Source organism: Myotis yumanensis, unplaced genomic scaffold (genome assembly GCF_028538775.1).
Source record: "Myotis yumanensis isolate MYYU_CA2020_CCGP unplaced genomic scaffold, mMyoYum1.0.hap1 SCAF_10, whole genome shotgun sequence".
NCBI lineage: Eukaryota > Metazoa > Chordata > Mammalia > Chiroptera > Vespertilionidae > Myotis > Myotis yumanensis.
In genome coordinates this window covers 58,708,856-58,780,944 of record NW_027223761.1, presented here as the reverse complement: position 1 = coordinate 58,780,944, position 72,089 = coordinate 58,708,856, and the positions used below count along the sequence as shown (strand labels likewise).

Genomic DNA, 72,089 nt, shown 5'->3' with positions numbered 1-72,089 from the left:
TGGTTGCCTTTTGTTTTCTTCTTATCTGATTACTGTGTCTAGCACTTCCAGTACTATGTTGAATATGAGTAGTGAAAGCAGATGTCCCTATCGTCTTCCTGTTCTTAGGGGAAATGGTTTTAGTTTTTGCCCACTGCTATGTTGAATATGAGTAGTGAAAGCAGATGTCCCTATCGTCTTCCTGTTCTTATGGGAAATGGTTTTAGTTTTTGATATTGGCTGTAGGTTTGTCATATATGGCCTTTATTGTATTGAGGTATAATCCCTCTATTCCCACTTTGCTGAGAGTTTTTATTAAAAATGGGTACTGTGCCTGGCTGGTATGGCTCAGTGGTTGAGCGTCAACCTACGAACCAGGAGATCACTGGTTCGATTCCTAGTCAGGGCACATGCCTGGGTTGCAGACTCGATCCCTAATAGTGAGCAAGCAGGAGGCAGCAAAACAGTGATTCTCATCATTGATGTTTCTTTCTCTCTTTCCCTCTCCCTCCTTCTCTGAAATCAATACAAAATATATTTTACAAATATGAAAGATTCAGAAATCTCTTACACAAACATACCCATACACATGTCCTCCCCTTCTAAAATTCAGGGAAGGTATGAAAAGAAAGAAATTGATATGCCTTACTTTATTTTTTTAAGGTAAGGATGCCAAAAGTTGTATGGCAAATATTGTTAATTGTGCATCCAACATCGATTTTTTTCTTCCTTCTTTACCAACAAAAGCCCAATTTTGTTTAGGATAGCAAGATACCTAGTTAAAAAACATTCACTTTTCCAGGTTTCATTGCTTCTAGAATTGGTCATGCGACCAAGTTTGGGCTAATGAGAAACATGGAACATGAGGCTCTTGGAAAGCTTGTTCAACAATTCATACATCTTTCCTTTCCCTTTACTTTATCCTTAACCCTTTGTCCTCTGTCCTCTTACTGCTTTCTACCTAGAACACAGATATATACCTAGAGATAAAGTATCCATCTTTTAAAGATGAGAAAACAAGCCATGCACTAAGGATGGTAGAAAGAGAAACAAGAAAGAGCTTGGATTCATTCCCGTTGTGTTCCTGAAGCTGCCTGACCCATCATCTGTCCCACTCCAGATATTTTTCCATGAAAAATAAAATAAACCATTTCTTGTGGGGAGGGGGATAAGACTATTTGGATAAACTGTGTTCCTGTTACATACAACCAGATGTACCAGCCAAAGTGATACAAGCGAGTTCTGATAATTATAAAATTAATTGGTCAATTCATTTCAGTTCCCCAAACCCCAAAATAACCTGTGAACTAAATGGACAAATTTGTTGTGTGGGCATTTCAGTGAGTAGCTACACATGACTTTTTATTTGTCTTTGGATGTCTGTGTGGGATTCGTTGGGAGTCAGCATCCAGGGGGCTTTACTTGACCTTCCAGGGCTTATTGTGGAGAAGGTCCAGCAGAGCACCAGGCAGTCATCAGTAGCTCCATATTTTCTCCAGTTTTCAATCCTAACACCTTGCATTGTGTCTCCCCACTACTCCCCCACCCCAATAATGAGTCCCTTTTTGCTTGGGCTTTGAGGAAGTTTAGAACAAAATTTTATGCAAATTACATTAATCATGCTACTTCCTCAAAATTGATTCCTACATATATTATTCTATTCCAATTTTATTATTTAATTGAAAGTCCTTTATTATGAGCCACTTTAAAATCATTTGAAGAAATAGATGGGAGTATAAATATGTATGTTCATACATATATAGTTCAGTTAATATTTCATCGTAATTTGAGGTAGCTGTAGTTCTTTTTGCAAGGCTCAAAATAGTAGGAATTGTTCTTATCACTCTGTGGAACTTTTTTGTATGCCATCTGGGTTTTTTTGTTGTTGCTTCTTTTTTAATCTTCACCCAAAGATATGGTGTGGTTTTTTTTTTTTTTTATTGATTTTAGAGAGGAAAGGGAGAGAGAAACATCGATGCAAGAGAGAAACATTGATTGGTTCCCTCCTGTATGCCTGGGGATTGAACTCAAAACCCAGGTATGTGCCCTGACCAGGAATAGAACCTGTGACCATTTGGTGTACAGGATGATGCTCCAACCAAATGAGCCACATTGGCCAGGGCTATGCCATCTATTCTTTCATGTTTGTCATTTAGGGGCAGCATTGCAAACTTTTCCAGAAGTGATGAAGTGAGATGGTTGATGGCACCCTACAGAGTTGAGTTCCAAGGTTTTTATGTGATTTTTCTGGAGAACAAATGCATACAGACATCACTAAATGGCATTTATTCTCCCATCTCAGAAATGAATCAAATACATTGCTGTTTTTGATGACCAAACTGTCAAATATTGTTTCAAATATCTTTTGGTCCTCTTCTGTTTTGTTTTTTTTAAATTCACTATTTTGCTTTTTGAAAATAAGACTATAAAATATAAGCTTTGAATATAGCTAAGGGCCCTGACATAGTCGACTAACTTACCAAAAAAAAAGACATTTAAAGCTTATAGTTAGGAAGGTAGAGAAGTAGAAGAATGTATCTCCCTAAGAAACTAAAAGGCACTGGCTGCTAACATGGGATCGTCTCTATGTTCCTTCTGATAGAAAGTTAATGTTTATACATTCCAGGGAAGTATAATATTACAAGGTTGATTGTTTATTCATTGCCAACCAGTGTGCTAAGAACTTTGCAAACACCTCATTAAATCCCTATAGCAAGCCCATGAAATATTAAAGAGAGTCAAATAAGACCTCTCTTTGAGGAAGGAAATATGTAATCTAAAACAGGAATGTCCTGTTAAGAAGGGAATCAGCTTTAATCAAAGGGAAACTATAAATGAAAATACGTGGTAATGCAGATGCAATGCTCTCTAAAGGCCTCCCTCTATGCTGACAAAGCCGTGAATCAGAGCTAGAGATCTAGAGCTCATTCGCTGACCCCAAAAGACAAAATTGATGATGCTACCGCCTCCATCAAACTGGCACTTTGCTCTGATGCCCTTCTCCTTGTAAAGGCAAAGCCATGAAAATTCTATGATGTTAAATTGTTTTATTTAAAAATCTGGCCTTATCTATGTTAACTATATGTTAAGGTTTGTAAAGCATGTTTTAATAATGGCAGAAAGACATTAATAAGTTGTATATATCACCAATCACTTTAGATGTCACTGTACTTTAAAATAAATTTATTGTGCTCTCTCCTCTCTATCAATCTCCTTCATTTTCTGCCTAAAGCTAAGCTCTTGTTCTTTCATATCATAAGAAACTAAACCTATTTTCTGCCATTTTAAACTAAACCTATTTTCTGTCATTTTGTTGTCTTCTGTCTGCACTGCTACAAAATAGATACGCTCTGGCAATCTTAACCGTTTGAGTCCCAAGCAGCGCGATTGCGCTGCTGAGATTTTATGTCGAGAAAACATACGATTCGTTTGAGTCCCAGGGGGTATTGAAAAAACACTGTCGAAGAATCCCAAACAGCGCAACCGCGCTTTCTCTAACTGAGTACGAAAAGACCCAAACAGCGTGATAGCGCTTGTTTTATTTTATGTCGAGAAATACCAAGCAGCGCAATTGCGCTGCTTGGGACTCAAAACGGTTAAGAAAGTCTAAAGTAGCCCCAACTTTAATTTATTCTTAAACAGTTAAAATTCCCCAGTTGAGGAAACCAAGACCTGGAGAGGAACTTTGAGGATGTCACACAGCTAGTAGATGACAGAATTGCAATTCAAACCCAGGCCAGCCTGACTTGAAAACCTGTGTGTCTGGTCAAAAAGGAAAAAAACTAGGTTTTACAGAATTTATTAACTAAAATGGGTAATAACAATAAATAATAATGCTGAGAGCTAACATTTATAATCTAGGCCTGTTTTAATTATTTAAATGTATTAATTTATTTATCACAACAACCCTATTTGTTAAGTGTTATTATCCCCGTTATACAGATAAAGAAACTGAGGCAGGAAACTGAGATTAAATATTTTGTCCAAGGTTACAGAACAAGGAGTGAAGCTGCAGAGAGTGTTCGTCTAGGGCCGTGGTCGGCAAATTGCGGCTCGCAAGCCACATGCGGCTCTTTGGCCCCTTGAGTGTGGCTCTTCCTAAGCCTTAGGAGTACCCTAATTAAGTTAATAACAATGTACCTACCTATATAGTTTAAGTTTAAAAAATTTGGCTCTCAAAAGAAATTTCAATCGTTGTACTGTTGATATTTGGCTCTGTTGACTAATGAGTTTGCTGACCACTGGTAGGGCTGTAGGTTGGCAAACCACAGCTTGCGAGCCACATGCGGCTCTTTGGCCCCTTCAGTGTGGCTCTTCCACAAAATACCGACTTCTGCGCATGGGCCATGAAGTTTCCATCGCACTGTACGTGTGCACCCGCACATGGTATTTTGTGGAAGAGCCACACTGAAGAGGCCAAAGAGCCGCATGTGGCTCCCGAGCCTCAGTTTGCGGACCACTGGCTAGGGCAGCAGTTCTCAACCTGTGGGTCGAACGACCCTTTCACAGGGGTCACCTAAGACCATCGGAAAACACATATTGAATATATAATACATATTGTTTTTGTGATTAATCACTATGCTTTAATTATGTTCAATTTGTAACAATGAAAATACATCCTTCATATCAGATATTTACATTACAATTCATAACAGTAGCAAAATTACAGTTATGAAGTAGCAACGAAAATAATTTTATGGTTGGGGGTCACCACAACATGAGGAACTGTATTAAAGGGTCGTGGCATCAGGAAGGTTGAGAACCACTGGTCTAGGGCCTAGATTTTAACTACAGTTTTATAGAAGTCACAATAGCATTAATTTCTACCAGCAGTCACCAACTGGAAAATGTTATAGTAGCAACAAAACTATTGTCTTGAGGAATTGATCTAAGAAAGAAACACAACATATCTATGGAGAATATGTCTTGATGCTAATTCTATTTTTAAAAACCCTTTAAAATGACTGAGCAGTAGCTCACATTCATGGGTGCTACCTTACAGGTCTGTTGTGACAATTGAATGAGTTAATACACATAAAGCCCTTGTCATAGCTCCTGGATATAGAAATGTTCAATAATATTAGGTATCATTATTTTTTTAAATCAGATTCACCACTGATTTGTAGTATGGCCTTGGAGAAGGTCAAATTATTCTCTCTGAGCTTTAATATCATTATCCATAGAATTGAATTAATAAGCAATATCTTAGTGCTGCTATGAGGATTAAATGAGATGAGTAAAACCAAACCTTGTGTTGTGCCTGATACGTGAGAAGGATACCATTGGGGTGGATTGTCTTCCTCTTCTGGGAAAAGATGGTCCTTATTGTTCTCTCGAATATGCTCATCGAGTGTTTCCCAGACTTTGAGATTTCAGGCATCAATAATATTTCCTCTTTGTGTACTAGTTTCCTAGGGTTTCCATAGCAGAGTGCCACAAACAGGGTGACTTAAACAATGGACATTATTATTGTCTCACAGTTCTGGAGGCTACAAATCTGAAATCAAGGTGTTGGCAGAATGATTCCTCCTCAGGACTCTGAGGGAAGGATCTGGTCCAATCTGTTATCTTAGCTTCTGGAAGCTTCGGGCATTCCTTGGCTTGTAGATGGTGTTCTCTCTATGTCTTCACGTCACTTTCCCTCCATGCATGTCTGCCTCTGGTGAAATTTGCCCTTTTTATAAGGACACGGTCATATTGTGCCTATCTGATAATCTCATTTTAATTTGATTACCTCCATAAAGGCCCTGTTTCCAAATAAGGTCACATTCTGAGATACTGGAGGTTAGGACTTCAACATCTTTCTTGGGGGACACTACTCAACCCATAAGAGTTTGACAGATTTATTTTTTTAATTTGCGAAGCCACTGTAAAATTGCCAGGTTTTTTTGTTTTGATTTTTGCCAAGCCAACTTTTAAAAACAAAATGACTGCCATCTATCACTCCACCATTTCATGTAAAACATTTTTAATGCTAAAAAAAAAAAGGAAAAAGAAATTGTCTTGCTCTGGAGCAGCAATAGTTTTTAACAGTGTGCTGTATGTAAGGTATCTTAGCTGGAAATGGAGGAGAATGAACCACATAGGGTTCTAGGCCACTAAGATCAGACAGCTATTAATTTCACATACTGGAAGTTCTGAGAAAGGGTGAAAGATTTTATTTGAAAATCACTAAATTCTTTTTGAGTAATCTATTTCTTCTTCCATCATGCTGTTCATGTTTTAGTAAGTGTTGTAGACTGAATGTGTCTCCCGAAAACTCATATGTTAGCGCCCGAATCCCCAAAGTGATGCTATCTTGAGATGGGACCTTTGGGAGGCGATTAAGTCCTCGTGAATTAGTGCCCTTATAAGAAGAGACATCAGAGAGTTGCTCTCTCTCTCTACCATGTGAGGATACATCAAGAAGACCCCTGTTCTGCAAACCAGAAAGAGCGCTCTGGCCAGGAACCAAATCTGCTGGTACCTTGATCTTGGGCTTCCCAGCCTTCAGAAAAGTGAGAAGTAAATGCTCCTTATTTAAGCCACTCAATCTGTGGTATTTTGTTAAAGCTGCCTGAATTGACCGACAGTAAGCCCAAAGCAAAATTTTTCTTTAAAGTCCTTGCTGATGCATTTGTAATGTCTGCACACCTTGCTTGGTTCATTTATTTTATTGTTGCCATTTTTTTCTCCCAGGGAAGGATTTCCGTTACTTCAATTTATCTCTTGGGAGATCCATAGGAGGGCCAAATTCTCTAGGGCACCTCTAATCAAGGAACAAGCATTTGACAGTCAGGTTTTCTGTGTCAAAGAAAAACAGTCATCACTTGGTGCATCTCTCTCCCTTTTTCCCCAACCCCCTTTTTTTTCTATACCCTGGGCTTTGAAACTCTTCAGCAAAAAGTATTTCCAAATGGCAGTTCACCTAATTCTCATTTCAGACTTGCACTTTTCATAAAAAAAATCATTGTTTAAATCATTTTCCCTAAAAAATAAGTGGTGGTCCCCCTCCCCCAATTTCTTTTTCTTCCTTTTGCTGGTAACTATTTTTCACTTATGCTCCGTTTGAGTTTTCTTCACCCAGAGAAAACACCAGCTTCTTGATGCCATGAAGCAGTTGGTTTAAGACATCTATTTACTGACCTTTGATATTAGTGAGATTGTTAGTTGTACGGTAGAAACATTGTACTTTAATACTTACATAGCATTTAATTAAGAAATAAAGTATAATGGGATGTGGTTTGAGACTTATTAAACATCTCTGTAGAGTCTAGTTGGTCTTTTTGTATGTATTTTCATCTCATACTACATGACTTTTTAATGAACTCCACCCCAGAAGATGTTTCCAGAACTGTTTTATTTTTTCCAGTCTAAACACCTAATGAAACAGCATTTCATTCAATGAGTATATCCTTGAATAAAATGCCAACTTCAAAAATGACTTAGATTTCATATGGTAGAAACGTTAGGCAGGCTTTGTGATGTAGTGAATTTGTGCCTCGACTGGTCTGAAATTTGAATCTGAATGCCAGCATCTTTGCATATTGACTTGATCTTGGGGAACACGTGTAGACTCTGAGTCACAGTTATGATTCATATAAAATAATTATAACAGTACCCATCTTACAGAGCTGTTGTAAACCTTAAATTATACATAAAATGAGCTAAAATATCAACCATAAACCTAAATATAACACTTAGAACTACATCAAAATTAAAAACTTATGATTTGCAAAAAAAATACCATCAAGAAAGCTAAAAGACAATCCACAGAAATTAAAAATATTTTTAAAATCATATATCTAATAAGAGACTTATATCCAGGATATAAAGAACCCTTATAACTTGAGAAACAAGAATCCACAAAAAACTTGTATGTGAGTGTTCACAGCAGCATTATTTATCAGAGCCAAAAGTGGAAACAAGCCAAATGTCATCAAACTGATGAATGGATAAGCAAAAATGTAGTTTATCCATACAATGGAATATTATTCATAAAAGAGAATGAAGTACTACTGACACATGCCACAACATGAGTGAATCTGGAAAACGATGCTAAGTGAAAGAAGCAGTCATAGAAGACAATATAGTGTGAGACTTTATTAATTTAAAATGTCAGGAAAAGGCAAATTTATAGAGAGAAAGGAAATTAATGGTTGCTAAGGGCTTGGTGGGGGAGAAAGGGGAGTGGAAAGGAATGAGGGGTGACTGCTTAAGAATATGGGGTTTCTCTATGTGGACACCAAAATGTTCTAAACCTAGATTGTGATTATGGTTGCACAATCCTGACATTGAAACCACTGAATTGTATGCTTTAAATAGGCGAACTTTATGGTATGTGAGTTATATCTGAGTAAAGCACATCACAGGCATGCAGCGAATATAAATTCTTCTCCCTGGGTTGTCATAAACCACATTGGCTTTGTTAATTTAGTGTCCTTTTTTTTCTATTTCATTTATGTTCTCATCATCATTTCTTCTGTTTCTTTAGATTTGATTTATAGTTCTCTTTCCAACTTTTTAAGATGATTCCTGAAGTCATTCATTTTTATCTTTTCAAATATATGTATTTAAGAACATTTTTCTTTAAGGATTGCTTTAGCTATAGTCCAATGTTTAAAGAGGTACTATTTTTATTATGCAGTTCAAAGTATTTTAAATTTACCATTTGACATCTTAAATATTTAGAAATATATTTATTCATTTCAGAACATAAAAAAATTCATTATATTTTGTTATTGATTTCTAGCTTAATTGCACTATTGTCAGAAAATGTATGCCTTTTGGTTCTGAGACCAATTTTAACATGTGTATGTGTATAGGGGGGTCCCTCCACCCCATACCACCAACCAAAATAATTCCCAGTACTTAACATGACCAGCACTATAACTAGCTGACCTCCAGTTTACCCCTGCAGGAGTGGACCCTGTTTAACTTGAAGGGAATATTCTTGCATAGATAAGTGGGCCCATTAGGTTGTTTATTGTTTTGTATTAAACAGTTTTTAACCAGCATGAGTGATGCGGCTACATGCCATCTGTGTTAGCATGTGCCACTTGGCTCTATATAACAAGCCCCAGCATTCTTGGGTGTAGAGGTCTATCATCTTGCTTCTGCTCGAGTTATTGCTTCTGTCTGTAAGTTCCCTTGATGTAGTTCTGAAGTTGTCAACCTCCTTTTTTGGTCTCTCAGCCCCTGTGCATTTTCCCAACACCACCAGCTGGGTGTCCTACAAGTCAACTCAATTCTGACACTATCTATTCAGAAAGAGCATCAAGTTACATAGGTTAAGCGTTTATAGTTTTACAAGACTGTCCCCTCCTTCCCATGTCCCCCACTTCAGATGCCATTGCAAGCCCAGGTTGTTACCTATGCTTCTGACCAACTAGATACAGATTAGAGGTTACTATGACCTCCTTCTTAGACTTCAGACAATAGTCACAAACTCTGGTTGTAGTTTGTACTTCTGACCAACTTGCTATAAATCAGATGATCCCATGACAACCTCCTTGGGTTCAATTTATTTGCTAGAGCAGCTCACAAAACTCAGAAATATTTAACTTACTAGAATACTGGCTTATTGTGTAAAGATACAACTCTGAAAGAGCCAGATGAGAGAGATGCACAGGGCAAGGTATGGGGTCTGGGTGTGGAGCTTTTATGCTTTCTCCAAGAGTACAATTCCCCCAGAAGCTCCACGTGTTCAGGAGCTCTCTGAATTCCATTCTTTTGGGTTATCATGGAAGCTTCATTATAGAGACATGCTTGATTAAATCATTGATCATTGGTGATTGAGTTCAATCTCTAGCCGAGTGATGGCGAACCTTTTGAGCTCGGCATGTCAGCATTTTGAAAAACCCTAACTTAACTCTGGTGCCGTGTCACATATAGAAATTTTTTGATATTTGCAACCATAGTAAAACAAAGATTTATATTTTTGATATTTACTTTATATATTTAAATGCCATTTAACAAAGAAAAATTAACCAAAAAAGTGAGTTCACGTGTCACCTCTGACAGCGTGTCATAGGTTCGCCATCACTGCTCTAGCCCCTCTCCTCTCCCTAGAGGTCAGGGGGTGGGAATGAAAGTTCTAATCCTCTAATTACATGATTGGCTCCACTGGCAACCAGCTTCCATCCCTAGATACTCCCTAAAGGTCACCTCATTAATATAACAAAAGAACCTTTTTGTCACTCTCAAAGCTTAGGAAATTCCAAAGATTTAGAAGTTGTAAGCCAGGAAACGTGTAGGAAGACCAAATGTATATGAAAAATGTTTTGGTCATCTGAATAACCAAATATATTCTTTTCTGAAATATCACAAGATTGGGGCATGATTTCCACTCTGAAGTTTGTTGCAACTTGCTGTATGACCTATTTAGGAGGTCTATCTACTGCTGTCATGTGCAGTGTTCTATGTCCATTAAGTCAAGCTTATCTTGTGGTTCAAATCTATTGCTTTAATGATTAGCATCTGTTTGTTCTGTTGAGAGAGGTATGTTAAATCTTGGATTGTTGTTGATTTGTTGATTTCTCCTTGTAGTTCTGCCAGGGTTTGCTTTATATATTTTGACCTTATTTTATCCATACAAATTTAGAATTGCTGGTCACAAATGACCTTCTATCATTATGAAGCACTTCTTTTTACTCTGTAGTAATGCTTTCAACATTAAAATCTATCTTGTTTGATATTAGTATAGCCACATCTTTTCCTGTCCTTTCACAGTCAACCTTCTGCATCCATATATTTGTTATGTCACTGGTAAGCAGTATGTGTTTGTTTTTTTCATTAGTGTCTGAATATTTTTCTTTTCATAAAGAAACTAGAGGCCTGATGCACAAAATTCGTGCAAGGCTAGGCCTTCACAGCCCCAGCTGCCTCGCGGCCCCACCCCCTGCCCACTGGTCATTCCAGAAGATCATTCCACTATCTGATCTAATTAGCATGATAGGAGGATTAGGCTATTTATATTAAATGTTCTTTGTTTTTCTGTGTTCATTTATAAGTTGTATACTTTTTACTAGTCTCTTAGAAGCTATAATATGAATTCTTGCATGATCAAAATTAAATGTTAATATTTATCCTCTTCCCCAATAAAGGAACTTAAAATAATTTAACAAAGTAAAAATCTCCCAATATTTATGCTTTGCTGGTGTATATGTTATTGTATATTTAAATTTTCTTTCTCTCTCTCTGTCCCTTTTTCCTTCCTCTCCTCCCTCTCCCCTTCTCTCCTTTTCAACCTTCCTCTTCACTCTTTAACATATAGATATGTCACAATATATTATTATCTTATAGAAGCAATATTCATTTAGATTTACTCATACCTTTGCCTTTTTCTAGTATTTGTAAACTTTTTCAGGGATATTATTTTTGTTTTTAGAGTCTGCTGGCAATTAGTTCTTTCAATTTTGTATATCTGCAGTGTCTTTATTTGACTTTTCATTCTTGAAAGGAGTTTTTGTTACGTATAAACTGCTAGGCTTATAGCTACTCTTTCTACAAAATTCCCTATTTTGACTTTGAATGTTTTTTGTTGTTGATGAGAAATCAATTCAGTCTAATAGTTTCTCCTTTGAAGGTATTCTTTTTTTCCTGTCTACTGTTTGATTCTCTATTTGTCTTTGATTTCACCAGTTTCATTTTGAGGTGTCTAGGTTTGGATTTCTTTTTATTTATCATACTTGGGGTTTGCAGAACATTTTTTAAATCTGTGCATTGAACTAATCTGTTTTGGAAATTCTCAGCCATTATCACTTCAAATATTGCCTCTGTCCCACTTTTTCTCTCTTATCCTTCTGGAAACGCATTTAAGTATTATGGTGCACCTTTTCATTGTCTTCTCTGTGTCTCTTACCCTCTGTTTTATATTTTTAATCCTTTTCTCTTCCCATTTTTTATTCAGTATAATTTTTTTCTGATCTATCTTTTTAAAAAATTTCTGTTCAGCTGTGATTAATCTACTGTCAAACACAACTTCTGGATTATTAATATTTGTTATTTTATTCCAAAATTCAAAGATTCCATTTAATGCTTTTATAATATTTTCAGGTTTAAAATTTTAATGTAATTATTTTTATATTCCAGATCTCTAATGAAAATTTACATCTTTTCATCTATTTTTTCCATTTCCTCCTCTATTAAAAATATATTGATCATGTTTCTTTTAAAATCCTTGTTAGCCAACTTTAATATTTGAATCCTCTCTGTCTGTTTCTATAATTTTTTTCTTTGTTTGGTTTATAGTGCCTTGCCTTTGGTATGCCTAGTATTTTTTATTTGTTGCCAGACAATGTGTATAAAACTGTGGTGGAGCTCCAGATGATATAACCTGACTCTAGAAAGGGTTTACCTCTCCACTGGGCAAATAGAGTGGTGGTTTATTATTTTAGTCCAAGTGGGAACACGTGCCTTTGGCTCTCCCAGTTTCAAATAAGAGCCTGTTGTAGTTATATGGTTTCTTTCCCCACCGGTTCCCCCACCTCTCATCTTGCTTCACAGGACTGCTAAAAAACTCCTTTCCAAAGTTTTCCTGCTTAAGCTTTTTAGTCTGCCCCTACATCCTTAGTATTCTGGAAATGTACTGAGGGAGAAACTAGTTCTGTGATTGAGGAACCCAACATCTCTGCCAAAAATTTCTCTGCTCTCCTACAGCATCCCTTCCAAACTTTGTATCAGACTTTTCACCATGCTCTCGGCCTTCTTACTACACTCAGAATTAGCATATGCCTTTAGGATAAAAGTGGCTGTAGAAGTCAGCTCACCTCTCCAAGGTTCTTCCCTCTCTGGGGTCTTGGTTCCTTTAAAGTTTTTGTGTCAAATAATTCCAATACTAGAGGCACAGGGGGTCCTTCCCTCAGCCTGGCCTGCACCCTCTCGTAGTCTGGGACCCCTCGGGGATGTCCACTTGCTGGCTTAGGCCCAATCCCCCTGCCTAAGCTGGTAGTCAGACATCCCTCTTGCAGTCAGACATCCCTCTCACAGTCAGACATTCCTCTCGCAGTCTGGGGCTCTCAAAGTCCGGGGTTCCGAGCTGGGTGTCTGCACCTGGTGGTCAGTGCACATCATAGCAACCAGTCATTCAGCCGTTCAGTTGATTTGCATATTATGCTTTTATTATATAGGATATGGAGTCACTGCCTGTTTTTATTGTTTGTTTTTTTTTGTGTCATGTTCTCAAATGCCTGGTTATCATTGATTATGTGCTAGACATAGCATTTAAAAAATTTTTGAGTAATATTTTAAAGACTGGGATTATTTTCTCTTTCTCCAGAGAGGATTTCTGTTTCTTCTGCTAAGTGGTCATGTTTGAATTCTTTGCTACTAATTTTTTAAACTTCTTACCAAGATTCCTGTTAGGATAGCAGAATGTGAATATATTTTCTCAGGTGACTATAGTTGAACCCAAATTGAAATCCGTAAACTCATTTTCTTTGAAGTGTTTTGCTGTATTTTTTTTTTTAAATAAATGCTTTTCAGATCTTAATAGTATAATTGTTTTTTTGTATTTTCTGTTAACATCTCCAGCTGAGACTTGCTAGATGTTTACCAATCCCATTACCACCTCTTCCTGGGCACACAGACTTTTTCCTAGTCTCTCTTGGAATTAGTAACACAGGGCCATGTGATTAGGTTTTAGGCAATGTTATGTGGGTGGCAGTGATGTTCTGTCTTTAGTTGTGGACACAAAACTCCATGCGAGGTTGCCCATGCTCTCTCTCTCTCTTTTCCATAGTGACTTTGGAAGTTATATGTTTAGTATGGTAGTGACACAAGATACAAAAAAGCAGGGATCCCTATATCCCCACGTGGAGGAGAGGGGCTCCACAGCACACTGTGAGATGGACAAGAAATAAACTTTTATTATGGAAAGCTACTAAGACTTTTGGGGTAGTTTGTTATAGCAGCTATATTACTTGTCCTATTTAATACACCATTAGAATACTTTTCCCCCTCCCAGCTGTACTCAAGATACAATTGTATTGAGTTAGTCAGGTTTGAAAGTGGGGCTGAATTGAATGATAATAACATCATTGGGAATCCAAAATTTCTAGACCTCAGGCTCACAAAAATATGTGGATACCAAAAATAATTATTTTTTTTTCTGAAACTCAATGAGCTCTCTCAGGGTAATCATTAAGAGAAGGTAACTTGAATACCATGCAAAAATGCAGTATTTTCAGGCTAGTTTAGGATCAAATTTTAGTGAGTAAATCCTTTTGTCATGAGGAAAAATTGTTAGCATCATTTGGCAGATTTAAAGTCTTCTGACCCATTGTCATGCCATTAGGAAAAATGATGAGTAATGATGCAATTTATTTTACACTAATGTGATTATTTTCATGAGTTATGTTTGAAGTCTCAAAAGATTCAATCATCCCCATATTCACTGTCTTTATCAAATGCAAATCCTAGGACTTGTAACACTTCCTGTCTTGCACCAAGTTTCAACACTTATTCCCAATTTTCTATGGCTACAACCAGGAAAAACTCCTTGGAGGTTCTCTTTCATCTTCTTCAGGACTTGTGCATCCTAGAGAATGCCCTCCGCCATTTATTCCACCAACACTCTGATCAGCATTTCTCAAACGTTTGTTATCCCCAAACTACTTACTGGTTACTCAGTGTATTCTTTTGATAAACTTTTGACTCAGTAATTTAAGCATTGGGTTCTACATGCAGTATGTTTCTTTTCTGCCTCTTTATTGCTACTAAATTATAGGACTAAAATTATAATTATAGGTGATTGGGAATGTCAGCAAGTATTTGATGACTTCATCAGATAGTTCTGGATATTCAGGTCAAACATGGACCCAGAATTAATGGAGATTTAATGAGTAAGTCTCTTGAAAACTCTTAAGTCCGAAATTGAATTAAAGGCTGGCAGTTTGATTGGGTCTACTTGGACTAGTAACAAATAAATTCCTGATGTACTTTGATTGCAGTTGTGTTCCGTCAAGCAATTCTTTATTTTATTGCAGCCCCTTGATGTGGCTTTTAAACATACCCAAGATTTCATTGCTTTGCTTTCTCTAATGAAAAAGAAATCATTAAATATTGGGAATGAGTCACATTCCCAGTGGCTGAGGCATTTGTACCACATCTTGTTTTGTTTTGTTTTAGTCCTGACATCTCATTCTCACCATTGAAAATTGGCTGTAGTTCATCCCTGCAGTGATAAATTCAGGCTTGTCAAAAAAACTGAGGGTGTTGCTGAGATATGCCAGACATTTGAAATGATAGAAATGGTCTTAATCAGCATTATCAGTGTCAGGAAGAAATTTCCTTACCCCTATCTCACAATTCCTAAGAGCACATTTATTTCTACCAACCAGGGTTCTTCAGTGGGGCAATAGTGTATCATATTCACTGTCCATTTCTTGGCAGAATGTGTTGAAAAGGTGTACACGCAATAGCTGCAAGTTAATCATAGTTAAAATTGTCACTATTTCTTCCAACATACAATTGCAATTAGGAGACTCTGTGGTAGACTGCTAATTAATCTCTGAAAACCAAGACAGTGTGTGGATTTGCATGCAGGGACTACTCTTCTAATCTTGTAAGAATCTGGGTCTCTGTCAGAAATGAGCACAAGATACCTCCAGTCTATAGAATGGCTCCAAAATAACATATAAATATTTCTTCTCCTGTGGTCTGCGTTTTCTGTATTACAGCAACCAAAGGTCATCAAGCACTTCCTTCACATACCTGGTATACAGGTAGCTGAAAAGTAGAACTGCTGTCTGCATACCCGTTTGATAAGCATCTTCCATGTTGATGTACACCATTGCTATTAGCAGTCTCAGCACTGCCTTTTAATATGGATATTGACCAGCCATCAACATTCGGTGGCTAGTCTACAAAAATATAGTGAAGAAGATGACCTGAGTCTGCATTTACCGTGAGGAATGTAATCTTATTTTCTTCCAGTGGAAAATTTCCTTATGGAAAAGCCTGTCTTTTTCCAATGAAAAAAAATCATCTATTTATTTTATACTGCAAAGTATAACTGTGGTCATAGAACACACTGTGCTTTCTGAGTGAATAAGACCTGAAAGACAATATATGGAGCAAATGGATTTTCAGTTAATTTCAATTTGCAGATATCCAATGCTATACTTACTTACTTTCACTTTTCATTTCTAGCTATTTCTAAAACATGATCATCTCAAACAGTCACCTTTCCCAACACTCACAGATTCCCACTCTTACCCCAACCCCATGGTTTTTTTCTTTGTTTTCCTTCTGTTGTTTGCCAAGAGCATGTACTACTACTACTTGACGTTAAGAAAGTGGTACATTAAATCATGAATGCAGCATTTGCAGACTGCTCATTCTGCATTTACTCTGTAGGAAGCCCAGGTCATGGTTTTGAGTGCCGTATGTCCTTTCATTTTTCCTTTTTTCCCCCCTTTATTGATTAAGGTATTACAAATGTGTTCTTATCACCCCAATGTCCTCTTATCCCCCCAATCCTGCCCTCACCCTCACCCCATTGTCCACATCCATCACTTATGCTTGTATGCATGCATACAAGTCCTTTGGTTGATCTGCTCTCAGAGGTACATAATTCAGCTCCAAGGTTGAAGGTCATATGACAAAGTATTAACCACAAAAAGTTATTAAAATGTTACGAGAATATTACACATACTAATGCCTTTTTCAGCTATGACATTTGTCAATGTCTCTTAACCTTATATAGGACAAATTTATTTTAAAAGGCATTTGCAAGCAAAATAATATATTTTATTGAAAATTGAGAAGTTACAGTTCAAGGCATTTTTTTCAAATTACAAAAAAAAATAAGTTAAAAGAAACAGAATTGACTCAAGTGCAATGACATCTAGTTTTCACTCTAACACAATCATTTTGCAAAATAAAAATCCACAGCTTAACTTCTTTATGGCATAAACGTGTTTTCCTATATATTATCAAGAAAATGCTAATGGAATAATTTTCTGAGTGATACTTCAACACATCATCTTTCTGGACCCAGTTTAAATGGTACGTTAGTATTAGTATCTAGTTCAAATAGATCACTGATGTGTGTGCATAAGAACTAGCTAATTTTTAAGAATATTTACCATTTATCATACAGCAGTATATAGCATTCCTAGACATTTCTTAAGCATGTTTTCTTATCTCCTTGGTAAGAACCAGTCACTTGCAGAAAGTCGTTTAGCCTGGTGAGCACTAGTGGCATAAACAAGATTAACCATAATATTGCTAAAGTATTAATTATTACAGTCAGCCATTTAATGTTAGGAAATGTATGGTTATACTTTTAAAATCAAAATTTCTCAAATTTTCGTATGAAGGGGAAACTAGCTGAGCCAGGAAACTAAAAATAGGCTCAGTTTTTTAAAAACTCATTTTATATTATCAATGGTCAATATTTTTATCAAATTCTTTTTTCCTCAACAGAAAATATTCATTGAGCCACTGGTGTTAATTTTACTTATTTCCATGATCTATATTCTGTATCTTCTTCCTTTTAGAGAAAGGAGAACTGAGGCCAAGACCCAATGGTTATAGATATCAGTAAACAAACGTACTATTCTGATGCTATGCTGACTGATGTCTACAGTGAAGAGGTGCCACAGGTAAGCTACAGAAAACCTGTGCTTTGCCACAGCAAGACATGGCACTAATGTAGAACTTCAATTAATATTTCAAGTAATATTTTGTAGTTAGAGAGCTTTTCTGTAACTATCATGAAATTAGGCCTTGTTAAGAAAGTTACAACATGCATATTGCATAAGATGCTTATAAAATGTTAAGTGCATCCTAGGTGAGAGGCAGAAATGGTTTTAATGAAGGAGAATCCACTGAGGACAGAATTAAAACATGTGGCACTTGCTAATACAATACCTCTTTCATTTGGTAACACCATACAAATTGGTCTTTAACCAAGAAAAAAACCCTAGTTCTTATTTAATTGTGGAGAAGTCCGGCCATGTCAAGAAAAGAAGATTCTCTGATAAAAAATGTCTGAGAACCAGTGTTTTGACAAGTCAGTTTTAAAACTGGTGAAGCCCTTTTGAATGTAAGGGACTAGTGATAACTTAAACAGAGGGTATCAAAGCTTTTCTTTCCCTCACCCCAGTTAGGAAAGGCTCTCAGGCAGCTGATCAGCTTTCAGAGAAGAGGGGACTTTATGGTGGTGGCAGATGAAATGCTGAAGTAATTTTAGCCATAATGTAATGGAGCAAAGATACCAAACACAGATTTGGCAGGTGCAATCACTCATTTTTCCAGGCCCTAATATAAAAGCAAAAGCTTGTCAAAAAAAAAAATCTTATCCAAAAATCTTTAGAAAATGTTATGACTCATTAAAACTAAATTTTGAGAGGAAAAATATTGCCCACTGATTTTTTACAAATAAAATACATCATCAAAGAATCCTTAAATAAGAGTACATTTATAATTTACATCTTAATAGTGTTTCCTCTTAAGAATTAAAACTACTTTCTCCCTTTTTAGCCCCTCTTCTGCACTTCAACTTTTCTTTGTACTAAAAGTATTGCTAATTAAGTACTGGATGTCAGTTAAGCACTCACTTCATGAGAAAGCCTAATTAATAGTGTGCTCAACATTTATTCATTTAAATTTTATCTATTACTATAATAAACTAATCAAAATTTCATTGAATTAGATGAATTCATAAGGGAAATAAACAGGTGAATGTATAAAATAAAATTTCACACAAGGACTAGAAATATTAAAAACAGCTGACAAAAACTTAATAGTGCTTTCTATTAAATAATGATTTTGAAGTCAGTTTATACCACCGACCTTTTTTTAAAATTCCTGATTTATTCTTAGATTCAAAATTATATAACACTAGTTTTAATGATTACTTTTCCTATAACTTCTTTCATATCTTCTCAACATGACTAAATGTTCAACATAGAAGTATCACAAACAATTATTGGTATTACTCAATGCAAATGTTTAAAAAAGAGTTTGATTCATATGAATTTGTACCAAAATAAAGCTTCTGATATTTCTTTAGGATTTTACTCGATGACTCATTCATGATATAAGCAAAATATACTTGAACTAAGTTAACATTTACATATAAAAATATAGAATATATATACGACAGTGATCTTGATGTCTTATACTATTACAAATTAGAGTACCACCAGCCTTATTAAAAAGTTCAACATGTTTTAAATTATAAATTTTTTAAAAATCAGGATTCTTAGTTTTACACTTAATTTTAATCCTCCATATCAACTGAGTTTCTTTGTTTTGGCTAATAACTGGGCTTGAAGAACATGGAATAGAGAGAAGTATTTCTCTGGAAGAAACAGAGTATCTCAATGTTTAGTAGACAGTTTATTATTATCTTTATTTTTCCTAAGCATGAATATCTTTTTGTTTATTCTGCCCATTCTGATCAATAAAAGGAAAGCCACAGGGCAGGAAACAATGAAAAAATATCCTGTATTTTGTCAGATATCTATTTTCTGCCATTAAGAAGAATGGATAGTGCCTAAAACAACCTCGAAAGGAAGAAATAAAAAGAGCTCACACCACAGAGAGAAATAAGAGCTTGGCACCTTCTACCAGCCAGCAGTTAAACTAGCAAGTGGTTTCTATTTTGTTTTTTTTTTAAATTGTTTCTTTTCCTTGTTGAGGTTTATATGGCTGAAGTGCAGGCTTTTTAGAGTTGGTTTTCTTCTCAGGTCACATGTGCTATTCAAAGATCACTGGCTTTCAGAGTATTAAAAATAATTAAATGGACTCAATACTAAAGTTAAACTGAAATGAACTTAATTTATTCTTTTTCATAGATGTGATGTGAGAAATAAAAAATCCTGGACTAGGAATTGAAAGTTCAGTTCTCTTGATCTCAAGGCTGAGTGATCTTGACCAAGTTACTTAACCATTCTGGGCATTAATTTCCTCAGGTGAAAAATAAGGGAATTGTATTGGGTAACCTTTAAAGTCTCTTTCAAATTTAATTGAAACACCAAGGCAGAATCTTGTAGAGTGCCTTGTAGTTTTCATTATGGATATCAACTACCATGACAGAATATTGTAAAAATAATTCTGGTTTTATGGATTTCTGATGCTAACATTATGGTTAGTGAGAGTTTTCTATACTTCCAGGGGCTAATCATAAGTATTTGGCTCTCTAATAAAAAAAAATAATAATAATCGAGATATTTTTACACTATACACAAAGTATGCTTTGACATTCACTGGGATGGTCTGGAGTTTTACTTACATCCTTTAATTCTCTTATTGTTGAATCCTGTTCTCTCGTCAGCTGGATGGCAAATAGTAGCATGAGGATAAAAAGATCTTGGTTTAAAGTATTTCTGGCTGAATGAAGAATAACAGAAGTCTTTTAATTAATGTTTTAATTTTATTGCTAATATTTAAAACCAAGAATTTGTAATAGTTTACCAGTTGGTAAAGAATTGAAATTTACTGCCAAAATATCAATATTGTGCCAAAAGAAAACAGTTTGGTTCTATTTTTAAGGAAATGGCAATGTATTCTAGTTCTTAATCATTTTCAGAATTGAGACAAAAGTAGAAGACTCATAATTCCATGTCAACTATTTCAAACCAGATGTAAAGCATGTTGAATTAATTAGAGAGGGACTTGGTGGAGTACCAGATATAAGTTTGGGAGAAGGGTAAATAATTTCTTCAACAGTTACATAGGTACCTAACAAGAAACCAACAACTCCAGTAAATGCTATAGAAATATTTTTCAGAATCATCCATATATTGTAGTGTTCCTTAGAAAACGTAAGAATTTCAACCAAAGGTGGGAGGATCAGGGCCAGTGTGCTGCTGCTCACAGCTCCAACGAAGGAAATCACAATGTCTAAACGAGGAATCAGAACTGCTCCGGCACCTGTTAAATGGAAATGACTTTATTTAAATAGATATTTTCAATACATTACATTAAAGTTAATTAATGCAAGTAGGCACTACTAAATGCTTATGGAAGAATCTGTTGAGCTAAAAATGAAGACAAACAAAATGGTGAGTGACATTTCTTGAACTTCGACTTGTCAGAATTTATTATATAAAAAACTTTTAATATTTTGCTGTGAGATTTGGGGCAAAGAAGTTTGGATAGTTTATTTCCAAAGCATTTTCATTACTCTGCCATTCAGTTCATTGTAGATGAGGTGGTGTGAAATAAATAAATAAATCATTAAATAAATTAGAACAGAGAGCTAGCTATTCCTTACACTAGAATTTTAGTTAACCAAATAGAAGGAACAATAGAAATAGAAAATCAATATTAACCAAACATCACTGTGATAACTGTTGTATGAAAAGTCACTAAAAGATGTTAAAATTAGTGGGCGAAAACTGTAGAGAACAGGATATTTGCATAATTTCAAAGTATCTCCCTACAAAATACTTAATTATAAAGGGAAAAGGAGTTTCTTTATACTGGAGAAACCTCTCAAACACCCTCCACCAAGTGATCAAAGTTAACATCACTAATAAGATATAACTGATACCGTCGTGTGATGCATTGAGAAGTGCAAAGCATCACCTATGGAATTCTTGTTAAAAATGCTTAACTTCAACCTAATCATAAGAAAGCATCATACAAATCTAAACTGAAGGAAATTCTACAGAATTACTGACACTTCGAACGGAAGACAAAAACTAAGTAGACATGACAACTAAATCAAGTGGGATGTTGTACTGGTTCCTGGATCAGAAAAGAATATTAGAAACAAAACTGGCAAAATCAGAATAAGGTCTACTACAGATTAATTAGTGGTGTTGTATTAATTTCTTGGTTTTAATAATTATAGGAGGCAGTCCAAAATGGGGGTGAAAGAGGACATGGAGTTTGCCCTCTCCCATGAAGATACCAAATGCCTGAATGTGCCCCTGTATTTAGAGAAATTCCTTCTGAGAGACAACAACAAAGGAGAGAAATACTACATAAAGAAGAGTAAGGAACTGTGGGAGCCCACCAGAAATCTGAGGGAACGCATCAGGAACAAAGGAACTGGTAAGCACCACTGTTTACATGCCTTCTGCACTTGGATAGCTCAATAGGAGCTTAACTAGGTGCTCTGGCTGACCTTCTAGGCTGCAGTAACACATCTCCAGCCAGCCCTCCTGGAGCTAACTCCAGCAGGAAATAAGAATGAGCCATAGTAGGCGTGCACAGCCCCTCCAACCACTTTCTCCCCCTCCCCTCCCCCACACATCTGGAGCTATAATCAACAGGCCCAACGGGGTGCAGAGGTTCCCCTTTACCAGTCCATAGCTGCAAGCACCCAAAGCAGAACCACGAGAACCCTAGCTCTTGCATCCTGGGTAGCCGTGTCTAGAGAGAGGGACATTGGTGCTGTGGTGATCGTGTTTACAGGGTGTTCTATCTCTGACCAGGCTCTCACAACAGTCAATCAAAATAGGGTGAGCCTTGTATGCATAGCAGAAAGTACCCACTCACCCTCCCCCACCAAGAGGGAGAGTTCTGCTGCACCTCAAGCCTACACAGGGTTCCCAACCCAGACCAGCAGCAATCAAAACAACAGGGCTTGCCTCAACCCCCCACACCAGGATGTTCTACCTAGATCAGAAGCAGAATCAGCAGGGTTCTGTAGCACAAACCTATAGGACTGCCCCACCTGGCACAGCAGGAAAGCTCATACACACCAGGTTATACCACCTGGAAGTTGCAACTTCAGGCCAGGCAGCATCCCAGAAATCACCACCCCCAACCCCAGAGTCTACACAGAGGCCACTTTTAAACAGGACCATTTTTTCAAGATTGGGAGAGATAGCGATCTCATCTCATAGGAACAAACACCAAAGGTCAAACAAAATGGGGAAACAGAAGAATATGCCCCAAATGAATAAACAAACAAAAAAACCTGGAGGTAAACTGCAACAGATAAATAATTGGTCCGATAAAAAATTTAAACAGTCATAGGATGCTCAACAAACTTGAGAGTACAATAGAGGAACTCAAAGAACTTCAACAAAGAGCTAGAAAATAAAGAACCAAATAGAGATGAAGAATACAACAACTTAAAAAGAAAACACATTAGAAGGAATTAACAACAGGTTAGTTAACACAGAAGAACAGATTAGTGATCTGAAAAAGTAGTGGAAAGCACCCAATCAGCAAAACAAAAAAGAATTTTTTAAAATGAGAAGGATCTCTGGCACAATATCAAGCACTCAAACGTTGTAGGATTATAGGGATTCCTGAAAAAGGGGAGAGAGAAAGAGGCAGCAAGTATATTGAAGAAATAATGGCTGAAAAATTTCCTAATCTGAGGAAGGAAAGGGACATCAAAGTCCTGGAAGCACAGAAAGTCTCAAACAAGATGAATCCACGCCAAGACATACTGTAATTAAAATGGCAAAAGTTGCCCTGACGGATTTGGCTCAGTGGATAGAGCATCGGCCTGCGGACTGAAGGATCCCAGGTTTGATTCCAGTCAAAGGCATGTACCTTGGTTGCGGGCACATCCCAAGTAGGGGGTGTGCAGGAGGCAGCTCATAGATGTTTCTCTCTCATCGATGTTTCTAACTATCCCTCTCCCTTCCTCTCTGTAAAATAATCAATAAAATATATTAAAAAAAACTAGCAAAACAAACTACAACTACAGTAAATATGGAATACATAAATCAAGAAGATATAAAACATGACAATAACAAAGTGTGTGTGGGGAGGTAAAAATGTAGTACTTTTAGAATGTGTTTGAACTTAAACACATGTGATCTTAAAGTAGACTGCTGTAGATATAGATGGATATATGGTAACCAAAATAAAGAGAAAGAAACACAAACAAAACACTAAAGAAAACCGGCATACCAAAAGGAAAGAAATCAACAGAAATAGAAAAAAAATTAAAAACAACAAATTGGCAATAAGCACATACCTCTTGATAGTACTTTAAATGTAAATGGACTAAATGCTCCCATCAAAAGACATAGCATGGCAGAATGTATAAAAAACAAGACCATCTATATGCTGCCTATAGGAGATTCACTTTAGATCAAAAGACACACCAACTGAATATGAAGGTATGAAAAAAGTTATTCCCTGCAAATAGAAATCAGAGATTTGGGGTAGCAATACACATATCAGACAAAATAGATTTTAAAACAAAGTTTTTAAAAAGAGACAAAGAAGAATATTACATAATGTTAAAGGGGTCTATCCAAGAAGAGCATATAACAATTGTAAATATTTAGGCACACAACATAGTCACACCCAAGAATATAAAACACGTATTAATGGACACGAAGCCAGAAATTAACAGTAATAAAATAATAGTTGGGGGCTTTAATACCCCACTTACCTTAATAGTTGGGGGCTTTAATACCCCACTTACCTCAATGGATAGATCATCCAGACAGAAAATTAGTAGGAAATAATGGTCTTAAGTGTCACATTAGACTAGAGTGACTTAATAGACATTTTTAGAACATTTTACCCCAAATTGCAAAATACACATTTTTCTCTAGTACATATGGAACAGTTTCCAAGAGAGACCACATATTGGGCCACAAAACAAGCCTCAATAAATTCAAGATGACTGAAATCATATCAAGCACCTTTTCTGACCCAAATGGTATAAAACTAGAAATCAACTAAAGGAAGAAAACTGGATAAAACATAAATACATGAAATTTAAATAACATGCTAATAAATAACCAATGGATCAAAGAGAAAAATGAAACAGGAAATTAAAAACTACCTTGAACCCTAGCCAGTTTGGCTCAGTGGATAGAGCGTTAGCCCGCAGATTGAAGGGTCCCAGGTTCACGTCTAGTCAAGGGGCATATACCTCAGTTGCAGGCTGAATCCCCAGCCCTGGTCAGGATGCTTGCGGGAGGCAGGCAACCAATTGATATGTCTCACACAGATGTTTCTCTCTCTCTGTCTCTACCCCCTCCCCTACTCTTTCTGAAAATTAATAGGAAAATATCCCCAGGTGAGAATTAACAACAAAAACAAAAACTACCTTGAGACAAATGAAAACACAACCTTCCAAAATGTATGGGAAGCAGAAAAAGCAGTTATAAGAGGGAAATTCATAGCTAAACAGCCTTCCTCAAGAAACAGGAAAATTCCCAAATAAGCAATTTACCTTTATATCTAAAGGAGCTAGAAAGAGAAGAATAAAGAAAATCCAAAGTTACTAGAAGGAAGAAAACATAGAGTGGAAATAAATGAAATACAGACCAAAAAATTAGAAAAGAACAATGAAATTCAGAGCTGGTTCTTTGAAAGGATAAGTAAAATTAACAAATCTTTAGCCAAACTTGTCAAGAAAAAAAGAGAGCCCAAATAAAATCTGAAATGAAAGAGGAGAGACTGCAGCAGACAACACAGAAATACGAAGGATTATTAAAGAATAGTATGAACAATTACATGCCAACAAACTGTACAACCTAGAAGAAATCGATAAATTTCTAAAAACATACAAACTTCCAAGACTAAACCAGGAAGAAATAGAAAATATAACAGGCTGATTACTGGCAATGAAATTGAAGTAGTCATAAAAAAATTTCCAACAAACAAAAGCCCAGGTGAATTCTACCAAACATTTGAAGAATAATTAATACCTATCCTTCTCAAACTATTCAAAGATATTAAAGAGGAAGGGCAGCTTTTACCATGATACCAAAACCAGACAAAGATACGAACAAAAAGAGAATTACAGGTGAATAACCATGATGAACATAGATGCAAAAATTCTCAATAAAATACTAGTAAACCAAATTCAATAATACATTAAAAGGACTATACACCATGATCAAGTGGAATTTATACCAGGGAATGAAAGGATGGTTCAATATCCTCCAAACTATTAAATAAAAATTATATGATCATCTCGGATGCAGAAAAGGCATGTGAAAAACTCAACATCATTTATGATGAATACTCTCAACAAAGTGGGTGTAAAAGGAACTTACCTCAACATGATAAAGGCTATATATGTTAAGCCCACAGCTAAAGCTGAAAGTGTTTCCTCTAAGATCAGAAACAGATAAGGATACTCACTCTCACCACTATTATTCAATATAGTACTAAAAGTCCTAGCCACAGTCATCAGACAAGGTAAAGAAATAAAAGGCATCCAAATTGCAAATAAAGAGGTAAAACTGTCACTATTTTCAGATGACATGATATTCTATACAGAAAACCATATAGAATCCACCAAAAAATTAATAGAATAAATGAATTGAGTATAGTAGCAGGATACAAAATTAATTTACACAAATCAGTTGTGTTTCTATATACTAATAACCATCAGAAGGAAAAATAAAATCTTATTTATAGTTGTAAAAAAAAAAGAAAATACATGAATAAATTTAACTGAGCAATCTACAGATTCAACGCAGTTTCTATCAAAATACCAATGACATTCTTCTCAGAACTAGAATAATACTAAAATTTATATGGAATCACACACACAAAAAAAACATAGCCAAAGCAATCTTGAGAAAGAGGAACAGTTGGAGATATCACACACCCTGATGTCAAACTACTATCCTATATAATAAAAAGCTAATATGCAAATTGTCCCCTCGACTGTGAGTTTTTCCAGGGGGCAGGGCCGGCCGGCCAACCACCTGTGGCCCCTCCCTCTGGCCGGCCCGGCCCAATGAATTCATGCACCAGGCCTCTAGTAAACTTATAATAATCAAAATAGCATGGCACAAAACCCAACACATAGATGAATGGGACAAAAAAGAGAGCCCATAAATAAACTCTCACTTATATAGCCAATCCACAAGAAAAAAAGGAAGAATCTACAGTAGAGAAATGATAGTCTTGTCAACAAGGTTGTTGGGAATACTAGACTACTCTCTTACACCATATACAAAAATAAAACTCAAAATGGATTAAGGGCTTAAATGTAAGACCTAAAACCATAAAACTCCCAGAAGAAACCATAGGTAGCAAACTATTTGATACCAGTCCTAGTAATATATTTCTGGATATGTCTCCTTAAGCAAGGTAAACAAAAGTAAAACAAATGGTACTTCATCAAACTAAAAAGCTTCTGCACAGCAAAGGAAACTAACAAAATAAAAAGGCAACTTACTGAATGGGAGAATACATTTGAAAATGATATAAAGGATAAGAGGCTGATATATCCAAAATATATAAGGAACTCACACAACTCAATAAAAATATGAATAATCCAATAAAAAAAAATAGAGAATATAAAGAGACATTTCTCCAAAGAAGACATACAGATAGCCAGCAGACATATGAAAAGGTACTCAAATGTCACTAATCATCAGAGAAATGCAAATGAAAAACACAATGAGATACCACTTCACACCAGTCAGAATGGGTATTATAAAGTCAACAAATAAATGTTGGTGAGAATGTGGAGAAAAAAACTCTTGTGCACCATTGATGAGTCTGGAAATTAGAGCAGCCACTATGGAAAACAATATGGAGATTCCTCAAAAAACTAAAATAGAACTACCACCAGACATCCCAGCAATTCCATATTGGAGTATTTATTTTTAAAAAATGAAATCACTAATTAGAAAAGATACAGGCTCTCCTATATTCACTGCAGCATTATTTACAATAGATGATATATGGAAGCAACCGAGGTGTCCATTGACAGGTGAACGGATAATGAAGATGTGGTATATATATACAATGGAATAGTACCCATCAATAAAAAAGAATGGAATCCTGTTACTTGCAACAACATGGATGGACCTAGAGGGTATTATGCTAAGTGAAGTAAGTCAGAAAGAGAAAGACAAATACCACATAATTTCACTTATATGTGGAATTTTTGAAAAACAAAAGCAGATTAAAAGACACAAAGAACAAACTGATGGTTGTCAGGGGTGGGGGCTGTAGAGGTGGGTGAAAAAGGTGAGGGGGAATATAGTCAATAATTGATAAATTTGCATGGTGACATGGTTACTAACAGGGTGGCACATCATAAGATATATAAATGGAGAATCACTGGGAAAACTGGACAGATATATGCAAGAAAATGAAAATAGACCACCAACTTACACCATATACAAAAATAAACTCAAAATGGATAAAGGACTTAAATGTACGACAGGAAACCATAAAATTTCTGGAAGAATCCAAAGGCAACAAAATCTCAGACATATGCCGAAGCAATTTCTTCACTGAAACAGCTCCTAGGGCACTTGAAACTCAAGAGAAAATGAACAAATGGGACTACATCAAAATAAAAAGCTTCTGCACAGCAAAAGAAACCATCAACAAAACAAGAAGAAAGCCCACTGCGTGGGAAAACATATTTGCCAGTGTCATATCTGATAAGGGCCTAATGTCCAAAATTTATAGGGAACTCATACAACTTAACAAAAGGAAGATGGTAATCCAATCAAAAAATGGGCAAAGGACCTAAATAGACACCTTTCAAAAGAGGACATTCAGAAAGCCAAGAGACATATGAAAACATGCTCAAAGTCACTAATCATCCGAGAGATGCAAATCAAAACAACAATGAGGTACCATCTCACACCTGTCAGAATGGCTATCATGAACAGATCAACAAACGACAAGTGCTGGAGAGGATGTGGAGAAAAAGGAACACTCATGCACTGCTGGTGGGAATGCAGACTGGTGCAGCCACTATGGAAGACAGTATGGAGTTTCCTCAAAAAACAAAAAATGGAACTCCCATTTGACCCTGTGATCCCACTTCTAGGAATATATCCCAAGAAACCAGAAACACCAATCAGAAAGGATATATGCACCCATATGTTCATAGCAGCACAATTCACCATAGCTAAGATCTGGAAACAGCCTAAGTGCCCATCAGTAGATGAATGGATTAGAAAACTGTGGTACATCTACACGATGGAATACTATGCTGCTGTAAAAAAGAAGGAACTCTTACCATTTGCAACAACATGGATGGAACTGGAGAGCATTATGCTAAGTGAAATAAGCCAGTCAATGAAGGAAAAATACCATATGATCTTACACATTCATGGATAATAGAGACCATTATAAACTTTTGAACAATAATAGATACAGAGGCAGAGCTGTCTCAAAACAGATTGTCAAACTGCAGCGGGAAGGCCGGGGAGGGTTGGGGGGCAGGAGGAAGGGGGTAAGAGATCAACCGAAGGACTTGTATGCATGCATATAAGCATAACCAATGGACATAAGACACTGGGGGGTAGGGGAGGCCAGGGGATTGTCAAGGGCAGGGAAGAAAAGGACACATATGTAATACCCTTTGTAATACTTTAAGCAATAAAAAAATAAAAAATAAAAAAAATAGAATCACTATGCTGTACACCTGAAACTAATATTGTATGCCAATAATAATAATAATAAATGATTGCTTTGAAAATAAGTTTTATCTACTTTAACCAGCTCTGATTTTCCTTCAAACAAAATGTAATACATCCAATTCTTTACATCTAGGCATAAGCTCAACCCCAAACTGCTCAATGCAATCTACCACATTGCCCAAAATTTTAAGCTCTATCACCCTCTAATCTTGAATGACCAACATGGTTACAAATGTTTTCCACAGAATTTCCAAAGCTGCTTGTTCCCCCAGAACACGAGTAGTCTGGTCCCTGGTATCATTCTAGGCAATCCCATTAATTAGTTTGGTGTTAGTTATCCTTCTATTTGTAGTTATAATAATAATAGTGATGATAATAACTTCTAGCTATTTTGTTAATATTTTTAAACTCTACAAAAATGCCGCAGTTGAGGAAAGGGGAGCTCAAAGATGGTCTGCAACTTCCCTAAAGACACCAGCAAGGAAGTGGTAGGCCTGAGTTTGAACCGTCAGGTTAGTGTGACTCCACAACTCACACTCTCCATTATACCAAACTCCCTGTCATAAGTCTCCCTTATGAATACTTGTAAAAGCGTTTTCCAATGCAAAATCTTGATAACACATTATGTACACTCAAATAATAAGTAAAATAACCCACTGAAATTATTAAAGATCAAAACAAAGCCCATTCCCATAAATATTCATGGAGAATTTAACTGTTCAATATGTAAAAGTTAGCAGGAAAAAAACATGAGGAAAACTAGAACCATAGTAAAATGTCTATCAACAATATAACGGATCCCTTATGCATTTTATTTAAATACTAGAGGCCTGTTGCATGAAGAGATTCGTGCAATAGGCCTTCCCTTCCCTGGCTGCCGGCACCAGTTTTCCTCCGGCAACCGGGACCCAGGCCTTCGCTCTGGCTGGAGCCGCCTTCCGTCCTCTGTCTTCGAGGCCCTGGCCGGAGCTGCCTTCCATCTTCCCTCTTTGCGGCTCTGGCTTGCCTTCAGTCTTCGCTCTGCCCCTTGGAGCCTACATATGCAAATTAACCGCCATCTTTGTTGGCAGTTAATTTGGATATCACACTGATTAGCTAATGGGAGGCATAGCGAAGGTATGGTCAATTACCCTGTTTGTCTATTATTAGATAGGACACTTATATTTTAATCATCACTGATGTCATTTTCAAAATAATACTTTGATTAGTTCTTCTAACTATGATAGTATCTGGTTGTGTTTTTTCTTATGTAGAATAAAATTTTAAACCAACAAGTATCCCAGCTAGGTGAATAAAATTGTTCAAAAATATTTAAAAGTATACTTAAAGTTGCTTCAGCATATGAAATTCAATAATGAAAAATTGTTATGATATAAATATGTAGTGATACTTACAAGTAATACTAACCAAGATGGATCTTATCACAAATTCACAGATTTGCTTCCACTTAGCCTGAAATTTGGATGTGATCACAGGGATAATGATCTCTGCTGGAACGTAGAACTGAATGGAATATGTCACAAAGATGCCAAAGGAATATAGAATTTTCACTGACTGATATAACCTGTTAAAAAAAATTCAAAATTCAGTCATTCTTTTTTTCCCCCAGCTTTATTGAGGTACAACCTAAAAAATAAAACTGTAATACATTTAAAATTTACATGATAATTTGAGATGCATATACATTGTGAAAAGATACCCACAAGCAAGTTAATTAACAGACCCATCACCTCCCATATTTACTTTATTTATTTATTTATTTAGAACACTTTGGTTCTACTCCCTTGGCAAATTTCAATCATACAATTCAGTATTATCAACTATAGTCACTACGTTATACAATACATCCTCAGACCTTATTCATCTTAAAACTAAAAGTTTGTACCCTTTTACTGAGCTTTCTTCTTTCCACCAGCCCCTGGGAACCAATATACTCTCATATGAATTTGACATTTTTTTAGACTAAACATATAAATGATGCCATGCAGTATTTGTCTTTGTCTAGCTTATTTCACTTAGCAAAATGAACTTCAAGGTTCATTCACATTGTTATCTTAGTATGAATCTAGCTTTCTTCCTTTTATTTTTAATGTTAAGATAGACAAGAAATCCAACACAAATTAAGGCCAGTATATTACTAATTAAATACTTGCTTATTATTTAAAAAAAAAAAAAAAAAGGCCCACTGACCCTGGCCAATGTAGCTCAGTTGTTGGAGTATCGTCCCATTTACCAAAAGGTTATGGGTTAGATTCCCAGTTGGAGTGCATATGGGAGGCAACTAATCAATGTTTCTCTCTCAAATCGATCTTTCTCTTTCTCTCTCCCTCCCTCCCTCTAAAATAAATAATATATCCTAGGGTGAGGATTAAAAAAAAAGGCCAGCTGATCTGTAAATTTCTAGACAATAGGTGGACAATTCATTCTGACAAGCCTACGAAACAGTAGCATGCAAAGATCTGTGAAATACTGTTGTAAAAATGTCATGTTAGGCTAAGCCAATGTTCTGAATGTTAGGCTGAGCCTCAGGAAGAGCTAATGTTTTTAGAACTTTCTTTTTAAAAACTGACCATATTGTATGCCTTTGAGATCTCAGATATTTATGTATAGAAGAAAAACTTCAGGTTGAACTGAGTTATACAGTTCTCCTTGCTTGAAAATCTTGGTAGGTATGTCATTGGTTGCAGAAATGTCATCATTCTTAAGTCTAAAAAGGCCATCTAAATGGTTTCAACTTGCAAACTTGTCCAGATTATATAGGAGTTTTACCTATTTTAAAGTTGCATTAATAAGGAAAATAAACTTGAGCTGGTTATTATTTTGTCCAAATAAACTTATTTTTTTTTATGTCCAGTGCTTCAAAAGAGCACAGCAATGTTCAGTTTTATAAACATCTTTAGATTTCTATATTGTAGATAGCCTCCTATCAAAACTCAGCATGCATTGTCTTAATAAATTAGAAAAATTCATTTTATTTGGCAAGAGATTATTTTAAATGTTGTTAATGACAGAGAATATATAGAATTGTAGGACTCAGAGGATCACTGTAGAACCTACTCCCTTGGGTTATAAGGAATAAAATTATGTGTTGTATTTTTTGAAATTCTGAATATTTTATAACAATCAAAAGAAAAACCCAATTGCTCTTATTTTGTAAGAAAGAAATTGGAGAGGAGACTGGATCGAATGAGCGGCAGCACTAGGGGTAATGACTGACATTTGTCCCCTTTAAGCAGAAATGTCATTAATACCACAATCTTCCCTTAAGACGTCCACTTTCCCCCCTAAGAGGCCTATGCATAGGGAAGAGTACTATATTTCTTTCTTAGGAAAAATGCATTCATTTTAAAGGAATATAAAATATTCCACTTTTGGTGAAGAAAGCCTCAACATTAATTAGGCTTTCAGCTTATTTCTGAGGTCTTAAGACTCAGAGCAGTCAAGATTATAAACAGTTCCTCTCAACTGTGGCCAATCAAGAAAGACTTCAGTAAGTCTCCCCCTAGAACGTATTCATCAAGAGGACGGAAAAAAAGCTGAGCAGAAATAGATGTGAAAACACTGCAAACAGCACAGTTGAGGAAAGAAGGAACTCCTTAAGGCTGGTAACAACAAATCCTTAACTTTAAAATGATCTCAGGATATATTTCTCAGCTTGAGGTTTAAAGTTTACACACAAAATGTTCAAATTAGTTAAATAAAATAAATGAAAGATGCCTGCTTCATATGCTCTGAAATGTAATTGTGAGAATTGAATGTTCTTATTAGCTTATTAGGACATTCCTTTTTTTCTAATTATCTTTTAACTTACATGTTTTTAAAATATGGTTAACAGTATATTTTAAAATACATCATTATGCATATGAGTATAATTGCTTTTCTACTGATATATAATAAGTTGTACAGGCTAAGAATCTGATTATGAATACCATTTAATATTAATTTTATGCAACTACTATAATTTTGGTGTTGTACAGAATGAAAATGGGAAAATAAAATGGTTTGGCTCTTTTGAAAGTGGGTGTGCTAGCACATCATCACCCAAAGAACAGTAACATAGAAATAAGAGTGTTTAAGAAAAACACTTCAGTATTTTAGAATCAACTGTTCCACTTCTGCTTGTTTTCTGTTTCAAGAACCCATTAATTTTTATGTTTGACATCTATATTTTCAATCACTTTTAACTATTTTTCTCTACTCAAATTTTGTTCTCATTTTGGTGTTAAGTGAGCATCTATGGTAAGGGTCCATATGAGAATATATCCATTAAACTATCTAGACAAAGGATAAAAAATGTTCTTGAAATCAAGAATTTGAGGACAAATAAGAACATCAAACCACTTGTAAGTAACGTGTAGTGTACATTAAACATTCTTGAAAGTTAGAGACTATGTTTTATTCTTCTCTGTATACCCCCCCAAGGATACTTATTAAATATGAAATTAATATTAATAAAAAATGGGTATGAACAGGTAGTTTTTAGAAACTATATCCATTCAATATCACAAATAAAATACTTCAAAGAATAAAATGGCTTTGGCCAGTGTGGGTCAGTTGGTTGGGCATCGTCCTGTGCTGGTTTGATTCCTGGTCAGGGCACATGCCCAGGTTACGGGCTTGATCCACAGTAGAGGGGGTGTACAGGAGACAGCCAATCGATATTTCCCTCTCACACTGATGTTTCTCTCTGTTTCCCTCTCTCTCCCTCTCCTTTCTTCACTCTCTGAAAATCAATAAGAAATATTTTAAAAAATAAATGATTCTTGCTTGAAAACAAAATCTGTTATGCTGGCAGCAAAAAGACTTCATATCCGAATAAAGAGCAGAAATCTATTTTTTAAATAATTGTTTTTCATTCAATATATGAAATCAGATTTTGGGGTGGGGGAACAACTAAATATTGTCCAGTAAAAGCATTAGTTTTGAAAGCACAAGATTTCAAAACTGACAATGCTTCTATTCTTTCCCCACATTGGTTAAAAAAATCAATACTTAGTCTTAATTTACAGGTATGAATATATTAAAAAAATTTTAAAGCTAACCTAGGAAATAAGTTGTTGACTGATTCTTTCTCTCAAGGCTGCATACAGAAGCTACCCCTGGAAAGAGTTGATAACTCACTGTCCCTCATAGACCCTTCATTATACACAGATTAAGAATCTTGGGTTTAGCCGAACTGGTTTGGCTCAGTGGATAGAGCGTCGGCCTGCGGACTCAAGGGTCCCGGGTTCGATTCCGGTCAAGGGCATGTACCCTGGTTGCAGGCACATCCCCAGTGGGGGGCGTGCAGGAGGCAGCTGATCGATCTCTCTCATCGATGTTTCTAACTCTCTATCCCTCTCCCTTCTTCTCTGTAAAAAATCAATAAAATATATTTAAAAAAAAAAAAAAAAGAATCTTGGGTTTACTGGTAGCTCTGTTAAGCAGAAAAGAAGCCTTTATGAGGACTAGCTTTAATCCTTATCAAGAACCTCATTTCATTCTCAGCTAAAAAATACGACAACTAGGGTTATCTAGTATTCATCACTAGATTGAATGCTTTGAACCACTAAATTTTTATAGCATATTCACTAGAATGTAGCATTATGAGGAAGAGATTTTTATCTGTTCACCACTGTGTCTCTAGTGCCTGTAACAGTACCCAGTACACAAAAGGCATACAATAAATATAGGAGTAGTAGGCCAAAGTAGGCTTACAGTTAATACAATAGTTATACTATCATAAATAATACAAAAATACACTGTTTCATGTACTCACAACTGTAAGCCTACTTTTGCCAATCCCTGTATCTGCTAGATAAATTAATTTGGTAGATACCCTTCATTTTGAATTTAATATCCTATATAATAAAAGCCTAATATGCTAAGTGTCTGGTCGTTCAGTCGTCCATTTAACCAATCAAAGAGTAATATGCTAATGATATGCTAAGGTTGCTCAACCGCTCACTATTGACGTGCACTGACCACCAGGGGGCAGACACTCTGACCGGTAGGTTAGCTTGCTGCTGGGGGACTGAGTGAGATGGGCCAGACACCACGCCCAGGAGCCTCCCGTGGTCCCTCCCTGGCTGGCCAACCTCCCGCATTCCTCCCCAGCCCCGATCATGCACTGGTGAGGTCCCTTGGCCTGGCCTGTGCACTCTCGCAATCCGGGACCCTCAGGGGATGTAGGAGAGCCGTTTCAGCCCAATCCCACAAGCCAGGCCAAGGGACCCCACTGGTGCATGAATTTGTGCACTGGGCCTCTAGTAGTTAATAATAATCATTCCAGTGAGGAAAGGCAGAGGCAGTTTGGGCCAGGGTTCTTAATTACAGGCAACCTTAATTCTGGAGGAAGGTTATTAAGAATTTGTGAAGGAGGGGACAGAAGGAATAGTCCAGAATATATGAATCTTCTTTTTCCAGTTTCCTTAAATTTATTTCTCTATTTATTGTGCCTCTTGCTGAGTCCATGCCTGCCTAAAAATTTTTATGTTAGGTAATAAACTCCTCAGAGTCCAACTCCTTGATTGCCTGGATCAATTAAGACATAACTTGATTATCTGCCACTACCCATCAGCTTTATTTCCCAGAATATTCAGGCTTCTGGTTCCTGTATGCTATAACATGGGCTTAGACTTTGGGTTTGTTCTGTTTTTTGGGGGGAAATGAAGTAACAGTTTAATTATCTTAATAAATTAAAATGCCTGCTTCATCACTTCCCTATTTTTGGATTGAATTTTCCTATCCAGTACATGCTTCACCAAGGTACCATCTGTGAAACACCAGCAGCCACCTTACTGGTTTTCAATGTTTGTATGAAAACCAAATGCCCTTAATATTTCTTAGTAGAGCTGCTATGTGTGCTGATTTAATGAGTAAAATGTGAATTTATTCTAGGCCAGTATTTTTCAAATTCTAATCATGACTTTTTTTAGTGAGTTATGATATCAATTGAATGGATTCCTAATGTACAGACAGGAACTGAGAATATCAGGGGACACTGTATGTAGAATAACTAATGGTTTTTATTTAACCTTTCCCTTATTTCAATTTTTATGTGTGTGGAAGGTATGCACCACAAAAACACATACACATACAGATACATATACACTTATTCCTATAGGCATTTTTCTATAAACCGTATTTTCCTTTCTCACTATGGGTTGTAGTTTAAAAAAGCCACTAACTAAAGCCAAATAAACAGGCACAGTAACTATGATAGAACAGACCTTGTGTTTCAGACTGAAAAAGAAAGCAAGACAAAAACTGAACAAATGAAACTAACAACAAAAAGGTGTTTGTTCCCATTATGTACACACCATAACTCAAGAGGACACAGTAACACAGAACCCAAATAAACACTATTTGCTACTTTAAGTCCTCTGGAGAAATTATTACATCATCCATACTCAATGATTACCATCGTCTCTACACCTTCAACATAAGCTAGAAATCTGCATCGTCTCATTTAAATTCCATAAATTACTGCTAGAGGAGTTAGAGAATATGAAATCCAAACACTCCAAAAACTCATATCTGAAAGAAGGAAAAGCCCTGTATACTGCTTCATCTAGCACAGCGGTTCTCAACCTGTGGGTCGCAACCCCTTTGGCGGTCGAACGACCCTTTCACAGGGGTCGCCTAAGACCATCCTGCATATCAGATATTTACATTACGACTCATAACAGTAGCAACATTACAGTTATGAAGTAGCAACAAAAATAATTTTATAGTTGGGTCACAACATGAGGAAATGTATTTAAAGGGCCAGAAGGTTGAGAACCACTGATAGCAGAATGTGGTTCTAATATTAAAGAGAATACTTTATTAAGAACGTGACATTCACTTTCAAACACAAACTCAAAAAGCAATACTGTGCTTTTAAAGTCTCTGCTGTTAATCGCCTAACTCCACATCCCCATTTTTTCTTCAGACTAATCTCACGCAAACTTCTCCTACTTCAGTCTCCTTGTTGGAAAGGAGACTTCTTTAAGTTGAAATAATACATTGTAACATGTTAAAACCTGAGACCAATTGTGTGAAAGAACAGAATCTACATAAAGTGATGTGAAAACTTCAATCCAGATGAAAAGAAACATCATTTTATAGTCTGTTACCGTTGTTATTGTGACTTTATCTGTATCTATTTTTGAAATCCAGTATCAAGAGGGTCATCATTCCCTCTGTTCTGCGTGCAACTGCCCTGCGCCTGTAATTTCACCTCCCGCTCAGGGGTTCTCACAGCTCTAGGCTAAATGTGGAGCATGGCTCTGGAGCATCAGCTTTACTCAAAGGTTCTTTTAAGGAGGAATTATTTTTATATAAAAAGCAACTCTATGAACTAGAATGTGAAAGGTGTATTTTTTCAAACAGCATGAATGGATGCTATGCTTGAGGCGTGCTATTTGGGGCACTGCCCCAAAAACTCCCAAGGGGATGCTTGCTTTCTCTCCTCTGCTACTTGGGGTTACTTTAGTGGAAATTTTGGGAAAACACTGCTAAAACATCACTCAACTAGGACTAGTGGTGGTGCCTTGGTTATGCTATCAAGTAAAAGAAATACTACTTAACAAACTTTACTGAGTGCCTCCTAAGTGCTGAGCAATGCGCTAAGATTGTGGAGATGCATTATAAACATGGAAGAGGCAGGGTTCCTGCCCCACTGTGATGTTCCAGCTCGAAATTGTGGATTTACTTCATTGTCATTATTAAAATACTCTTTACTCTAAAAGCTAAATGCGATACATTGAACAATATTACTCATAACTAGTTTGAAAAGATGACACCTTAGCAAGAGTGAAGGTGTAGTAAGTTAGAGCAGTGGTTCTCAACCTTGGCTGCACATTAGAATCACCTGGGAATCTTTTTAAAATCCTGATTTCTGGGCCTCATCCTCCAGAAATTCTGTTTCTTTGTTATGGGGTGGAGCCACAACATTAGTGGCTCCAACAGAATTTCCGGAGGCTGAGGCCCAGAAATCAGGATTTTAAAAAGATTCCCAGGTGATTCTAATGTGCAGCCAAGGTTGAGAACCACTGAGTTAGAGCCTCTCTAATTCACACTTGCTTTATCCTGAGGCGCTTTCTAATTCCATCTCGAACAGCTAGCAGCTATTGGTTCCCTAGGCTCTTGTGGCTGGGCTTTCTACTCAGCCAACAGAGTATACTGAACATTCTCTAACTTCTGAGGCCCATGGCCTGAAGCACAGGGAGGGAAGGGACAAAGAGACATACACAGTAAGAAAGGAATTTTAGGTATAATCCCTGACTATTCTAGTTCAAACTTATTTTACAGAAGGCTATCACTGTTAAAAGACAACATCTCCTCTCCAGTGGCTATTATTTTAACTTCCCCAGCTGCAGAGACCATAAAGAAATAACTACTTGCCCTAGCTGGTTTGGCTCAGTTGATAGAGCGTTGGCCTGTGGACCAAAGGGTATGGGGTTCGATTCTGGTCAAGGGCATGTACCTCAGCTGCAGGCTCCTCCCCCAGCCCGGGCCCTGGTCTGAACACCAATTAATGTGTTTCTCTCACATTGATATTTCTGTCTTTCCCTCTCTTCCACTCTCTAAAAATCAATGGAAAAATATCCTCAGGTGAGGATTAAAAAAATAAAAAGTAACTACAGGCCACAAAAGCCATTATCTCCACAATGCAAAGAAATTACTCAACAGTTCTCTAAAGGAGAATATTTATCTTGACTTCCTTTCCTGTTTTTCCCAGATTTTGTGCCTCACAATACTTGCCCTAGGCATTCCTCTAAATGAAAAGCAGGTATCTAGCTAGGCTCTCTTAAATAGGAACTAAGATCTAATAGTCCCTTTTTCATGAAGACTTGCAATTAGTTCCATCCTTACTAGAGAGGTGAGAGTGAGAAGGGGATGCAGGAAAAGAGAAGGATCAACTAGAGCTACTGCAGGGACAGTATCACCCTCGTCCAGAGTAAACTGTGAGTACCAAAAGCATTCCCTACTTATTTCTGCTCACTGTTCCTTCACCATGTTGTAAACTCCCTGAGGACAGGAACACCTTAATTTGATGAGCATGCACATTCCCACTTCAGTCCCTTCTCCCTTAAGATTTTCTTTAAATACTTTTTTGACTAAAAGTAGGAAACAATTGCCGAACCGGTTTGGCTCAGTGGATGGAGCATCAGCCTGCGGACTCAAAGGTCCCAGGTTCGATTCCGGTCAAGGGCATGTACCTGGGTTGCGGGCACATCCCTACTGGGGGCTGTGCAGGAGGCAGCTGATCGATCTCTCTCATCAATGTTTCTAGCTCTCTGTCCCTCTCCCTTCTTCTCTGTAAAAATTCAATAAAAATATATTTTTTAAAAAAAGTAGGAAACAACTAAGATTGTTCCGCTTATGTTTTATATTTGACATCAAAATTACTTGCCTAGCCCCACCAGTGTGGCTCAGTGGTTGAGTGTTGACCTATGAACCAGTAGGTCACAGTTCCATTCCTGGTCAGGGCACATGCCCAGGTTGCAGGCTTGATCCCCAGTAGGGGGCATGCAGGAGGAAGCCAATCAATGATTCTCTCTCATAATTGATGTTTCTCTCTCCTCCTCCGTTCCCCTCTCTGAAAGCAATAAAAACAGTAAGTTTTTTTAAACTTATCTAATTTATTTATAAAATTATTTTTAAGATTTAGTCCAAATATTCTATGTGGGGAAAATGCCATTCTACTTTCTAGATATTGTATAGCAAGCATGTCAAACTCAAAGGCTAACACAGGCCAAATAAACAAGGCATGTGGCCCACGGGCCGCAAGTTTGACACGCTTATTGTATAGTATTTGAAAAGACTATACTACCATAATTTTTAGCCTTAATTCTCTTATATTAAACTGTATAAACTTCTGGTCCATATTAAATTACTAGTGGCCCGGTGCATGAAATTTGTGTACGGGGGCGGGGGGGGCGGGGTGGTGTTCCTCAGCCTGGCCTGCACCCTCTTCAATCTGGGACCCCTTGGGGGATGCAATCCAGGACCACTGGCTCCTAACTGCTCACCTGCCTGCCTGCCTGATCACCCCTAACCACTCTGTCTGCCAGCCTGCTTGCCCCCAAATGCCCCCCCCCCCCCCCGCTGGCCTTCTAGCCTCTAACTGCCCCCCCATGCTGGCCTGATGGCCCCCCAACTGCCCCCCCCGCCAGCCTGCTTGCTCCCAACTGCCCCCCCAACCAGCCTGTTCACCCCCAACTGCCCTCCCCTCCTGGCCTGATTGCCCCTAACCACTTCTGCCTCGGCCCCGCAACCATGGCTTTGTCCAGAAGGTATCCCGGTCTAATTAGCATATTACCCTTTAATTAGTATAGATTAATGAAAAAGAACACATTTGAAGGAAACAAAATTATATAATAAACTATAACATAGTTAATGAAATAATGCTAAACAACTATATATATCTTTTTTATAGAAGACATGCATTTGTTCATACTTTCATAATGAAATATATTTATGAAATATACGTTACAGGTAAAGTAAAAGTATAATTAACAGAAAAGATAAACCCACTACATGTGTGCCCCTTGTGTAACCTGGAAACTACTCTGGGTACCCTCTCTCTATCATGAATGGCTTCTTACATAGATTTATTCTGACACTAGTTCTGACTCTACTAAAGGCCCAGGATTCAAATGATTACTGAATAGCAGACAACCTTTCAACAGGAAGCTAGTCAGAAGATATTTAACATTTAAGGTTTCAAGCAGCTAAAGAAGCAGTGTGACACTAATTAAATCAATTTAGCATGTATTCTCTGCCTTTATCAAAACTAAGTGATTATATTCCATTTTATAAATAAGGGAGCAAGTATGCATGGTAATCCTTGCCAATATCTCTTTTCAATCTCCAAAAACCAATCTCTGAAAGAATGAAAGAACTATATAATGCTTCATTTAGTAGAATATGGTTCTAATATTAAAGAGAATATTAAGACACATTATTTATAATGTACTATGTGTTCTGAAAAGATTTGGGGTATATACAATATTAAGCTGATCAGTAAAATAGTGGGGTACCTAAGTGACAGGTTATATTATTTATTTAAAGCATACATAACTTTAGTTTTTTTGTGTGTGTGGTTTTTTGTTTTTGTTTTTCAGAAAGAAAGGGAGAGGGAGAGAGAGAGAAAGAAACATCGATGATGAGAGAGAAACACTGATCAGCTGCCTCCTGCACACCCTACTGAGGATCGAACCTGAAACCCGGGCATGTGCCTTTGACTGGAATTGAACCCGGGACCCTTCAGTCCACAGGCCAACGCTCTATCCACTGAGCCAAACCAGCTAGGGCCGGGTTATATTATTTTATCAGGAACTGGAGTTTTGGATTTTTTGGCAGTAAGAATAAGTGTTAAACTTTTTATTAAAGTGTCTATATTAAAAGAATCCATGTTTTACTCTTATACTTTACTCAATTTTGGAAAAATCTACAATTTTTTATCTTTTTGAAAAAGCCCAAAAAGACCTGTAAAATCAAAGATGGTCTCCTCTGAAGATTATAAAAATATTCTAGATTACACAAATAAAGAAATCAGTAAAAATTCGTATGTTTAAACTATAAATCCAAAAATTCACCTTTATCATCAAATATTGGCAAACTATATATAATATACAAACTAGGATTGAGATACTCATAGCTACCTACCATACGTCTTGAGGAAGATTTAAAGTTATGCTGCCTTTGATTTCATCCTGAAAACACATATATCCTAAGGTAGCTAATGTTACATACAAAGTTGTAACAATTAGCATGCCAATGTTCAATGCTTGGGGGAAGCGTTTTGATTCTCTCATTTGATTTTCAAGTGGAAGGACCTAAGAAGAGAGTGCAAATAATACAAATCATTTAAAGCCATCTAGTTTCTTGTCATATATATACAAATTAATCTTTCTGTAGTTTATCTGAAAATCTTTTTCCTTTAAAACACTTATAAATGTTGAAGTATTTATCACTACAGATTTTTAAACTCTTTAAAAAATTTAAAATCAGTTCTTAGTGGACAAACCTGTTTGTTTAAAAAATACAGTGGGGCCTTAACTTACGAGTTTAATTTGTTCCGAGACCGAGCTCGTTAAGGAGCTCGTTAACTCAAATTACTCTGTCAACTCAATGCAAAAAATCAGTGGAGAGACAGCTGGTATCTCAAAAAACTCGTTAGTAGGGACACTCGTAAGTCAAGGCCCCACTGTAATAATAATTTCAACACTTTCTCTTATTAACATTTTACACAACCAAAGTACATTTGTTAACAATTAAGAACCAGCACTGATGCATTTCACTGGATTCTCCACATGTCCTTTTCCTGGTTCAGTGTCCATCCCGCCAAGTACACCCACTGCATTTCTGTCACCAAGCCTCCTTGGTCTCCTTGGGTCTGTGAGAGTTTCTCAGTCTTTCCTTATTCTTCATTATCTTGATAGTTCTGAGGAGTATCAGCTAGATATTTAGTATGATGTCCCTCTATTTAGGTCTGATGTTTGACTAGACTGGAATTTTAAGTTTAGAAAAGGTTACCATAGGAGTGAAGTGCCCTTCTCATCACACTTGTAATCAACATGAGTTATCACTGGTGAAGTTAATTTTGATCACTTGGTTAAGGTAGTGCTGGCCAGGTTTCTCTGCTTGTAAAGGTCTTTTCTTCCCCCCTCATCCTACTCTGTTTCTTAGAAGCAAGTCACTCAAGGCAGCCAGCCCACACTCCAGGGACTAGGTGGGGATTAAGCTACACCTCCTGCAGAGGAAGCAGTTACATAAATTATTTGGAAATCCCCCTTATTTGATTAAATTATGTAATTATTTAATTTACAATAGTATGGATTCATGTATTTATTTATACTTTGAGTATGAATACAAAACACTGTTATTTATTTTGTTACTTATATTGTTCCAGCTTTGGTCATTGTAAATTCTATCAGGTTGGTTTCTGTGTCCTGTTGACCTGCCTCCATTCTTTTGTTTTTTTGAGCACTTCCATACTTCCTGGCACTACAAGATGCTCCAGACTCATCTTGAATTTCCTTGCTTTAACCCCAGAAATCAGCCATTTCTCCATGGAACTTTGGTTCTTTTGTTGAGAATGGTATCTAGAAATCAGGATCTGGGTGCTCGGTATGCTTATTGCTACTGGGGTATCACTGCTTATGGGGCCTCTCCGCAGACAGTGCTAGAAAACATACGTATAGTAACCCATGTATACACATATCTATAATTGCTTCTATATTTTTCCATCTGTATCTACTGTCTGTTAATTTAGTGAGATGAATAAGTAATTTTTATTATGTAAAAAAGTAAAGGAAAAGAAAAAAGGCTAATTAAAATGTTAAGTTTTTAGGCAAATCTTCAGAGACTTTGGCCATATGATTTGACCATACTGTAAAGACACTAAGTAACAATAATAGTAATTATTTACTGAAAGCTTACAGTGTACCACACATTTTTCTAAAGGCTTTGCATGTAGCATCTCACATTATCCTCACAATAACCCTGTGCAATAATAACTCTAATATTCCACTTTTCAGATCCATATGGAAATATTAACTGGTTAACAGAAGAGAGGACAGGGAACAACTTGGGTGCTCTCGACATAATTCAGGCCTGAAATAAGGGGCTACCATCAAGAATAGTGCCTGTGAAGCTAGAAAAGGGGGAGGGGAATAATTAGCATTTAGGAAGCCTCCCTCTGTGTCAAGTCTCACTGAACAGATTTGGGAAACGTGGAAGAAGAATCAACATGCCTTAATTACTGACTGGAATGAGGAAACCAGTAACAGAGTGAAAAGAATTATTCCAATGTTTCAAGCTTCAGCTATTGAAAGTAAAATGAGAGAAATAGGGAAGTGAAAAAGTAAAGCTTAAGAAAGTATGTGTCAAAATCTGGAGTTGTTGAATTTGAGATGTCAGAAAAAAAACAAAAAACACTTAACTGTAAATATCCAACAGTTAACGAAAGCTCAGTAGGTAAAGACAGACATGGAAATCTGAATGAGACTGCCTGTAACAGTGCTAAGTGGAGCTGCAAGAACTTGTGAGAATTCTCTATAGGAGAATTCAGAAAGCAGAAACCCAAGTGAAATGGTGTAAAATTGTCTTTTACATCTATTTTGTCCGTGGTTCATATTAACAGGTGTTTGTAAGTAGTTTTGCTCCCATAAGAAACCATCAGACTATGAAACATAAGCTACGGAGTAGAGAGCGATAGTCTATTTTCCACAAATCTACACATTCCAGGCTTTTAAAAAACTGGAAGAATCTTGAAAGGAAATATTTAAGGTCTTGAAATCCTCAGGATGCCTGTATCTCTTGGAATTACCCTTATAATGACATTATTTTTCAAAACAAACAACATATGCACAAATCTATGCATATTAGATTTGACTAATTTGACTCTTAGACTAATTTGACTAATTAGATTTGACTCTTCTTATGAAAGAGTAACACTATAACAATTTCAATTCACTTCAAGTCATCTAGTCTATACAATATGATGTTTGGGATTTGAATATAATCCAGGCTTGGTAGAGTAAATGGAATATAGAACAAAACTGGCCATGAGTTAATGGTTTTTTAAACTAGGTTATGCTTACATAAAAATTCATCATACTATTCTCTAAATTTTGTATATGTTTGAAATTTTCCATAATAGAATTTTAAAAATCATCTAATATAATGTCCTCATGTTACAGATTACGATAAAGAGAATTAAAGTTTAAGTGATATGTCTAAGAAATGCAAATCATATTCTAGAAATAAATAGAAATATTAAAAACATACATTTTAAATGCAGACTACATAAATCTTTGAGTTGATTTAATATTATAAAAAATAATAAAGACTGAATCCTTACCACTCCTATGCCTTCAAAAGCAAATACAGCAGTACCAAAAAAAAGTGGGTATTTTTTCCAACCAGCCACTATTGGAAGGTTGTGGGGATCTGGCATATTCTGGAGAAAGAAAGAAAAAAACAAGGCACGTTACATCTGTACTTACTTTAAAGAATTTTAAATGGAAGAGCAAAATCACACACTTCCCAGCTTTACAGCAGCAAGTACAGGGTGGGGCAAAAGTAGGTTTACAGTTTGAGTACCCAAAACAGATATTATTGTATTATTTAATTATTGTGTTATTTCCATATGAACAAATGTAAACCTACTTTTGCCCCACCCCATATGCATTACAAAAATGAATAATTCTTTCAATAAGCACTTTAAGCATCCTCTGTTAAATGTAGCCAAGCTGTTAGGATTCCACTGCCAAAACAGTTGTTTTCCTCATGCCCACACATTCCATCTGAGCTAAATGCTCCTTATTACCTGTTTCCATCTGCAAATCCCAGGTTGTTCACACTGGGTATGGCTCCTACCACAACAGGAAACATATAAGCATACTCAGGGACTGAGAGCCATTTAATCAGTTATCAACTACTATGGATGGTCGACAAAATTCCTTCTCTATTTTCATGGCTCAGTCTCTAAGACACCTGGCTCCAGACTCTGACTTTCTACCTCATCATGCTGTGTTTCTCCCTAGCCCAGGTTCCCCGTTTTCAGTGTGTTAGTCTCTGACCTGAGAGCTGACATGAAGCTTATTACTTGTGCATATACCTTGACTCGGGCTGCGATTACCTGGTCCTGACTCATAGCCTTGTTCCGACTCTCACTATCTGAAAACTTACAAACTGCACATCTTGTTCAAGATCTCTGGCTCCACAATGGCCACTTCTTCCAGCAACCCCAAGTCTCCTAGTCCCTACTCTCCTCGTCCCAACCCTGTTCTCTGCCCTATCTGATTGCAAGGGGAATTCAAGGCCAGGGAAAGAAGATGAAAGAGGATAAGAATTTGAAGTGTGAAAGCACACAGGTAATTTGGGAAATAGAGAGGTCTAGAACATTTGAAACTTAGGTAGAATTGTGTTATTAATGTTGATACATAACTAAAAATATAAGCTAGAGTCAGAATAAAAAGGGTATTAAAGTGTTTGGATCATCTGATAATATTAAACTGTTATTCAATGCTCACAATGCCCCTTCTATTTAAGGAACTTCCTTTTCTGCTCCACTAACTCTTCCTCGTTCAGCTAAGGATCATGAACTCCAGGAAGTCTTAAGATATTCCTGCCTGTCCCCTTCCATTTGTACATGCTATTAAGAAAGAGCCTACAGGTTTTGGAATTTGGGGGGTGGGGGGAGGGTGAAATATCTATTCATCATAAGAGAATCTGTTGGGAGATTTCAGAATAACTGCTTTGGCAGCAATACGCAAGATGGATTGGGTCAGGAAAGAAAGAAAAAAGAGTCTCCACCTTTCTTGAGTCCGTGGCCCGTCTGAGAGATGAAAGCTGTATAGGTGCCCAGGAGAAAGCATACACATACAGCGAGAAATTCATTAAATCTTACAAATAATTTCAAGGGATTTGCAGAATCCCTTGAATACATTCTTTTAAGGAAAGTGGGTTAAGAATCCCCAGATTATGAACAATGGAATCAGTTGAGGTTAACTGCATAGTTCCAATAAAGAGGTTACAGACTAATGCAGTGTCAGTGGACTGAAGTGGTAGCAGCAAATAAAGGCTCAGAAGTGAAAGAAAACTATAAAATTACATCTATACCCCCATCTCTTGTGATTGATTCAAATCTTAAAGGAATAAACAAAACACTAACAAGTTTTTAGGCAGTGTACCAAGGTGTGACCCTAAATCGCACAACTCTAATAGGTGAGTATTACTACCTTGGAAGCCATACCATAAAGCCCAGAAGCACAGTGACCAAGCTTCAATACCAGATCTAACAATGAAGCCTGTACTTTAAACCTCTAGGTCACACATGGGTGCAATCAGCAGTATCCTCTAAAACAGTGGTTCTCAACCTATGGGTCGCGACCCCTTTGGGGGTTGAACGACCCTTTCACAGGGGTCGCCTAAGACCATCGGAAAACACATATCTACACTAATAAAAGACAAACATGCAAATTGACCGTACCTTCGCTATGCCTTAAGCCATGCCCACCAGCCAATCAGAGCGACTATATGCAAATTAACCCAACCAAGATGGCGGCCAGCAGCCATAGAGCTGGAGCAAGCAGGAGGCTTGGTTGCCCCTGTGATGGAGGAAGCCAAGCTTCCCGCCTGCCGTGGCTGGTTCTAAGCTCCACGCAAGGCAACAAAGTTTCAATTATAGAAGGTAAATAAACCCCAGATACCTGCTTTCAGCCGGCTGTGGCCACGGAGCTGGAGCGAGCAGAAGGCTTGGTTGCCCCTGGCAATGGAGGAAGCCAAGCTTCCCGACCCACCCTGGCCAGCTCTGAGCTCCACTGAAGGCTACAAAGTTTCAATTATAGAAGGTAAATAAATCCCAGAATTAAAATAAAAAAAAAAGAGGCTGGGAGCTTCCGACGCCGGGGGGCTTGGCCAGCCTGAAAATGGCCCTCAGCCCCTCACCCAGACTGGCCAGGCACTCCAGTGGGGACCCCCTACCCTAAAGGGGGTGTGGCCAGCCTGAAAACAGCCATCAGCCCCTCACTCAGGCTGGCCAAACCTCCATGGGGTGATGGTCCCCACTGGGGGGCGGGGCTTGACCAGCCTGCAAACACCCATAAGCCCCTCACCCAGGCTGGCCAGGCACCCCAGCAGGACCCCCACCCTGATCCCGGACACCCTTCAGGGCAAACCAGCCGGCCCCCACTCATGCACCAGGCCTCTATCCTATATAATAAAAGGGTAATATGCAAACTGACCCTAACAGTAGAAAGACTGGGAATGACTCATCACTATGACACACACTGACCACCAGGGGGCACTCAATGCAGGAGCTGCCCCCTGGTGGTCAGTGCGCACCCACAGAGGGAGCTCTCCTCAGCCACAAGCCAGGCTGACGGCTGCCAGTACAGCAGTGGTGGTGGGAGCCTTTCCCGCCTCCTCAGCAGCACTAAGGATGTCAGACTGCAGCTTAGGCTTGCTCCCTGCTGGCAAGTGGACATACCCCGAGGGCTCCCGGGCTGCCAGAGGGATGTCTGATTGCCAGCTTAGGCCCAATCCCCGGGGGAGCAGGCCTAAGCCAGCAGGTGGTCATCCCCCGATGGGTCCCAGACTGTGAGAGAGCACAGGCCAGGCTGAGGGACCCCCAACAAGTGCACACATTTTTGTGCACCAGCCCTTTAGTCCTATATAATAAAAGGCTAATACGCAAATAGACCAAAAGGCGGAACAACTGAACAACTGAACAACCAGTTGCTATGATGTGCGCTGACCACCAGGGGGTGGGCTCGGAACATGGCAGGCATTGGCTGCAGCAGGATGGTGGAGCAGGTGAGAGGGGGTGTCAGACCAAAGAGGGGTGCTGGTCGCTGTCATCCAGGCAAGCCTCTGGTGGTTACTGAAAATTCTTTGCTCCCATGTGCCACGGTCCTGCCCGGTGCTCACACCTGCTGCCAGCACCAGCTCCACTCGTACCTGCTACTGGTGCTGGAGCCACCACTCACACCTGCTGCTGGTGCCTAGCGCCAGCCCTGACTGCTCAGCGCCATCAGCGGGTGTGAGCAGTGGGTGTGAGCAGCTGCTGTCACCCCGACCACCCCTGAGGGCTTCACCTCCCGCTGCTCCTGATGGGTGCTCGGGCAGTAGCTGCTGCTTGCACCCAGGTGTATGTGGGCCAGCGCCATCAGCATGTGGGAGCAGAAGCAGCAGGAGCAGGGCTGCCGGCAGATAGGGGACCAGGGGCCACAGCTGGAGAGGCTGGGAGGGGGTGCGGAGGATGGGCCGAGACCCACCCCTGTGCCCACCGCAGCCTCACGGTCCACAGTTCCTTTTAAGGTGCATGAATTCATGCACCGAGCCCCTAGTTAAATATATAATTACATATTGTTTTTGTGATTAATCACTATGCTTTAATTATGTTCAATTTGTAACAATGAAAATACATCCTGCATATCAGATATTTACATTATGATTCATAACAGTAGCAAAATTACAGTTATGAAGTAGCAACGAAAATAATTTTATGGTTGGGGGTCACCACAACATGAGGAACTGTATTAAAGGGTCGTGGCATTAGGAAGGTTGAGAACCACTGGTCTAAAAGGAAAGCAACTTGTTCTAATTATCTCCTGTGTGCCACATGTGAAGCAGGGGTCTTCACACATCACTAGTTTTACCTCCAAAGTAAACAAAAAATTTACTTATTAAGAAACATATGACAGTGAAAACTTGTTATACTTACCCTAACAACGTACTGATAAATTATCACAAGACTGACGGCCATGGAAATGTTGGCAAGGAATGAGAGCATGAACAGATTCTTCAGCTCACGAATGAAGACCAAGAGAATTAAAAATGGAAGAAAGCAAAGCATATATATCCTTAGGTCAATACTTCTTCTCTCACATGGATTTGATGAATTGGTGCTATTCAAAACAAGCGCTTTACTCTCCAGGAATCCTTCATGAACCTACATAGGATTATTAAGAGAATAAGAAAGAGGGTGGGAAAAAATTTCCATCAACTTATAATCATAAAAGAAACTTATGATCTATACACTCAGTGATAAATTCCTTTACAATATTTACATTTTAAAAGATGCTCTAGTTTCCCAGAAATATATACATATGTATTAAATTTAAGGATATTAAAATAAGACACTCTTCTTTGCAAAATAATTTTTACCATACTATGAACAGAAAAATGACTAGAAAATGATGAGGGTAGATTTACTAACTCATTTTGAAGCTTTGTGACTAACCATGATGCTTCAAGATCCTGCAAAGGCTTAATCTGCTTCTGAGACCATCAAAAGAGGAGGCTTATTGTCTAGAATGGCCACTGGTATGCTACTTCAGCTTACTTTCTTCACAGCAGAAAGCTCCAAGTGCCTCTTAGAATGTACAGTAGCCCAAATAAAATTTAGAAATCATAGTAGCTTTAAAACTGTTGTAAAAATCAACTGTTTTTACATGATCATCATATCCATAAGTATTTATTAAGAATCCACTAAATTCATGCATGGCCATATGTTAGATAGTAGATAAATTTTTGTTAAAGAAAAAACCTTCTTTAAGATAAGTCAATTTTACCTTAAAATTTATTCAGCCACTTTTATAAACTAATATTCAGTTTTCAAAAGAGATACTATGGTTTATAGGATCCATGTATTAAAATGTGTCTCTGATTCAATTAATCACATAACCCAATTCACTAATATAGTAATGAAATGACAGAGAACTTTAAAAACAATTTTAAAAATTCACAGCAGAGACTGATCTTACCATAATTTAAATACCAGTGAAAATCTATTTGCCCCCAACACTGTACCCTCTTTTGAGCATAACTTATCAAGTTTCTGAATACATAAAATTTCAAGAACCAGATTCTATACTAATAAATAGCAAGTATTTTTATTTATTTATTTTTAAAATATATTTAAAATAATATTGATTTCAGAGAGGAAGGGAGAAGGAGAGAGAGATAGAAACATCAATGATGAGAAAGAATCATTGATTGGCTGCCTCCTGCACACCCCCTACTGGAGATGGAGCCTGCAACCCAGGCATATGCCCTTGGCCAGAATCGAACCTGGGACCCCTCAGTCCGCAGGCTGAAGCTCTATCCACTGAGCCAAGCCAGCAAGGGCGAATAGCAAGTATTTTTAATAGAGTACTTTCTATGTATCTATACAGCATCTCATTTAAATCTCAAAACAGCTCTCTGAGGTGGGTGGTAGTATTAATTTCAATTTATAGTTGAGGAAACTGAGGTTTATGGAGGGTAAAAAAAGCTTACATAATTTCAAGTCAGTAAGTGTTGGTTGGAGAATTCAAACCTAGGCTTGAGACTCCAGAATCTAGCTTGTAAGAGCTACATGTTGACCTGATAAAATGCTGCCGCCCTGCCCAAGTAGCCACCTGGCTTCCCCTCCAACATCTCTCTCTCTACATAGAATAAATATTAACAGGCCAACAAATCAGAAGTTCAGAACAGATTCTCATGTGATTAACAACTCAAGTGTTAAATTTAATTTTATACTTAATAATCCACAATAAACACCTAAAAATGTACAAATCATCTTCAACTACAGGGAATATATCTACTAGTTTTAAATTTTATAGGCAATTTCTTACTCATACTGGACTGTCAGGTTACACCATGCACCATTTAAGAAATGTATAGCTTACATTAATCTTGTAAGTGGCCATCAAAACTTTGTATTTTATTTTCTATCATTTGAAATAGAAGCTAAACTGGTAATCACAATACTTGGCTCTTAAGAAGATATTTTATTTGTTGACTCAATTTTCTCAGTAGCCAAATTATTTGGAGCCAAATACTTTTGCATCAAAGAAGTAACTCCAATAATCAGATTAGATCAGCCGTGGGCAAACTAAAAAAAAAAAAAAAAGACCGTACCCTTTTATGTAATGTTTACTTTGAATTTATATTAGTTCACACAAACACTCCATCCATGCTTTTGTTCTGGCCCTCCGGTCCAGTTTAAGAACCCGTTTGCCCACCCCTGGATTAGATATTGATGAAAGTTAGGTGCTAACAAGGATAGCTGGCAAGAGAAAAGCAGTTACATAACCAGTTTTAAAAATGGTTTTCTGAATCATGAGGTGCTTGGGAAACTGAAATTAATTCTATCACAAATATCTCATAATTTAGTATTCTTTGGCAGAACAATGATTATAAAAATTTTCAGGATTAAAAAATAAAATAAAAGTGTAGATACATACCTAGAGCAAGATTCAGGTAAACATTTGAGTCCTTTGGTGCCCTCTAGAGACAGAGATTGGCTATCTAATAGGACTTCCTATGATCTCACATGTTTACCAAAATGCAAAACACTGAAATAAATATTATAAAATAAAATTACTAAATTCAGTTGTTTCCAGTTAGAGCTCAAATTGACTAAAAATCACTACTTATTAACTTTTTTTCCAATTATTCAGTAATCTAATGGTTAAAATTCCAAAGCAGGTTATGTTTTTCAGCAAAGCTAAAATCAAAATCAAAGCCATAATACCCTACATTTGTATGCTGCTTAACAGTTTACAAAGGCTTTCACAACCCCTTTGTCAGCTGAACCTCACAATAAGGGAACAAGGGGAGCTTTTATTACTATTCCCATTTTACAAACAAGGAAACTGAGACTTGAGTAGGGATAAGGGGATCTTGCCCAATGAGTGCGTTAAAACTGAGGGAGCAGGGATTTGAATTCAGATCTTTTGACTCTTAAGTCCATACCAAATCTTTTTTTTTTTAATCTAATATCCCTTCCCAACTCTTCATTTCTCATAAGGCTCATATATACTATTTCATCTCTCTGAAATGTTCTAGAGTATCTTACAGTAAGAACCAAGAGGAGCTATAACCACAATGGACTAAATCATGGGGAGCATTATGGTTTTTCACCCCCCAATTGTCCACGGTGGTGTAATGAGACAGCCACATAGCAGCTGCAGAGCAGGAGGTTTACACATCTGCATAGCAACTAAACCCTTACTTCTTTAGTTTGATGAAATACTACACTTTCAATTTTATGTGGATTAAGGCGGTAATAATCTTACCGTTTTTAACTGTAACAGTAATAGTAATTGGTAAGGTTTGATCAACCTGTGTGTTGGTAAAGTTTGATCAAACTACCAGAGACTGCTATCAGATGTGAGAGAGCACCTCTGGAGAGTGTGGAAATCTCTGATGCTGCTGTTTCAGTGACCATCTGTCTGCTGTGCCGAGGTGACATGTTCATCATTCCTTTCCATTTTTCTCAAGTCTCAATGAACGTCTTTTTCCATGTTGCCCTTTATTTCTCACAAGGCCTTTCATCTTTCTATCCATAACAGGCATTCTTACCTCCCAGAGCATCACTTTTCTACCTGGTGTTCTAGCACACGTGCAAATGAGTTAATTTCTTCTATTTACCTTTGGAAGCAATTGATAGTATTTTGTAGGAGAACGTCACCAATCCTAAGCTTCAGATATTCATTTTATGTACTTTATATACTCTCTATGTCACACACACACACACACACACACACACACACACACAACTAAAATAAGACAGTGTTCTGTCCAGTGATGAGCAATGAATATACTGGGTGGCAGCTGTGTTAGACTTAAATTTCAACCTAATTTATATGATGTAGGGCACATTACTCACATATGGCAAGACTCAGTTTCCTCATTCATAAAATGAGCATAGTATTTACATTACATTACAGAGTAGTTGTAAAGATTAAATGATATGTCATAGCTTATAAATATAAAATTATAAGGCATCATTAGCATTATTCATAAACTCATATCAAGCTTTTTGGTTGCTCTCTTAGGAGATAAAAAAGATACAGTATACTACCATGTTGCACAATCCTAGAAAGGCATCATTTCCATTGTATTCTACATAAATGATTGGTAAGATGATATGTCTTATCAGTTCTTGACAATAAATAGCCTCTCAACTGAGTTAGTAGTACTAGAAAATTGCAACTTGTGAAGTTAACTACTTGCAAAATTAAAAGTACATCATCTATAATGAGTAATGCTAATGAAAGCATCAATTCTCTCTTTTATAAAAGGGGGTTTGATTCAATAAGCCTTTCCAACAATAGAAATCTAAGCCAGTGGCTTTAGCAAACTATGGCCCAAAGACCAAATCCAGCCTATTTTTGCAAATACAATTTTATTGAAATACAGCCATATCTATTTGCTTATGTAGTGTTGTTTACGGCTGAGTTGAGACAAAGGCCATATGGCCAGCAACACTGAAACACTGAAAATACTTATTATCTGGCCTTTTACAGAGAAGTTTGCCAATCCTTGGTCTAAATATAAAATAAAGTATTCTTTTTTTTTGGTGGTGTACTGTTTATTATTCTGTTCCTCCCCAGTTCCTCCTGCACGTAGGGGGCTCAAAATGTTAATGAAAAGATTTGTTATGATTTGGTATATGAAGTAAATCTTCTCTTCCATCCCACTTGCTTACTTATACTATATGACACATTTATCAGTTCTTTTCTTTTTTTTGTCAAACTACAGCGGGAAGGCTGGGGAGGGTTGGGGGGTGGGAAGGGGGGGTAAGAGATCAACCGAAGGACTTGTTTGCATGCATATAAGCATAACCAATGGGCATAAGACACTGGGGGATAGGGGAGGCCGGGAGAATGTCAAGGGGGGGAGGGGGGAGAAGGAGACATATGTAATACTCTTTGTAATACTTTAAGCAATAAAAAAATAAATAAATAAAGTATTCTTTATACTTAGAAAAATGAGTCAGATATACTTATATGTATATATACGGGTTCTTTAGAAAACAGTCACATTATAATTTTGCATTAAAATACCTAGAAGACAAGTACTACATATTACTATGTAAAATGCCTAGTAATGCACCATACACATGTGGATAATAAATTCTATTAATTAAAATAAAGAAAGAGCAGGGTGTAATGTAGGAATAATAAAGGCAAACTACCAGTGAAAGCACATAAAGAAATGTGCTCTGTCACTGTTTTGATAGAGGAGCTTTTTATTTCAGTGCTTTGCATATTTGTTCAAATCGACAGTCCCTATTAAGACTGCAAACCACTTCCTCTTAAAGCAAATATTTACATATGGAGAAAATTAAAGAACACTGTACACTCCTGGACATAGCATATTTTTAGACCATGGCAATAATTGTTGCATTTTAGTAATGTCCACTTTTGTACTTCACTCTTTAGGCCGCTGGCTAAAGCCTTATATATGTCTTTATAAAATATTAACGTAAAGAATATGCTCCCGAACATCTGTTATCTAAAATTTGAGTAGCTAAGACTCAGTAAATTATGTCCTGTTCTGATCCAAACGAACAAGCATTATTGATATAATGATAAGAAAAGTAAGATCAGCAATAGCAGAAATCCAACTAAAGAAAAATGTACAAAGAAACATAATTAATGAAAGAAACACATTTGCATATTTGGCCATGGCTTACTCAGAGGAAACATGATGCTATAATTATGGCATTGGAAGAAAATGATTTCAATAACTGGAGAAAAATACTTACTTGTTTCACATTTTCAGCTAAGAAGACAATATAAACACTACAGAATCCCAGCTGTGTTATCACCAGAAAAAAGTCAACCACACTCCTAAAAAGACAAACCCACAAATGAGTATTAACAAGAGCTGCTGAAATATCAATATGTATTTTCTTTTTAACTACTTAAAAACATAATAGTGTATATTCTTTTCACATCCTTAAAATAAAAATTAAAATATTTATTTTCTACAAAAAGCATACTGTTATGATCAGTATATCACTACAATTATTACTGAGCAAAAGAATGTTTCATTAAGTTAAAAGGCCAAAATTTTCCCATCACTTATTTCTGAAATTCAAGTTTGTGAGTATATACTTATAAAATGATTTAATGAAAACATTTCTTCTTTTAGATTAAGCACAACTCTTCTACTTCTCAAGATATTTTTCAGATTAACCCAGTGTATTTCCCAAGCCTCCCAGCTTCATGTCATTTGCAAATATCATGAGCATACTCTCTACTATCAAATCACTAATAATATGGAATAGGAGAGTACTAAGGTCATGGCCCTAATCATGCCATCGGAGACCTCTTCAATAGCTTAGCTCTGTTCTTATTTTCTAAAGAGATATCTATAAAATTCCAGCTACATAAAATAGCGTAGGAGGAAGGGAAAGGGATATCACCAAATTAGCATTCTTTGGGTATGGCAGTTGATCAAGTCACAAATTTGTCTACATGTTAATATATAGCCCATACTTCTCAATCTTTTTCATCCTCACCCGAGGATATTTTTATTGATTTTAGAGAGAGAGGAAGGGGGGGGGGGGGGATCAACGTGGAAGAGAAACATCAATCAGTTGCCTCCTGTATGTGCCCCAACTGGGGATCAAACTGGCAACTTAAGTATGTATCCTGAGCAGGATTCAAACCCACAACCTTTTTGGTGCACAGGACAACACTCAACCAACTGAACCACTAGGCCAGGCAATATTCTCAATTTTGTTCTGGGAACAATAAGTGACTACAATAGCATGCACCTAATAATTCACTATAGTCTCTCATCTGACCATCAATGTCAAGCTGTCAAATAATCTGATCTACCAATCTACAGACCCTCCTTCTGCCATTTGAAACTAAAAGAGCCCTTGCCTGTATCTTCATTCTGGCCCTATCTCTACAGTTCTCCATGGTTCTTCAGGTACCTCTTTTGGAAGTAATCTTGGTACCCTGAAATGAATTCAAGTTTCTTCTCTCTGATGAATTACATTTAAGTATTCCCCTTAAGGTCTCTTCATTCATCTTTGACTTTAGTATCCCACCAATAATCATTTCAACCACTTCTATGTGAAGCCATTCCTTTGATAGAAAAAACAGACACAGCTGCCTCTGGACTGGAGCAGGAGGAAGAAGATACAATTATTGGGGCAAATCCGTAGGGCCTGAAACTGTTTTCTTCCTTTTCCTACTCAGCATATCAAGAACTCTCAGCAGCTCATAAATACATCTAAACTCCTGAAAATCCCTAGAAAGGCCACATTTAACCATAAACCATTAACACTATTCTTTTTATTCTTTTAATTTTCACTGCACATATCATTTGTACCACACTTTGTTGATCTCCTATGCTTATTTTTCCAGGGCTGTATTCATCTCACTTTGATTAGCCATGTCCACCAATGATAGAGTTATATTTAACCAATAAGATAAGAATATCCTAAATGCATACTTCAGATGTCTTCTAAGCATGTAGCTAAACAGCATAATTTTCTTTGAAATAATGAGATCACAACTTTTTTCTTTTCCTTGAAAAATGATTGAACATGATTATATTATACTAGAGGCCCAATGCATGAAATTCATGCAAGAGTAGGCCTTCCATCCCCCAGCTTCCAGCACCGGCTTCCCTCTGGCACCCGGGACCTGGGCTTCCCTCGCAGCCCCGGCTTAATCCGGAAGGACATCTGGTCTAATTAGCATATTATGCTTTTATTAGTATAGAAGTTTGCCAGGTGCTTCATAAATATTATTTAAACTACTGTAGTAAGCTTGTGAAGCAAGTATTATTATAAACTCATTTGATAGTGAGAAAACTAAAACAAAATAATTTGTCCAGGGTCATAAAATTGAAAAATGGTAGAGTTGAGATCTGATCCCAAGTCTAACTTTAAAGATTATGTTTATTCCCCCAACTTTATCATACTTTTATTCATGTATAAATTAACAGCATTTATAGGTTAAAATACTTAAAATTAATGTAATTTCAATAACCAGATATTAATAATATAGCAAGCACTTACCGTCCCCATGCTGCTTGCTTCTGAAGACAACTCCAAGGACTTACTTCCATAGCAAAGCTCACAGTGTCACTATAGCCTAATGTTGACTTTTTAAACCTGTAATTTAATGACATACATGTATGTGAAAAAAAAATTCCAGTAGGTTCATAAATCCTTCCCTTTAAAAGACATAAGATAAATGGGAATTAATGACTATAGGGCTAGTCCCTGACAGTTTTTTTGAAATTTCAAGATCTGCATAAAGTATGTCTCATGAAATTTAAAAATTTTATCTGTCCTTATTACCAATATATTAGTTTTATCTATTGTTGAAGTTTATATATTTGTAGAATTCATATAACAATAGTTGTGCTTCACGGATTTAAATATTTCAATTACCTAAAAACATTGTTCATGCTTAAATTATTCCATTCTTAGAATAGCATTACTTAATACATCTGTACAGGGCTTTACAATATATTTTCACATAACCTATTTTCTTTAATCCTAAAAGTAGCCCCATGAGGTAGACATTATTTCCCCAAGTCCTCTTTCCCACTTTTCTTTCAAGTATACATTGTTATTTAAAAATCATATATGACTTGCCCACAGTTTTAAGAACATTTAAAACAACAAGAGTTAAAGATTAGAATATTAGTTTACTATTCCTAGCCAGTTTGGCTCAGTCAAGGGCCATGTTGTAGGCTCGATCCACAGCCCCATTAGGGCACGAGCAGGAGACAAGCAATCGACATGTCACTTTCACATCAATGTTTCTCTCTGTGTGTCTCTCCCCGTACCTTCCAATCTCTCTAAAAAAAAAAAAAAAAATCAATGGAAAAATATCCTTGGGTGAGGATTAACAACAATAACAAAGAATTTTAGTTTACTACAATAGACAATATTTGTTTTTTAAAAGTGGTCCATTGTAAAGTAGAAGCATTTCATGATAAAAGATAAAGAAAAAAGAATATGATTTTATGGACTATCTACCAATCCACTTATCAGCAAAGAACACTAAAGTCACTATACCCCAAACTGAATTACCAACAAATTGGAGATCATTACACTATAAGTAAAAACAGTACTGCTTCCTCCATTTCCCCATATATCTTTCCTGATTTTCTCATTTACACTAAATAAAAGAAACCTTTCTACGACCGATAGGGCAATATATTTATTTAATTTATTTTGAGAGAGAGAGAGAGAAAGAGAGAAACATCAATTTGTTGTTCCACTTACTTATGCATTCATTGATTGCTTCTTGTATGTGCCCTGACTGGAAATTGAACCTGCAACCTTGGTGTGTCAGGATGACATTGTAACTAACTGAGCTACCCAGCTAAGGCCAATAAGGCTATATTTCACTCTATCATTTTTTGTTAATCATCACCGGAAGATATTTTTTCCACTGATAATTAGAGAGAGTGGAAGGGAAAGAAGGAAGTGGAGGGGGGAGAAGGAGGGAGAGAAAAAAGAGAAGGAGATGGGGAGAGAGAGCATAAAAAAGAGAAACAAAGATGTGAGACACATTGATTGGTTGCCTCCCACAAGAGCCCCAACCAGGGCTGGGGATCGAACCTACAACCCAGGTACATGTCCTTGAAATCGGGTCCACAAGCGTTTGGTACGTGGGCCTTTGCTCTAACCACTATACAACATGGGCTAGAGCAAGGCTATATTTTAAAATAAGTAAATATATTCTGACCAGATTTCAACCATATGAAATGCTACCATTTTCCAAATTCATTATCTTAAACTTGTCTATATAACAGATTACAGGAAATACAACTGCTAGTTGCAAAGCAGTGTAGAAATGTAAGACTATTGCTTTAAATAATTACACAGGTTCAAAATAAACAGACTTAATGAATCCACATTTACCTCTGACAGAGAAAGTGACTGCAACGCACCAAAATGTGCATACAGTGAACAGAAATAATTCCTATAAACACAAGGCTGATTGGTCCAAGCTGTAGGGGAAAAATTATAAGGTTGACATATTTAAGTTTAACAAAATTTAAGTTGCCTTATATGCAATAAGACAACAAATTATGCATTTGCCAATAAATATTTGTTGGACAAAATGATTAAATATTTTTAATGGGAAAACTAATAAACTGGATACAGAAAGAATTCCAGTAATACTTAAATTACCACATATAATTCCATCTTATCAACTTGGCTGTCTAAACCTATGAATACAGAGTACAGCTAGATATGCAACAAAGTAGGACGGAATACATATTATTTAACATGAGACAGCAAGTCTATCAACTACCAGTGCCTCACCAAAATAATTACATGCAACTATGAATCATTATCTAAATCAGCAGTCGCCAACCTTTCGGACCTCACAGACCACCAGTGGTTCGCAGACCACCTGTTGGTGACCGCCGAATGACTAAAACAGCACTCTTATCAATCTGGGATTGTGGGCAATCCATTTCTTCTATAGACTGCTTACTGAGCACTTACTATGTGTGAGGAACTGTGCCTAGAAAATAATTATTTGAAAAAATGGTACATAAACTTCAAGTATTTATTACTAAAATTAAAGTTATTCTTGGGTTGCTGAGACACAGACAAAATATTGCCAAAGTTCATTTTATAATTAGAAAATTTTAAGTTTCTCTAAATTAGAGTGAACAAAGTCAAATGCAGAGAAAGATGATATTAAAATTGTTTTTTTTAGAAAACTAGTCATTTAAAAAAGGGTTAAATATAATTTCATTACTTCTTAAGTGAATTCTCTCCTATCTAGAGTCTCTGCAACAACTATAATAATTGGTTCTAATACTTAAATATTTGTTTTCAAAACATGTTATTCCTTTTAACTATTGTTCTTGAAATCTGAAAACTACATATTTTGTTCTGAATCTAAAAGACGATAAGTTCACTAATACAAATAATCTTCTCTATAGATAAATGTGCTGACATGTGTACACTGCTTACTAGTAAATCACTGAAAATCCAAGAATAATAAGATATAAACATACCTGTAAACTCAAATACTAGTTTAGGTTCTTTCTGTCAAATAATACATATTACTAATTAAGTAGAAATGAAAAGAGTAATTAACTGTCATTTTTGGTTAGATACTATTATCATAATTGGCATAACTTTATCAATACAATGGCTGAATGATTATTTGTCACCTGACCATGTTTTAGTTGACTAGGTCAGATGTTAATTTGTGGTAATCTTTGCTGTAAATGAAGACTGATAGCTGTGTGGCAACTACAGAGCACAATGATAATCTTACCACGATGCCTGCATTTTTTATGGCCAATGGAAGTCCTAAAAGGCCAGTTCCAATATTTCCTTTAAGAAGATGCATAAGAGTTTGTACAAATCTGAAAAGTAAAAGTTGTAAGATTTGAACATTTTAGAACAAAAGCTATTAAAATCACATGATCATGGTTTTAGCATTAGGAGATAACTAAAATTAATCTAGGCAAGGAATCAACATTTCCATTCAACCAGAAGTTAAATGGGCCAGAAGTCATATTTGGTTCAAGTCCATCTTTGCCATTTAAAAGTAAAATACAACTGACTGAATTTTTTAATAGTGGTTTTAATTTATTTTCCAAAAAAAAGAGTTCTCAACACTACCTAAGAACTTGACCAAATAAATAAAATAAAGAAAGAATAAAAATACAATAAAAGTAAAACACCTAGGATTATTATGGAGACTAAATGAGATATTTAATTAAAGTTATTTTTGTACATATCTATAATAATAAAAACATAATATGCTAATTAGACCAGATGTCCTTCTGGATGTCCTTCCTTCCAGACAAAGCCACAGCAGGCGGGGGCCAAGGCAGAGGCGGCAGAGGCCCCCAGCTGTGGCGGCAGGCAGGGGCTGGGGCCAAGACCCTTACACAAATTTCATGCATTGGGCCTCTAGTTAAAGTAATAAAGAAAAGGTAATTTTCTCGTAAGACTCTTTGCTGCTATAATATTCAGAACAATACTGAAGATTATATAGCTAGGTTGGTCAGATAGCAATTTACTGACATTGTCTATGTAATTATGGTACTGAACATATTTGATCTATGATGAACATAAGAGGAAGTTAATTAAAAGAAAAAACATACAAGTTTTAAAACAATGTGTATCATCAGGTAAGATAAATACTGGTTAACTTTTAGACTATGAACTCCCTAAGGCAGTGGTCAGCAAACTGCGACTCACGAGCCTCATGTGGCTCTTTGGTCCCTTGAGTGTGGCTCTTCCACAAAACACCGACTTCTGCGCAAGGGCCACGAAGTTTCAATCGCACTGTATGTGCGCGCCCGCACGTGGTATTTTGTGGAAGAGCCACACTCAAGGGGCCAAAGAGCAACATGTGGCTTGTAAGCCGCAGTTTGCTGACCACTGCCCTAAGGGGTTTCACCTGAGAAAAGTTTCCTCTTAACAGGCATTTGAAGGAGGTCTCTTGACCAAGAAAAAAATAAACTAGGAAGACTAGCACAAACTTTAAACTTAGGAAATAAAAATGCTTAAAATTTTTTAGTTTATGCTATTCTTTTCTTATCAATTAAAACATTACTTTGCTAAATCATTAATTACTCCTAGAATAAGAACTCACTCAAATCTATTAATGATAAAATAAGAAAAGCTTTAAAAAGTTCAACTGCGTAACGAAGGGTTTACTACCTACCTCCCACGATCTAACTCCTATTTCAGAAGCAACTTCTCTTAAAATTTATATCCTCTCAATCAGGTCTTCCTTCAAGATCCATAACCTGTGATATGTATCATCATTGGAGTAATTCCTATACACTGCTCTGTAATTTAGATGTATTTGTTTTTTCCCAAATAGACTATCAACACCTTGAGGACGGGAACTATGTCTTATCCATCTTTGTGTCTTCTGTACTATCTAGTAGGGCCCCTTGCCCATAGAAGATTACCAAGTATATACTGAATGAAAAGGAGACATGTAAACCATAACACTTACGAAATGCCCTCTTGATCATCAAGCTGGTAATGCTTCTGAACAGGTAGGAGCTCTTGCTCATGTTCTTCATCTGATGTCCCATCGAAATTCTGCTCATTTATTAAGGGCCTCATTACATCCATATCTTTAAAGAGAAAAACAAAGAACTCCACTATTATTTTTAAAAGTGGGATAAAGCTGGTATAAATTAATTTTTAAGTAGTACATACCACTGGTACTCATCTTTACTATTTCTACCGTAAGTTAATGCACATTAACATCCTGAGTTTTAGTATATTTAAAAATAAGAATCTAGACTTATTTGCTGGACATTTTGTTTGGACTAAGCAGTGCAAAATGAAAAGCATAAGTATTCAATGCAAAATGTTTTCTGCTTTGTCTACCTGAGGTTTACAGTAAAGATCATAGAATTACGAAAAATGTGAAGAAATAACAAAATGAATTTTTATCTCGTTAGCTGCAAATCATACTATATATACAAGTAATCATATTTTTAAATACTTAAAATTATAAGTCCATTCCAACCATTACATTTTTAGAACCAAAATTTGCACTTATATATAGCAATTTTTAGCATGATTTTGCTCCTTTTAGGGAGAAAAGCAACACTAGCCATCACTTTCTGTCCTGTTCTAGTAAAATTGACTAAATTCAGATTTATTGAGATGACTGTTATGCATTAGTAAAGTCTGAAGTACAGGATAGTTTAAGGACACAAAAGTTTGTTTCATTCAAATAAAATAAACCTACATAACAAAGAGCTGAGGCAAACAAAATGATTTAGTTGGGAATGACTGACATAACTATTAAAACTTTTTATTTTTGAATACTTTTAAATTTACATTAAATTTTCAAGAATAGTACAAAACTTCCATGTATCCTTTACAGACACCAATTTTTAACACCTTTCCTATCAGTTAGTAGAGAATGCATACAAGTAAAATTGACCATTACTAGTATAAAACGATGTGTTAAAAACTCTGTTATAGGGGGATGGAGGATGCTCTGGGACACTTAGGAGAGAGACTTAAGCCTGATTTGGAGTTAAGGAAGGTTGAGCCTGTAATTTTACACAGGATAGTCACTGAGAAAGTGGGATTTTAAAGAAGACCTGAGGAGGGGTGAGAGTGGACACTGTAGCTATCTCAGAGAAGAGCAATCAGGCAGTGGGAACAACAAAGGCAGATGCTCTAGCGATGTGGAGAGTCTGGTGTGTTTAAGTAGGAAGGAGGCCAGAGTAGCCAGAGAGGGGCGAGCAAGGGGAGTGCAGTGGGAGAGGAGATCAGAGCACTACAAAGAGCTGACGGTATACAGCCTTGTAGACCACACCAACGGACATGAAGGCCACTAGAGCAGTGTTGACCAGCAGACATACAATGTGAGCCACAAACATAATTTAAATTTTCTAATAACCATATTTCTTAAAAAAGGAAAACAGCAACAAGTGAAATTAGTAACGTATTTTATTTAATCCAATATATCTAAAGTATTATCATTTCAACATGTAATTAACATAAAAAATTATTAACAAGATATTTTACACTCTACTTTTCATCCTAAGTCCTGGAAATCCAGTGTATATTTTATATATACAGTCTATTTTAATTTGGACAAACCACATTTCAAATGCATATATGGCTAAAGGCTACCATACTAGACAACACCACAGTAGAGAGTTTTGTGCAGAGGAATGACATGATCTGATTAGATTTTAACCAGGATTTTTCTGGGCCTATCTCTGCATTGTGTCAAATGAGAGTAATAACTTCTACCTCACAGGGTTTCACGATAATGAAATGACATCATGCATATGAAGCATGGAGCCTAGCCCCTGGCACATAGTAATCAATAACTACTAGTTTCCTCCCCTTCTAATAAAATGATGTATTAGAAGCAAATTATGCTACATAGAATTTTTAAATGTAAAGCTTTGACCAGAAATTAATTTACTAATAATAGTAATTCTGAGCATTTATGAGCTAATACTGAAACTACAAAGATAAACAAAATGTGTTATGCCAGCCAGAAAGAAATAGATAATAGTAAAGGAGACAAATACTTTAAAAACCTAACATAATAAAAGCTTTAACAGTTAAAACATATGAAATAAAATCACACAAAGTAATTAAAAATCATAAAATCCAATTTGCATTATACATAAAGTCTATTATTTGCCAATGTCGTGCTGTAGTTTTTGGCCAAGTGCTGAATTGAAAACCTCTGAAAAATGCTATGTGATTACTGTAAGTAAAAGTTAACACTACTTTATAAAATACTATTAAACAATGGATGTCAAGCTACCTAGACCTAATTATTTCTATTTATACATGGAAAACTTATAAATGGACATAGCTTTAGTCAGTATTATAAACTATACTTTATACCCATATGTATACATTAGTGGTGCATACAATTGGAACATTCTTAAATTATGCAGTGCTTCTACGCTGTCTTATATTGTTCAGACAATTATTTCAACCTCAATTTCCTAAACTAAAGTCAAGCTGAATTTCCAGTTTTAATCAGAAAAATCACAATTTAGCAATATGTATTGAACCTTAAAATGTTTATCCTTTTCACCTGATAATTCCACTTCTGAAAAGCTAGTATATGGAGAAAAGAATTTCTGCACGAAGATGTTAATTGAAACATAACTTATGTTAAATATTTGGAAACAATCTAAACGTGCAACAGTCAGGAAATTGCTAAATTAACTACATAGTGCATCCACTATGTAAAGTATTACAGTATCATCTACACTAATAAAAGAGAAACATGGCAATTAGCGTACGACTTCTACCCTTCCCATTGGCTAATCAGCATATCCTTATGCAAATTAACTGTCAGCCAAGATGGCAGCCGGCAGCCATGCACTGAAGCGAACAGGGAGGCTTGCTTGCTCCAGTGATGGCGAACTCCAATATTCCCCGCCTGACTTGCCGGCCTCTCAGCTGCAACTCTAAGCAACTATGTAACAAATATAGAAGCTAAACAAAACGCCAGAAACCTGCGTTAGTCAGCCGGGCTTCAGCCAGCCGGACCGCAACATTGTATCAAATACAGAAGGAAAAACAAAGGCCAGAAACCGGCTTTCAGCAGCCGAGGCCTCAGAGCTAAAGCTGGCCAAGAATAAAATTTTTAAAAAAAAGAAAAAAAGGAGCGGTAGGGAGCTTCAGTCACCAGCCAGCTGGAAAACGGCCCTCAGCCCCTCACCCAGACTGGCCAGGCACCCCAGTGGGGACCCCCACCCTGATCCAGGACACCCTTCAGGGCAAACCAGCCGGCCCCCACCCGTGCACTAGGCCTCTATTCTATATAGTAAAAGGGTAATATGCCTCCCAGCACCGGGATCAGCATGACAGGGGGCAGTGCCCAAACCCCCTGATCGCCCTGCGGCTCTATGTGTGACAAGGGGCGGGGCCACAACCTCCCCATCCGCCCTGCTCTGTTCGTGACAGGGGAAGGCACCCCAACCCCCTGATCAGCCCTGCTCTGTGCCTGATAGCGGGGAGCTCCCCAACCCCCTGATCGCCCTGTGGCTCTGTGTGTGACATGGTGCAGCACCCTAACCCCCTGATTGGCCCTGCTCTGTGTGTGACAGGGTGCAGTGCCCCAAGCCCCTGATCGGCCCTGCTCTGTGGGTGATAAAGGGCAGCGCCCCAACCCCACCCCCCCCCACAGGACCTTCTCTGTGACGGGGTAGAGCCATAACCTCCCCATCGGCCCTGCCCTGAGTGTGACAGTGGTGGTGCCCCAACCCCCTGGTCCGCCCTGCTCTGTGTGTGACAGGGGTCGGTGCCCCAACTCCCCTATTGGCCCTACTCTGTGACAGGGGGCAGCGCCACAACCCCCCAATCTGCCCTGCTCTGTGTGTGACAGGGGTCGGTGCCCCAACTCCCCTATCGGCCCTACTTTGTGAGTGACGGGGGGAGCTCCTCAACACCCTGATTGGCCCTGCTGTGTGACAGGGGGAGCTCCTCAACCCCCTGATGGGCCCTGCTCTGTGCATGACAGAGGGCAGCACCCCAACCCCCTGATCCGCCCTGCTCTGTGTGTGACAGGGGACGGTGCCCCAACTCCCCTATCAGCCCTACTCTGTGAGTGACAGGGGGGAGCTCCTCAACCCCCTGATCAGCCCCACTCTGTGCGTGACAGGGGGTGGCGCCGCAACTTCCCTATCAACCCTGCCTTGAGTGTGACAGAGGGCGGTGCCCCACACCCCAATCGGCTCTACCCTGAGCTTGACTAGGGGTGGCATCGCAACCTCCCGATCTGCCCTGCTCTGTGCATGACAGGGGGTAGCGCCCCAACTCCCCAATCGGCCCTGCTCTGAGCCCAACCAGGGGCTGAACCTAGGGATTGGGCCTGCCCTCTGCCACCCGGGAGCAGGCCTAAGCCAGCAGGTCATTATCTCCTGTGGGGTCCCAGACTGCGAGAGGGCACAGGATGGGCTGAGGGACCCCTTCCCGCCCCCCCCCCCCCCCACCCAGTGCACAAATTTTTGTGCACCGGGCCTCTAGTTAAATTATGATTTTGAAGTCTCAGTAAAACAGGCAAAAGTGTACCATATGCTGAGTGGGAAAGAGCTGAATAATCACAGCATGAGTACAATAATGTTTTGTTTGTTTTATTTTTTGAAGATTATTTTTGCTGGGTACAGAATACTAGGTTGGCAGAATTGTTTTCAGCATTTTAAAATGATTCATTTCTTGTCTTCTAGCATCCATGGGATAATGTTTTAAAAAGTTAAATAAAAACAAAAGAGAGGAAATATATCAAAATGCTAATAAGTTAACAAGGATCTCAAATGGACAATGAGATCCTAAGTATATTTTTCTATTTTTCTCTGGAAAATGTAAAAAAAAAAGTAGTAATAAATTTGGCTACTTTTATAACACCAAAAATAAAGGAAATAATTTACTTATATTTTGGCAATGGACAAATGAAAAGAAAGTAAAAAATAGTTTATTTATAAAGTTTAAGGAAACCTGTATCTTAACTCCTCCACCAGTGCTTTTCACACGTGATTTTTAAAATTCCTTTTTAAATGAAATATTTGGTCATGGTATGTAGACAATCAGGAAATATATAGATAAGCATCATTTTTGTAATTAAAATTACCACACCCCCTAGAACAGAGGTGGGCAACCCCTGGCACACGTGCTAAACATGGCAGGCCAGTAACTTTTGCTGGCACGCAAAACCCTCTTATAATCTTCCATTTACAATTTTTTTCTTAATATCGACTTTTTTATTTTTCAGATAAATTCAGTGTAGGTGAATCTTAGATAAATAATTTTACATAACAAGTTATCTTAAAGATCATAGACATGGATTGACCAGAGAGGGGAAGAGCAATTTCTATGTCTCTGCCTTAACTCTCCCTGCCTTCCTAGATCCGACCAGTGTTTTGGTTTCATCCACATACGTTTGTAAATCTTTGTTCTCAGTGATGAATTTTGTTAAGTCTCGTAAAAGGAGTAGCCTGACGGATGAAAGTAGTAGCTCATGCATATCTCTGAAAGTCACGAAAATATAAACCTGATGTAAAATCTCTGTCATCAGTGATGCAGCAGCAAAAGTCTCACTGATAATATCAAACGGAGTCATAAAGTTTTCTGTCGGACTATCAGTGTACATGTATACATTAAAAAATAAATGTATTTTTCATCATCATATACTGTGTTTTTGTCGCTCGAATGAATTTTATTATTTTTTCAAGGTTCTTCACATACATACACCTTAAGAGATATCAAGTAGGCGTAACATGTTCTCAAAAAATTAGGGTTGGCACGCAGAAGAATTTTGAGTCAGAGATTTTGCTGGTTTTGGCATGTACTCACAAGAAGGTTGCCCACCCCTGTCCTAGTTCATAGGTCAGGCAACACTCAGCCACTGAGCAGGTCAGGCTGTGCATTTTTAAGGGTAAATCATTATACTACTCTTACCAACAATGCATAAGGATGCACATTTCCCCACATCCTCACCTAGATAGGTTATTGATGAATTTAAAAGTCAAATAATGTTGTAGAATTATGCCCCTGAAACCTGTGTAATTTTGTTAACCAGTGTCATCCCAATAAATTCAATAAAAAGAAAAGTCAGAGAAACCTGGGTTCATATCTGGGTTATGCCATTAATGAACTTAAAGTATTTTATCTATAAAATAGGGATAACAGTAGCACCTACCTCACCCCACTGTTGTGAGGATTAAAGAAGATAATGCATATACGTAAAGCACTTACTTAACACACTATGCGATCCACAGCAAACATTCAATAAAATGCTGAGTTTATTTCTACCATTATTATGACTTAAAAGATATCAAACTGAGGTGCCCTGCACATTATTACAGGAATGTCAACGAACTAGTTACTGTAATAAAGTGTTTCTTTAAAACTCAACTTCTTTTTTAATCATTTAGCATCAAATTAAAAATATCCCTAAATACTAGTATAATGCATTTAACTAAGAGGAACAATATCTTTACTTTTGTTTTCCCTTTGGCAGCTGGAAACCATAAGGGTGTTGTACATTACCTGGCTGGCGGTGATGTGTACACACAGCGCACCCCGCCCCGGGCGCGCACACGGAGAAAGGGTGGCTGAGCTGCTGCTCAGACTTGACTCGTAACCAAGGGAACACAGTAAATCCTAATCAAGGCCTCCCGTGGGGCAAGCCACGCATATGCAAACAGTTCCAATTAAAAAGGTAAATACAGTGGGGCCTTGACTTACAAGTGTCCCGACTAACGAGTTTTTTGAGATACCAGCTGTCTCTCGGCCGATTTTTTGCATTGAATTGACAGAGTAATTTGAGTTAAGGAGCTCCTTAACGAGCTCGGTCTCTGAACGAATTAAACTCTAAACTCGTAAGTCAAGGCCCCACTGTAATTATGGAAGGAAATGCCTGTTCTTTCTTCATCCTGATAAAATTTAAACATAATTGCTTCCAAGGCTCCTGACTACAGGAGCTCCGCAACCCTACCTTATCTGCATATTCTCCCCACCTGATGTGAAACTGCTCATCCTTGAACGTAGGTAACTAACTAGAACTGCTGACGCTTGACTGCCTATGTAAACATCCCCTTGTTGGAACTCTTCCCCGGCAACAGAGCCCAAATAAACATATCTTTCCTTAAATCTACGAAGGTTCCTATCTTCTCTTGGTTGAACACACACACACACACACCCCTGACGCCTTCGTAGACCCTGACATGGAGTCAGTTACTCCTGAGCCTCAGCTTGTCCCAAATGTCTCGGGGAGGGTTTGCCTTGCTGGGTTTTAAATTCCAACCCGTGCCTAGCACAGTGCCTGGCACACAGAAGCACCAGGTGTTTTTCTTTCTTTCTTTTTTTTCTTTTTTTTTGGGGGGGGGGGGAGCCTTCTCTCCCTGCCCAGGGACTAGCAATTTGAACCCCGAAGCGGCCGACCCCGCGCGAGGGGCAGGGTCGGCGCGGCCCCGGCGCCCGCACCCGCCTCCCCGCCCAGGCCAAGACCAGGCCCGGAGCCTCCGCGCATCCCACGGGCGCGCAGCCCCGGTGGCCCGCGCCCAGCCCGCACGCAACACCCACCGAGCTCCTCGTGCCCCGCCGCCTCGGCCGCCGTCGGCGCCGCCGCTTCCATCTCTCGGGGGTCTCCAGGTCGCCGCCGCCCGCCGCGCGCGCTCGCCGCTTCGACACCGACACCGGCGTCAGCCCCGGCCTCCCGCCCAGCGAGCGGACCTGCGCCGGCGCCCGCCCACGGCCCACGCACCCAGCCCGCCAGCCGGAGCATGCGCAGTGCGGCCCCCCGCCCCGCCCAGCGCAGGGGCGCGAGGGGCCCCCTGGAGGCTGCTGTCGGGGAAGGGTTCCCGGGTAGCAAACCCCAGTGAGGGGCGCCGCGCTGGGGAAAGGCCGGGTGACACGAGGGGAGGGGCATCTGCAAAGATGACCTGGAACTTACATTTGAGGAGCCCGTCCATTTGCAGGGCTTCAGCGTTCCTTAAGACACACCTGGGAGGGTCCAAAGCGGGAGGGACTTGCCCTGTCCCTGCTGAGTTCAGACTGCTCCTGGTTATCAGTCTCCTTATGCCCCGATTTAGAGATATAGGAGGCACTCGGGTAGAATTTAATGTAGTCAAAAATTTCACTTTAAGGATTCTTCAATGTCCTTCAAAGGTATTTGACGTTAACCGCAGGGCTGAAAGGAAATAAAGGTTAAGAGTAATTATACTGATGCGGTGTCAAGCAGTCTTGAGCACTATGCCTGCATTGTCTTACTTAATTCTGATGAGAAACCTGTGAGATAATTCTCACGTTCCTATCCATTCTATAGATGAGGGAATCACGGCTCCGCACGTGGCACAGCTGAAATTCTACCTGCAGCCAGAGCTGGGGCTCACAGGTGGGTGCCAATAAATATTTAATGAATCAATGGATGAGGCAAGCTTTTGATAGAATGGAAAGTGATTTTAACTTTTGACATTGCTTTCTTTTTTTTTATTTTAATTTCATACTTCTTTAAAGTCAGGACACCAGACAACACTTTTTCTTTATGTCGGTTCCATTTCAGTAGGGGTGTTCTTAGAAAAGTTGTGAGGGTTTTTTGGGAGGGGAGGGGTGTCTAATTCCTAGGATCACTGATGTAACTACATGGTAATGGTGTTAAAGATTTAAAATTCCTGGATTAAAACAGTACACAATTACATAATATTTATGTATCTGTCCTCCTGCTGCATCCTTTGTAGATTTCACTCATGGAAATGAAGATTTGCCAAAACCCTTTGTTTTCTTTTAGGTCACCCTCAATCATTCACACACATACACCTGCAAACCCCAAAGAAAGGTTTTATTTAAAATGTTCCTGATACGTAACAAAGATGTAGGGGAGGAAGAGAAAAAAGAACTCTATCCAGGGTTACAACTTGAGGAGTGGTCCCTAACGCGAGTCAGGGTAGGGCACCTGGTGATAGGTCTGTGGGAGAGAAGACAGGCCTCACACAGGTCACTGCCCATACAACTACCCCTTGGAATGAGAACACTTGAGACAGTATCTTGAAAGAGGAATTTTATCCCTTGAGTGTGAACAGGGATCAAAAGTCATTGTCTTGCAATCTCAGCATCAGGAAAAGCAGATCTGGCTGTGTGGAAGGAAAAAGGCCTGAGCCTGGGCTGAGGCGGGCAGCCATGCTCGTCTTCACTGCGCAGATAAGCCAAGTGATAGGGATGATTGTAAGAGCAAGAGAATTGTGGTTTTCATATGTCACTACCTGAGAAGATATTTACTGCCACCTCTGCTCCATATCTTGTAAATTGGAGACAGAGACATTATCAAGAATCAAACTGTGTGAACCCTGGAAATTTCTTTCTTTCCTTTCCTCACTTAAACTTCCTGGATCATATCTCAATTACTTCCTTCTTTGTATCCATCTTTGTTCATATCTCTGTTACAGCACTTCTCCCCTTGTATAATTCTTATTTCCCTGTCTGAGGCTTATGCTACACTGTGAGTCCCTGCAGGATAAAAGCTGTAGAGCCTTCACCTTCCTTCTAGTGTTTCCATATCCTATCCTATATAACAGAAGGCCAGCAATCATAATGGCGTAATG

General features: G+C 37.7%; 1 protein-coding gene across 4 annotated transcripts; it reads right to left on the bottom strand.

The window, feature by feature from the left end:
- Positions 1-16,622: 16,622 nt before the first annotated feature.
- SLC36A4 (solute carrier family 36 member 4) lies at positions 16,623-70,232 on the bottom strand. 4 transcript variants are annotated; one of them, XM_070425871.1, is made up of 11 exons: positions 70,075-70,232; positions 62,501-62,624; positions 60,797-60,887; positions 59,416-59,504; positions 57,553-57,648; positions 55,276-55,360; positions 49,459-49,686; positions 45,091-45,189; positions 41,892-42,061; positions 30,647-30,816; positions 16,623-20,844 (listed from the first exon to the last, which is right to left on the bottom strand). In XM_070425871.1, the coding sequence occupies exons 1-11, from the start codon at positions 70,124-70,126 to the stop codon at positions 20,540-20,542; spliced, it is 1,509 nt and encodes a 502-aa protein (XP_070281972.1). In that variant the 5' UTR covers positions 70,127-70,232; the 3' UTR covers positions 16,623-20,539. The 4 variants fall into 4 exon arrangements, with proteins under 4 accessions (XP_070281972.1, XP_070281973.1, XP_070281975.1 ...); XM_070425873.1 differs by having other exon boundaries at positions 20,728-20,844; positions 30,660-30,816; XM_070425872.1 differs by lacking the exons at positions 59,416-59,504; positions 60,797-60,887.
- Positions 70,233-72,089: the final 1,857 nt, after the last annotated feature.

Coding starts and splice junctions, on each gene's coding strand:
- SLC36A4 (XM_070425871.1), bottom strand. CDS start 70,126: ATGGAAGCGGCGGCGCCGACGGCGGCCGAGGCGGCGGGGCACGAGGAG. Junction 60,888..62,500: donor GATGATCAAGAGGGCATTTC/GTAAGTGTTATG, acceptor TTTACTTTTCAG/ATTTGTACAAACTCTTATGC. Junction 59,505..60,796: donor TAAAAAATGCAGGCATCGTG/GTAAGATTATCA, acceptor TTTCCCCTACAG/CTTGGACCAATCAGCCTTGT.